A 72,089-nucleotide genomic window follows, 5' to 3' on the forward strand; every position below is an offset into this window, starting at 1 on the left:
CAGGCACCAACGTATCAGACACCAACGTATCAGGCACCAACGTATCAGGCACCAACGTATCAGACATCAACGTATCAGGCACCAACGTATCCAGCACCAACGTATCAGACACCAACGTATCCGGCATGAACGTATCAGGCACCAACGAATCACACACCAACGTATCAGACACCAACGTATCAGGCACCAACGTATCAGGCACCAACGTATCAGACATCAACGTATCAGACATCAACGTATCAGACATCAACGTATAAGACACCAACGTATCAGACATCAACGTATCAGGCACCAACGTATCAGACATCAACGTATCAGACACCAACGTATCAGACACCAACGTATCAGACATCAACGTATCAGACATCAACGTATCAGACACCAACGTATCAGACATCAACGTATCAGACACCAACGTATCAGGCACCAACGTATCAGGCACCAACGTATCAGGCACCAACGTATCAGACACCAACGTATCCGGCACCAACGTATCAGTCACCAACGTATCAGACACCAACGTATCCGGCACCAACGTATCAGACACCAACGTATCCGGCACCAACGTATCAGACACCAACTTATCAGACACCAACGTATCAGACACCAATGTATCAGACACCAACGTATCCGGCATCAACGTATCCGGCATCAACGTATCCGGCATCAACGTATCAGACATCAACGTATCAGACACCAACGTATCAGGCATCAAAGTATCAGACACCAACGTATGAGGCACCAACGTATCAGGCACCAACGTATCCGGCATCAACGTATCAGACACAAACGTATGAGGCACCAACGTATCAGGCACCAACGTATCCGGCACCAACGTATCCGGCACCAACGTATCAGGCACCAACGTATCGGGCACCAACGTATCAGACACCAACGTATCAGCCACCAACGTATCAGGCACCAACATATCAGGCACCAACGTATCAGGCACCAACGTATCAGGCACCAACGTATCAGGCACCAACGTATCAGGCACCAACGTATCAGACATCAACTTATCAGACACAAACGTATCAGACATCAACGCATAAGGCACCAACGTATCAGACACCAACGTATCGGACAACAACGTATCAGGCTTCAACGTATCAGGCACCAATGTATCAGGCACCAACGTATCAGACATCAACGTATCAGACATCAACGTATAAGACACCAACGTTTCAGACATCAACGTATCAGGCACCAACGTATCAGACATCAACGTATCAGACACCAACGTATCAGACATCAACGTATCAGACATCAACGTATCAGACACCAACGTATCAGACACCAACGTATCAGGCTTCAACATATCAGGCACCAACGTATCAGGCACCAACGTATCAGGCACCAACGTATCCGGCACCAACGTATCAGCACCAACGTATCAGGCACCAACGTATCAGGCACCAACGTATCAGGCACCAACGTATCAGACACAAACGTATCAGACACCAACGTCTCAGGCACCAACGTATCAGACACCAACGTATCAGACATCAACGTATCAGGCACCAACGTATCAGACATCAACGTATCAGACACCAACGTATCAGACATCAACGTATCAGACACCAACGGATCCGGCATCAACGTATCAGGCACCAACGTATCAGACACAAACGTATCAGACACCAACGTCTCAGGCACCAACGTATCAGACACCAACGTATCAGGCATCAACGTATCACACACCAACATATCAGGCACCAACGTAACAGACACCAACGTATCAGGCATCAACGTATCAGACACCAACGTATCAGACACCAACGTATCAGACACCAACGTATCAGACACCAACGTATCAGGCACCAACGTCTCCGACACCAAAGTATCCGGCATCAATGTATCAGACACCAACGTATCAGACACCAACGTATCAGATATCAACGTATCCGGCATCAACATATCAGGCATCAACGTATCAGGCATCAACGTATCAGACACCAACGTATCAGACACCAACGTATCAGGCACCAACGTATCAGGCACCAACGTATCAGGCACCAACTTATCAGGCATCAACGTATCAGACACCAACGTATCAGACACCAACGTATCAGACACCAACGTATCAGACACCAACGTATCAGACACCAACGTATCAGACACAAACGTATCAGGCATCAACGTATCAGACACCAACGTATCAGGCACCAACTTATCCGGCATCAACGTATCAGGCATCAACGTATCAGACACCAACGTATCAGGCACCAACGTATCCGGCATCAACGTATCAGGCATCAACGTATCAGACACCAACGTATCAGGCACCAACGTATCAGGCATCAACGTATCAGGCATCAACGTATCAGACACCAACGTATTAGGCACCAACGTATCCGGCATCAACGTATCAGGCATCAACGTATCAGACACCAACGTATCAGACACCAACGTATCAGGCACCAACGTATCCGGCATCAACGTATCAGGCATCAACGTATCAGACACCAACGTATCAGGCACCAACGTATCAGGCACCAACGTATCCGGCATCAACGTATCAGGCATCAACGTATCAGACACCAACGTACCACACACCAACGTATCAGGCATCAACGTATCAGACACCAACGTATCAGGCATCAACGTATCCGGCATCAACGTATCAGACACCAACGTATCCGGCATCAACGTTTCAGGCACCAACGTATCGGACACCAATGTATCAGACACAAACGTATCAGGCATCAACGTATCAGACACCAACGTATCAGACACCAACGTATCAGACACCAACGTATCAGGCATCAACGTATCAGACACCAAGGTATCAGTCACCAACGTATCAGACACCAACGTATCAGGCATCAACGTATCAGACACAAACGTATCAGGCATCAACGTATCCGGCATCAACGTATCAGACACCAACGTATCAGGCAACAACGTATCCGACACCAACGTATCAGACACCAACGTATCAGACACCAACGTATCAGACACCAACGTATCAGGCATCAACGTATCAGGCATCAACGTATCACACACCAACGTATCAGGCATCAACGTATCAGACACCAACGTATCAGACACCAACGTATCAGGCACCAACGTTTCAGGCATCAACGTATCAGACACCAACGTATCAGACATCAACGTATCCGGCATCAACGGATCAGACACCAACGTATCCGGCATCAACGTATCCGGCATCAACGTATCCGGCATCAACGTATCAGACACCAACGTATCAGACACCAACGTATCACACACCAACGTATCAGGCATCAACGTATCAGGCATCAACGTATCAGACTCCAACGTATCAGGCACCAACGTATCTGGCATCAACGTATCAGACACCAACGTATCAGACACCAACGTATCAGACACCAACGTATCAGGCATCAACGTATCAGAAACCAACGTATCAGACACCAACGTAGCAGGCATCAACGTATCTGACACCAACGTATCAGACACCAACGTATCAGGCACCAACGTATCCGGCATCAACGTATCAGACACCTCCGTATCAGGCACCAACTTATCCGGCACCAACGTATCAGGCATCAACGTATCAGACACCAACGTATCAGACACCAACGTATCAGGCATCAACGTATCAGGCATCAACGTATCAGACACCAACGTATCAGGCACCAATGTATCCGGCATCAACGTATCAGACACCAACGTATCAGTCATCAACGTATCCGGCATCAACGTTTCACAAACCAACGTATCACACACCAACGTATCAGACATCAACGTATCAGACACCAACGTATCAGGCACCAACGTATCAGGCACCAACGTATCAGGCATCAACATATCAGACACCAACGTATCAGACATCAACGTATCCGGCATCAACGTATCAGACACCAACGTATCCGGCATCAACGTATCCGGCATCAACGTATCAGACACCAACGTATCACACACCAACGTATCAGGCATCAACGTATCAGGCATCAACGTATCAGACACCAACGTATCAGTCACCAACGTATCAGGCATCAACGTATCAGGCATCAACATATCAGACACCAACGTATCAGACATCAACGTAACCGGCATCAACGTATCAGACACCAACGTATCCGGCATCAACGTATCCGGCATCAACGTATCAGACACCAACGTATCACACACCAACGTATCAGGCATCAACGTATCAGACACCAACGTAGCAGGCATCAACGTATCTGACACCAACGTATCAGACACCAACGTATCAGGCACCAACGTATCCGGCATCAACGTATCAGACACCTACGTATCAGGCACCAACTTATCCGGCACCAATGTATCAGACATCAACGTATCAGACACCAACGTATCCGGCATTAACGTATCAGACACCAACGTATCAGAAACCAACGTATCACACACCAACGTATCAGGCATCAACGTATCAGACACCAACGTATCTGGCATCAACGTATCCGGCATCAACGTATCAGACACCAACGTATCAGACACCAACGTATCCGGCACCAACGTATCAGACACCAACGTATCAGACACCAACGTATCAGGCACCAACGTATCAGACACCAACGTATCAGACACAAACGTATCAGACACCAACGTATCAGACACCAACGTATCAGACATCAACGTATCCGGCATCAACGTATCCGGCATCAACGTTTCAGGCACCAAAGTATCAGGCACCAACGTATCAGGCACCAACGTATCAGACACCAACGTATCAGGCATCAACGTATCAGACACCAACGTATCAGACACCAACGTATCAGACATCAACGTATCCGGCATCAACATATCAGACACCAACGTATCCGGCATCGAAGTATCAGACACCAACGTATCGGACACCAACGTATCCGGCATCAACGTATCAGACACCAACGTATCCGGCATCAACGTATCAGACACCAACGTATCCGGCATCAACGTATCAGACAACAACGTATCAGACACCAACGTATCAGACACCAACGTATCCGGCATCAACGTATCAGACACCAACGTATCAGACACCAACGTATCTGGCATTAACGTATCAGACACCAACGTATCAGACACCAACGTATCCGGCATCAACGTATCAGACACCAACGCATCAGACACCAACGTATCAGACACCAAGGTATCCGGCATCAACGTATCAGACACCAACGCATCAGACACCAACGCATCAGACACCAACGTCTCAGACACCAACGTATCCGGCATCAACGTATCAGACAACAAAGTATCAGACACCAACGTATCAGACACCAACGTATCAGACACCAACGTATCCGGCATCAACGTATCAGACACCAACGCATCAGTCACCAACGCATCAGACACCAACGTATCAGACACCAACGCATCAGACACCAACGTATGAGACACCAACGTATCCGGCATCAACGTATCAGACACCAACGTATCCGGCATCAACGTATCAGATACCAACGTATCCGGCATCAACGTATCAGGCATCAACGTATCAGGCTCCAACGTATCAGGCACCAACGTATCCGGCATCAACGTATCAGGCATGAACGTATCAGGCATCAACGTATCAGGCACCAACGTATCAGACACAAACGTATCAGGCACCAACGTATCAGGCACCAATGTATCCGGCATCAACGTATCAGACACCAACGTATCCGGCATCAACGTATCAGATACCAACGTATCCTGCATCAACGTATCCGGCATCAACGTATCAGACACCAACGTATCAGACACCAACGTATCACACACCAACGTATCAGGCATCAACGTATCAGGCATCAACGTATCAGGCATCAACGTATCAGACTCCAACGTATCAGGCACCAACGTATCCGGCATCAACGTATCAGACACCAACGTATCAGACACCAACGTATCAGGCATCAACGTATCAGAAACCAACGTATCAGACACCAACGTAGCAGGCATCAACGTATCTGACACCAACGTATCAGACACCAACGTATCAGACACCAACGTATCAGGCACCAACGTATCCGGCATCAACGTATCAGACACCTCCGTATCAGGCACCAACTTATCCGGCACCAACGTATCAGGCATCAACGTATCAGACACCAACGTATCAGGCATCAACGTATCAGGCATCAACGTATCAGGCATCAACGTATCAGACACCAACGTATCAGGCACCAATGTATCCGGCATCAACGTATCAGACACCAACGTATCAGTCATCAACGTATCCGGCATCAACGTTTCAGAAACCAACGTATCACACACCAACGTATCAGGCATCAACGTATCAGACACCAACGTATCAGGCACCAACGTATCAGGCATCAACATATCAGACACCAACGTATCAGACATCAACGTATCCGGCATCAACGTATCAGACACCAACGTATCCGGCATCAACGTATCCGGCATCAACGTATCAGACACCAACGTATCACACACCAACGTATCAGGCATCAACGTATCAGGCATCAACGTATCAGACACCAACGTATCAGTCACCAACGTATCAGGCATCAACGTATCAGGCATCAACATATCAGACACCAACGTATCAGACATCAACGTAACCGGCATCAACGTATCAGACACCAACGTATCCGGCATCAACGTATCCGGCATCAACGTATCAGACACCAACGTATCACACACCAACGTATCCGGCATCAACGTATCAGGCATGAACGTATCAGGCATCAACGTATCAGGCACCAACGTATCAGACACAAACGTATCAGGCACCAACGTATCAGGCACCAATGTATCCGGCATCAACGTATCAGACACCAACGTATCCGGCATCAACGTATCAGATACCAACGTATCCGGCATCAACGTATCCGGCATCAACGTATCAGACACCAACGTATCAGACACCAACGTATCACACACCAACGTATCAGGCATCAACGTATCAGGCATCAACGTATCAGGCATCAACGTATCAGACTCCAACGTATCAGGCACCAACGTATCCGGCATCAACGTATCAGACACCAACGTATCAGACACCAACGTATCAGGCATCAACGTATCAGAAACCAACGTATCAGACACCAACGTAGCAGGCATCAACGTATCTGACACCAACGTATCAGACACCAACGTATCAGACACCAACGTATCAGGCACCAACGTATCCGGCATCAACGTATCAGACACCTCCGTATCAGGCACCAACTTATCCGGCACCAACGTATCAGGCATCAACGTATCAGACACCAACGTATCAGGCATCAACGTATCAGGCATCAACGTATCAGGCATCAACGTATCAGACACCAACGTATCAGGCACCAATGTATCCGGCATCAACGTATCAGACACCAACGTATCAGTCATCAACGTATCCGGCATCAACGTTTCAGAAACCAACGTATCACACACCAACGTATCAGGCATCAACGTATCAGACACCAACGTATCAGGCACCAACGTATCAGGCATCAACATATCAGACACCAACGTATCAGACATCAACGTATCCGGCATCAACGTATCAGACACCAACGTATCCGGCATCAACGTATCCGGCATCAACGTATCAGACACCAACGTATCACACACCAACGTATCAGGCATCAACGTATCAGGCATCAACGTATCAGACACCAACGTATCAGTCACCAACGTATCAGGCATCAACGTATCAGGCATCAACATATCAGACACCAACGTATCAGACATCAACGTAACCGGCATCAACGTATCAGACACCAACGTATCCGGCATCAACGTATCCGGCATCAACGTATCAGACACCAACGTATCACACACCAACGTATCAGGCATCAACGTATCAGACACCAACGTAGCAGGCATCAACGTATCTGACACCAACGTATCAGACACCAACGTATCAGGCACCAACGTATCCGGCATCAACGTATCAGACACCTACGTATCAGGCACCAACTTATCCGGCACCAATGTATCAGACATCAACGTATCAGACACCAACGTATCCGGCATTAACGTATCAGACACCAACGTATCAGAAACCAACGTATCACACACCAACGTATCAGGCATCAACGTATCAGACACCAACGTATCTGGCATCAACGTATCCGGCATCAACGTATCAGACACCAACGTATCAGACACCAACGTATCCGGCACCAACGTATCAGACACCAACGTATCAGACACCAACGTATCAGGCACCAACGTATCAGACACCAACGTATCAGACACAAACGTATCAGACACCAACGTATCAGACACCAACGTATCAGACATCAACGTATCCGGCATCAACGTATCCGGCATCAACGTATCAGGCACCAAAGTATCAGGCACCAACGTATCAGGCACCAACGTATCAGACACCAACGTATCAGGCATCAACGTATCAGACACCAACGTATCAGACACCAACGTATCAGACATCAACGTATCCGGCATCAACGTATCAGACACCAACGTATCCGGCATCGAAGTATCAGACACCAACGTATCGGACACCAACGTATCCGGCATCAACGTATCAGACACCAACGTATCCGGCATCAACGTATCAGACACCAACGTATCCGGCATCAACGTATCAGACACCAACGTATCAGACACCAACGTATCTGGCATTAACGTATCAGACACCAACGTATCAGACACCAACGTATCCGGCATCAACGTATCAGACACCAACGCATCAGACACCAACGTATCAGACACCAAGGTATCCGGCATCAACGTATCAGACACCAACGCATCAGACACCAACGCATCAGACACCAACGTATCAGACACCAACGTATCCGGCATCAACGTATCAGACAACAAAGTATCAGACACCAACGTATCAGACACCAACGTATCAGACACCAACGTATCCGGCATCAACGTATCAGACACCAACGCATCAGTCACCAACGCATCAGACACCAACGTATCAGACACCAACGCATCAGACACCAACGTATGAGACACCAACGTATCCGGCATCAACGTATCAGACACCAACGTATCCGGCATCAACGTATCAGATACCAACGTATCCGGCATCAACGTATCAGGCATCAACGTATCAGGCTCCAACGTATCAGGCACCAACGTATCCGGCATCAACGTATCAGGCATGAACGTATCAGGCATCAACGTATCAGGCACCAACGTATCAGACACAAACGTATCAGGCACCAACGTATCAGGCACCAACGTATCCGGCATCAACGTATCAGGCACCAACGTATCAGACACCAACGTATCAGACACCAACGTATCAGACACCAACGTATCAGACACCAACGTATCAGGCATCAACGTATCAGACAGCAACTTATCAGGCACCAACGTATCAGTCACCAACGTATCAGGCACCACCGTATCAGGCACCAACGTATCAGGCACCAACGTATCAGACACCAACGTATCCGGCATCAACGTATCAGACATCAACGTATCAGGCACCAACGTATCCGGCATCAACGTATCAGACACCAACGTTTCAGACACCAACGTATCAGACACCAACGTATCCGGCATCAACGTAACAGACAACAACGTATCAGACACCAACGTATCAGACACCAACGTATCAGACACCAACGTATCCGGCATCAACGTATCAGACACCAACGGATCAGACACCAACGTATCTGGCATTAACGTATCAGACACCAACGTATCAGACACCAACGTATCCGGCATCAATGTATCAGCAACAACGTATCAGACAACAACGTATCAGACACCAAAGTATCAGACACCAACGTATCAGGCATCAACGTATCAGGCACCAACGTATCCAGCATCAACGTATCAAGCATCAACGTATCAGGCATCAACGTATCAGGCACCAACATATCAGACACCAACGTATCAGGCACCAACGTATCAGGCACCAACGTATCCGGCATCAACGTATCAGGCATCAACGTATCAGGCACCAACGTATCCGGCATCAACGTATTAGACACCAACGTATCAGACACCAACGTATCAGACACCAACGTATCTGGCATTAACGTATCAGACACCAACGTATCAGACACCAACGTATCCGGCATCAACGTATCAGACAACAACGTATCAGACAACAACGTATCAGACACCAAAGTATCAGACACCAACGTATCAGGCATCAATGTATCAGGCACCAACGTATCCAGCATCAACGTATCAAGCATCAACGTATCAGGCATCAACGTATCAGGCACCAACGTATCAGACACCAAAGTATCAGACACCAACGTATCAGACACCAACGTATTAGGCATCAACGTATCAGACACCAACGTATCCGGCATCAACGTATCAGGCATCAACGTATCAGGCACCAACGTATCAGGCACCAACGTATCCGGCATCAACGTATCAGGCATCAACGTATCAGGCATCAACGTATCAGGCACCAACGTATCTGGCACCAACGTATCAGACACAAACGTATCAGGCACCAACGTATCAGGCACCAACGTATCCGGCATCAACGTATCAGACACCAACGTATCAGACACCAACGTATCAGGCATCAACGTATCAGACAACAACGTATCAGACACAAACGTATCAGACACCAACGTATCAGGCACCAACGTATCCGGCACCAACGTATCAGACACCAACGTATCAGGCATCAACGTATCAGGCACCAACGTATCAGGCATCAACGTATCAGGCACCAACGTATCAGGCACCAACGTATCCGGCACCAACGTATCAGGCATCAACGTATCAGACACCAATGTATCAGACACCAACGTATCAGGCACCAACGTATCAGACATCAATGTATCAGGCACCAACGTATCAGGCATCAACATATCAGACACCAACGTATCAGGCACCAACGTATCAGACATCAACGTATCAGGCACCAACGTATTTGACATCAACGTATCAGACACCAACGTATTAGACATCAACGTATCAGGCACCAACGTATCCGGCATCAACGTATCAGACACCAACGTATCCGGCATCAACGTATCAGACCCCAACGTATCAGACACCAACGTATCAGACACCAACGTATCAGACACCAACGTATCATACACCAACGTATCTGGCATCAACGTATCAGACACCAACGTATCACACACCAACGTATCAGGCATCAACATATCAGACACCAACGTATCAGACACCAACGTATCAGACACCAACGTATCCGGCATCAACGTATCAGACACCAACGTATCAGGCACCAACGTATCAGGCATCAACGTATCAGACACCAACGTATCAGGCACCAACGAATCAGACACCAACGTATCAGACAACAACGTATCAGACAACAACGTATCAGACACCAAAGTATCAGACACCAACGTATCAGGCATCAACGTATCAGGCACCAACGTATCCAGCATCAACGTATCAAGCATCAACGTATCAAGCATCAACGTATCAGGCATCAACGTATCAGGCACCAACGTATCAGACACCAAAGTATCAGACACCAACGTATCAGACACCAACGTATTAGGCATCAACGTATCAGACACCAACGTATCCGGCATCAACGTATCAGGCATCAACGTATCAGGCACCAACGTATCAGGCACCAACGTATCCGGCATCAACGTATCAGGCATCAACGTATCAGGCATCAACGTATCAGGCACCAACGTATCAGACACAAACGTATCAGGCACCAACGTATCAGGCACCAACGTATCCGGCATCAACGTATCAGACACCAACGTATCAGACACCAACGTATCAGGCATCAACGTATCAGACAACAACGTATCAGACACAAACGTATCAGGCACCAACGTATCAGGCACCAACGTATCCGGCACCAACGTATCAGACACCAACGTATCAGGCATCAACGTATCAGGCACCAACGTATCAGGCATCAACGTATCAGGCACCAACGTATCAGACACCAACGTATCAGGCAGCAACGTATCAGGCATCAACGTATCAGGCACCAACGTATCCGGCACCAACGTATCAGGCATCAACGTATCAGACACCAATGTATCAGACACCAACGTATCAGGCACCAACGTATCAGACATCAACGTATCAGGCACCAACGTATCAGGCATCAACATATCAGACACCAACGTATCAGGCACCAACGTATCAGACATCAACGTATCAGGCACCAACGTATTTGACATCAACGTATCAGACACCAACGTATTGGACATCAACGTATCAGGCACCAACGTATCCGGCATCAACGTATCAGACACCAAAGTATCCGGCATCAACGTATCAGACCCCAACGTATCAGACACCAACGTATCAGACACCAACGTATCAGACACCAACGTATCAGACACCAACGTATCATACACCAACGTATCTGGCATCAACGTATCAGACACCAACGTATCACACACCAACGTATCAGGCATCAACATATCAGACACCAACGTATCAGACACCAACGTATCAGACACCAACGTATCCGGCATCAACGTATCAGACACCAACGTATCAGGCACCAACGTATCAGGCATCAACGTATCAGACACCAACGTATCAGGCACCAACGAATCAGACACCAACGTATCCGGCATCAACGTATCCGGCATCAAAGTATCAGACACCAACGTATCAGGCATCAACGTATCAGGCACCAACGTATCCGGCATCAACGTATCCGGCACCAACGTATCAGGCACCAACGTATAAGACACAAACGCATCAGGCTCCAACGTATCAGACACCAACGTATCAGACACAAACGTATCAGGCATCAACGTATCAGACACCAACTTATCAGACACCAACTTATCAGGCTCCAACGTATCAGTCACCAACGTATCAGGCACCAACGTATCAGGCACCAACGTATCAGGCACCAACGTATCAGGCACCAACGTATCAGGCACCAACGTATCAGACACCAACGTATCAGACACCAACGTATCAGACACCAACGTATCAGGCACCAACGTATCAGACACCAACGTATCAGACACCAACGTATCAGACATTAACGTATCCAGCATCAACGTATCAGACACCAACGTATCCGGCATCACCGTATCAGACAACAACGTATCAGACACCAACGTATCAGACACCAACGTATCAGATACCAACGTATCAGACACCAACGTATCCGGCATCAACGTATCAGACACCAACGTATCCGGCATCAACGTATCAGACAACAACGTATCAGACACCAACGTATCAGACACCAACGTATCAGACACCAATGTATCAGACACCAACGTTTCCGGCATCAACGTATCAGACACCAACGTATCAGGCATCAACGTATCAGACACCAACGTATCAGACACCAACGTATCAGACACCAACGTATCAGGCACCAACGTATCAGACATCAACGTATCAGTCACCAACGTATTTGACATCAATGTATCAGACACCAACGTATTAGACATCAACGTATCAGGCACCAACGTATTTGACATCAACGTATCCGACACCAACGTATTTGACATCAACGTATCAGGCACCAATGTATCCGGCATCAACGTATCAGACACCAACGTATCAGACACCAACGTATCAGACACCAACGGATCAGACATCAACGTATCAGGCACCAACGTATCAGACATCAACGTATCAGGCACCAACGTATTTGACATCAACGTATCAGGCACCAACGTATCCGGCATCAACGTATCAGACACCAACGTATCATGCACCAACGTATCAGACACCAACGTATCAGGCACCAACGTATTAGACATCAACGTATCAGACACCAACGTATCAGGCATCAACGTATACCGCATCAACGTATCAGGCACCAACGTATCCGGCACCAACGTATCAGACACCAACGTATCCGGCACCAACGTATCCGGCACCAACGTATCAGGCACCAACGTATCAGACACGAACGTATCAGGCACCAACGTATCAGGCACCAACGTATCAGACACCAACGTATCAGACACCAACCTATCAGACACCAACGTATCCGACATCAACGTATCAGACACCAACGTATCAGACACCAACGTATCAGACACCAACGTTTCAGACGCCAACGTATCCGGCATGATCGTATCCGGCATCAACGTTTCAGATACCAACGTATCACACACCAACGTTTCAGGCATCGACGTATCAGACACAAACGTATCAGACACCAACGTATCAGGCACCAACGTATCCGGCACCAACGTATCAGACACCAACGTATCAGGCATCAACGTATCAGGCACCAACGTATCAGGCATCAACGTATCAGGCACCAACGTATCAGACACCAACGTATCAGGCAGCAACGTATCAGGCATCAACGTATCAGGCACCAACGTATCCGGCACCAACGTATCAGGCATCAACGTATCAGACACCAACGTATCAGACACCAACGTATCAGACACCAACGTATCAGACATCAACGTATCAGGCACCAACGTATCAGGCATCAACGTATCAGACACCAACGTATGAGGCACCAACGTATCAGACATCAACGTATCAGGCACCAACGTATTTGACATCAACGTATCAGACACCAACGTATTAGACATCAACGTATCAGGCACCAACGTATCCGGCATCAACGTATCAGACACCAACGTATCCGGCATCAACGTATCAGACCCCAACGTATCAGACACCAACGTATCAGACACCAACGTATCCGGCATCAACGTATCAGACACCAACGTATCATACACCAACGTATCTGGCATCAACGTATCAGACACCAACGTATCACACACCAACGTATCAGGCATCAACATATCAGACACCAACGTGTCAGACACCAACGTATCAGACACCAACGTATCAGACACCAACGTATCCGGCATCAATGTATCAGACAACAACGTATCAGACACCAACGTATCAGACACCAACGTATCAGACACCAACGTTTCCGGCATCAACGTATCAGACACCAACGTATCAGGCATCAACGTATCAGACACCAACGTATCAGACACCAACGTATCAGGCACCAACGTATCAGACATCAACGTATCAGTCACCAACGTATTTGACATCAACGTATCAGACACCAACGTATTAGACATCAACGTATCAGGCACCAACGTATTTGACATCAACGTATCAGACACCAACGTATTTGACATCAACGTATCAGGCACCAATGTATCCGGCATCAACGTATCAGACACCAACGTATCAGACACCAACGTATCAGACACCAACGGATCAGACATCAACGTATCCGGCATCAACGAATCAGACATCAACGTATCAGGCACCAACGTATTTGACATCAACGTATCAGGCACCAACGTATCCGGCATCAACGTATCAGACACCAACGTATCATGCACCAACGTATCAGACACCAACGTATCAGGCACCAACGTATTAGACATCAACGTATCAGACACCAACGTATCAATCATCAACGTATACCGCATCAACGTATCAGGCACCAACGTATCCGGCACCAACGTATCAGACACCAACGTATCCGGCACCAACGTATCCGGCACCAACGTATCAGGCACCAACGTATCAGACACGAACGTGTCAGGCACCAACGTATCAGGCACCAACGTATCAGACACCAACGTATCAGACACCAACCTATCAGACACCAACGTATCAGACACCAACGTATCAGACACCAACGTATCAGACACCAACCTATCAGACACCAACGTATCAGACACCAACGTATCAGACGCCAACGTATCCGGCATGAGCGTATCCGGCATCAACGTTTCAGATACCAACGTATCACACACCAACGTTTCAGGCATCGACGTATCAGACACCAACGTATCAGACACCAACGTATCCGGCATCAACGTATCAGACACAAACGTATCAGACACCAACGTATCAGGCACCAACGTATCCGGCACCAACGTATCAGACACCAACGTATCAGGCATCAACGTATCAGGCACCAACGTATCAGGCATCAACGTATCAGGCACCAACGTATCAGGCAGCAACGTATCAGGCATCAACGTATCAGGCACCAACGTATCCGGCATCAACGTATCAGACACCAACGTATCAGACACCAACGTATCTGGCATCAACGTATCAGACACCAACGTATCACACACCAACGTATCAGGCATCAACATATCAGACACCAACGTATCAGACACCAACGTATCAGACACCAACGTATCCGGCATCAACGTATCAGACACCAACGTATCAGGCACCAACGTAGCAGGCATCAACGTATCAGACACCAACGTATCAGGCACCAACGTATCAGACACCAACGTATCCGGCATCAACGTATCCGGCATCAACGTATCAGACACCAACGTATCAGGCATCAACGTATCAGGCACCAACGTATCCGGCATCAACGTATCCGGCACCAACGTATCAGGCACCAACGTATAAGACACAAACGCATCAGGCTCCAACGTATCAGACACCAACGTATCAGACACAAACGTATCAGGCATCAACGTATCAGACACCAACTTATCAGACACCAACTTATCAGGCTCCAACGTATCAGTCACCAACGTATCAGGCACCAACGTATCAGGCACCAACGTATTAGACAGCAACGTATCAAGCACCAACGTATCAGACACCAACGTATCAGACACCAAAGTATCAGACACCAACGTATCAGACACCAACGTATCCAGCATCAACGTATCAGGCACCAACGTATCAGGCACCAACGTATCAGACACCAACGTATCAGACACCAACGAATCAGGCATCAACGAGTCAGGCATCAACGTATCCGGCATCAACGTATCAGACATCAACGTATCCGGCATCAACGTATCAGACACCAACGTATCCGGCATCAACTTATCCGGCATCAACGTATCAGACACCAACGTATCACACACCAATATATCAGGCATCAACGTATCAGGCATCAACGTATCAGGCATCAACGTATCAGACACCAACGTATCAGGCACCAACGTATCAGACACCAACGTATCAGACACCAACGTATCCGGCATCAACGTATCAGACACCAACGTATCCGGCATCAACGTTTCAGACAACAACGTATCAGACACCAACGTATCAGACACCAACGTATCAGACACCAACGTATCAGACACCAACGTTTCCGGCATCAACGTATCAGACACCAACGTATCAGGCATCAACGTATCAGACACCAACGTATCAGACACCAACGTATCAGGCACCAACGTGTCAGACATCAACGTATCAGGCACCAACGTATTCGACATCAACGTATCAGGCACCAACGTATTCGACATCAACGTATCAGGCACCAACGTATTTGACATCAACGTATCAGACGCCAACGTATTTGACATCAACGTATCAGGCACCAATGTATCCGGCATCAACGTATCAGACACCAACGTATCAGACACCAACGTATCAGACACCAACGGATCAGACATCAACGTATCAGGCACCAACGTATCAGACATCAACGTATCAGGCACCAACGTATTTGACATCAACGTATCAGGCACCAACGTATCCGGCATCAACGTATCAGACACCAACGTATCATGCACCAACGTATCAGACACCAACGTATCAGGCACCAACGTATCAGACACCAACGTATCAGACATCAACGTATCAGACACCAACATATCAGGCATCAACGTATACCGCATCAACGTATCAGGCACCAACGTATCCGGCACCAACGTATCAGACACCAACGTATCCGGCACCAACGTATCCGGCACCAACGTATCCGGCACCAACGTATCAGGCACCAACGTATCAGACACGAACGTATCAGGCACCAACGTATCAGACACCAACGTATCAGACACCAACGTATCAGGCACCAACGTATCAGACATCAACGTATCAGGCACCAACGTATTTGACATCAACGTATCAGACACCAACGTATCAGGCACCAACGTATCAGACATCAACGTATCAGGCACCAACGTATTAGACATCAACGTATCAGGCACCAACGTATTTGACATCAACGTATCAGACGCCAACGTATTTGACATCAACGTATCAGGCACCAATGTATCCGGCATCAACGTATCAGACACCAACGTATCAGACACCAACGTATCAGACACCAACGGATCAGACATCAACGTATCAGGCACCAACGTATCAGACATCAACGTATCAGGCACCAACGTATTTGACATCAACGTATCAGGCACCAACGTATCCGGCATCAACGTATCAGACACCAACGTATCATGCACCAACGTATCAGACACCAACGTATCAGACACCAACGTATCAGGCACCAACGTATCAGACACCAACGTATCAGGCACCAACGTATTAGACATCAACGTATCAGACACCAACGTATCAGGCATCAACGTATACCGCATCAACGTATCAGGCACCAACGTATCCGGCACCAACGTATCAGACACCAACGTATCCGGCACCAACGTATCCGGCACCAACGTATCCGGCACCAACGTATCAGGCACCAACGTATCAGACACGAACGTATCAGGCACCAACGTATGAGGCACCAACGTATCCGGCATCAACGTATCCGGCACCAAAGTATCAGACACCAACGTAACAGACACCAACGTATCAGACACCAACCTATCAGACACCAACGTATCCGACATCAACGTATCAGACACCAACGTATCAGACACCAACGTATCAGACACCAACCGATCAGACACCAACGTATCAGACACCAACGTATCAGACACCAACGTATCAGACACCAACGTATCCTGCATCAACGTATCCAGCATCAACGTATCAGGCACCAACGTATCAGACACCAACCTATCAGACACCAACCTATCAGACACCAACGGATCCGACATCAACGTATCAGACACCAACGTATCAGACACCAACGTATCCAGCATCAACGTATCAGGCACCAACGTATCAGGCACCAACGTATCAGACACCAACGTATCAGACACCAACGTATCAGACACCAACGTATCAGGCACCAACGAATCAGGCATCAACGAGTCAGGCATCAACGTATCCGGCATCAACGTATCAGACATCAACGTATCCGGCATCAACGTATCAGACACCAACGTATCCGGCATCAACTTATCCGGCATCAACGTATCAGACACCAACGTATCACACACCAATGTATCAGGCATCAACGTATCAGGCATCAACGTATCAGACACCAACGTATCAGGCACCAACGTATCCGGCATCAACGTATCAGAAACCAACGTATCAGACACCAACGTATCAGGCATCAACGTATCTGACACCAACGTATCAGACACCAACGTATCCGGCATCAACGTATCCGGCATCAACGTATCAGGCACCAACGTATCCGGCACCAACATATCAGGCATCAACGTATCAGACACCAACGTATCCGGCATCAACGTATCAGACACCAACGTATCAGAAACCAACGTATCACACACCAAAGTATCCGGCACCAACGTATCAGGCACGAACGTTTCAGGCACCAACGTATCAGACACCAACGTATCAGACACCAACGTATCAGACATCAACGTATCCGGCATCAACGTATCAGACACCAACGTATCCGGCATCAAGGTATCAGACACCAACGTATCACACACCAACGTATCAGGCATCAATATATCAGACACCAACGTATCAGGCATCAACGTATCACACACCAACGTATCAGACACCAACGTATCCGGCATCAACGTATCAGACACCAACGTATCAGGCACCAACGTATCAGGCACCAACGTATCCGGCATCAACGTATCAGACACCAACGTATCAGGCATCAACGTATCAGGCATCAACGTATCAGACACCAACGTATCAGGCACCAACGTATCAGACATCAACGTATCAGGCACCAACGTATTTGACATCAACGTATCAGACACCAACGTATTAGACATCAACGTATCAGGCACCAACGTATTTGACATCAACGTATCAGACACCAATGTATTTGACATCAACGTATCAGGCACCAACGTATCCGGCATCAACGTATCAGACACCAACGGATCAGACATCAACGTATCAGGCACCAACGTATCAGACATCAAAGTATCAGGCACCAACGTATTTGACATCAACGTATCAGGCACCAACGTATCCGGCATCAACGTATCAGACACCAACGTATCATGCACCAACGTATCAGACACCAATGTATCAGGCACCAACGTATCAGACACCAACGTATCAGGCACCAACGTATTAGACATCAACTTATCAGACACCAACGTATCAGGCATCAACGTGTACGGCATCAACGTATCAGGCACCAACGTATCCGACACCAACGTATCAGACACCAACGTATCCGGCACCAACGTATCCGGCACCAACGTATCAGGCACCAAGGTATCAGACACAAACGTATCAGGCACCAACGTATCAGGCACCAACGTATCCGGCATCAACGTATCAGACACCAACGTATCAGACACCAACGTATCAGACACCAACGTATCCGACATCAACGTATCAGACACCAACGTATCAGACACCAACCTATCAGACACCAACGTATCCGACATCAACGTATCAGACACCAACGTATCAGACACCAACCTATCAGACACCAACGTATCCGGCACCAACGTATCAGACACCAACGTATCAGACACCAACGTATCCGGCTTCAACGTATCCAGAATCAACGTATCCAGAATCAACGTATCAGGCATCAACGTATCAGACACCAACGTATCAGGCACCAACGTATCCGGCATCAACGTATCCGGCATCAACGTATCAGGCACCAACGTATCAGACACCAACGGATCCGGCATCAACGTATCCAGCATCAACGTATCCGGCATCAACGTATCAGGCACCAACGTATCAGGCACCAACGTATCAGACACCAACGTATCAGACACCAACGTATCAGACACTAACGTATCAGACACCAACGTATCAGACACCAACGTATCAGGCACCAACGAATCAGGCATCAACGAATCGGGCATCAACGTATCCGGCATCAACGTATCAGACATCAACGTATCTGGCATCAACGTATCAGACACCAACGTATCCGGCATCAACTTATCCGGCATCAACGTATCAGACACCAACGTATCACACACCAATGTATCAGGCATCAACGTATCAGGCACCAACGTATCAGACACCAACGTATCAGGCATCAACGTTTCCGGCATCAACGTATCAGGCACCAACGTATCCGGCACCAACGTATCAGGCATCAACGTATCAGACACCAACGTATCCGGCATCAACGTATCAGACACCAACGTATCAGAAACCAACGTATCACACACCAAAGTATCCGGCATCAACGTATCAGGCACCAACGTTTCAGGCACCAACGTATCAGACACCAACGTATCAGACACCAACGTATCAGACATCAACGTATCCGGCATCAACGTATCAGACACCAACGTATCCGGCATCAACGTACCAGACACCAACGTATCACACACCAACGTATCAGGCATCAACATATCAGACACCAACGTATCAGGCACCAACGTATCCGGCACCAACGTATCAGACACCAACGTATCCGGCACCAACGTAACCGGCACCAACGTATCAGGCACCAACGTATCACACACCAACGTATCAGACACGAACGTATCAGGCACCAACGTATCAGACACGAACGTATCAGGCACCAACGTATCAGGCACCAACGTATCCGGCATCAACGTATCCGGCACCAAAGTATCAGACACCAACGTATCAGACACCAACGTATCAGACACCAACCTATCAGACACCAACGTATCCGACATCAACGTATCAGACACCAACGTATCAGACACCAACGTATCAGACATCAACCTATCAGACATCAACGCATCAGACACCAACGTATCAGGCACCAACGTATCAGACACCAACGTATCAGGCACCAACGTATCCGGCATCAACGTATCAGACACCAACGTATCAGACACCAACGTATCAGACACCAACGTATCAGACACCAACGTATCCGACATCAACGTATCAGACACCAACGTATCAGACACCAACGTATCAGACACCAACGTATCAGACACCAACCTATCAGACACCAACGTATCCGACATCAACGTATCAGACACCAACGTATCAGACACCAACCTATCAGACACCAACGTATCCGGCACCAACGTATCAGACACCAACGTATCAGACACCAACGTATCAGACACCAACGTATCAGACACCAACCTATCAGACACCAACGTATCCGACATCAACGTATCAGACACCAACGTATCAGACACCAACCTATCAGACACCAACGTATCCGGCACCAACGTATCAGACACCAACGTATCAGACACCAACGTATCCGGCTTCAACGTATCCAGAATCAACGTATCCAGAATCAACGTATCAGGCATCAACGTATCAGACACCAACGTATCAGGCACCAACGTATCCGGCATCAACGTATCCGGCATCAACGTATCAGGCACCAACGTATCAGACACCAACGGATCCGGCATCAACGTATCCAGCATCAACGTATCCGGCATCAACGTATCAGGCACCAACGTATCAGGCACCAACGTATCAGACACCAACGTATCAGACACCAACGTATCAGACACTAACGTATCAGACACCAACGTATCAGACACCAACGTATCAGGCACCAACGAATCAGGCATCAACGAATCGGGCATCAACGTATCCGGCATCAACGTATCAGACACCAACGTATCCGGCATCAACTTATCCGGCATCAACGTATCAGACACCAACGTATCACACACCAATGTATCAGGCATCAACGTATCAGGCACCAACGTATCAGACACCAACGTATCAGGCATCAACGTTTCCGGCATCAACGTATCAGGCACCAACGTATCCGGCACCAACGTATCAGGCATCAACGTATCAGACACCAACGTATCCGGCATCAACGTATCAGACACCAACGTATCAGAAACCAACGTATCACACACCAAAGTATCCGGCATCAACGTATCAGGCACCAACGTTTCAGGCACCAACGTATCAGACACCAACGTATCAGACACCAACGTATCAGACATCAACGTATCCGGCATCAACGTATCAGACACCAACGTATCCGGCATCAACGTACCAGACACCAACGTATCACACACCAACGTATCAGGCATCAACATATCAGACACCAACGTATCAGGCACCAACGTATCCGGCACCAACGTATCAGACACCAACGTATCCGGCACCAACGTAACCGGCACCAACGTATCAGGCACCAACGTATCACACACCAACGTATCAGACACGAACGTATCAGGCACCAACGTATCAGACACGAACGTATCAGGCACCAACGTATCCGGCACCAACGTATCCGGCATCAACGTATCCGGCACCAAAGTATCAGACACCAACGTATCAGACACCAACGTATCAGACACCAACCTATCAGACACCAACGTATCCGACATCAACGTATCAGACACCAACGTATCAGACACCAACGTATCAGACACCAACGTATCAGGCATCAACGTATCAGACACCAACGTATCAGGCATCAACGGATCCGACATCAACGTATCAGACACCAATGTATCAGACACCAACGTATCAGACACAAACGTATCAGACACCAACGTATCAGACACCAACGTATCAGACACCAACGTATCAGACACAAACGTATCAGACACCAAAGTATCAGACACCAACGTATCGGGCACCAACGTATCAGACACAAACTTATCAGACACCAACGTATCAGACACCAACGTTTCAGACACAAACTTATCAGACACCAACGTATCAGGCATCAACGTATCAGACACCAACGTATCAGGCATCAACGTATCAGGCACCAACGTATCAGGCATCAACGTATCCGGCATCAACGTATCAGACACCAACGTATCAGGCATCAAAGTATCCGGCATCAACGTATCAGACACTAATGTATCAGGCACCAAGGTATCAGACACAAACGTATCAGGCATCAACGTATAAGGCATCAACGTATCAGACACAAACGTATCAGGCATCAACGTATCAGACACCAACGTATCAGACACCAACGTATCAGGCATCAACGTATCAGACACCAACGTATCAGGCATCAACGTATCAGACACCAACGTATCAGGCATCAACGTATCAGACACCAACGTATCAGGCATCAACGTATCCGGCATCAACGTATCAGACACCAACGTGTCAGGCATCAACGTATCAGACACCAACGTATCAGGCATCAATGTATCAGACACCAACGTATCAGACACCAACGGATCAGACACCAACGGATCAGACACCAACGGATCAGACACCAACGTATCAGACACAAACGTATCTGACACCAAAGTATCAGACACCAACGTATCAGGCACCAACGTATCAGACACAAATGTATCAGACACCAACGGATCAGACACCAACGTATCAGACACAAACGTATCTGACACAAACGTATCAGTCACAAACGTATCCGACAGCAAAGTATCAGACACCAACGTATCACACATCAACGTATCAGACACCAACGTATCAGGCACCAACGTATCAGGCACCAACGTATCCGGCATCAACGTATCAGACGCCAACGTATCAGACACTAACGTATCAGACACCAACGTATCCGCCATCAACGTATCAGGCTTCAACGTATCAGGCTTCAACGTATCAGACACCAACGTATCCGGCATCAACGTATCAGACACCAACGTATCAGGCATCAATGTATCAGGCATCAACGTATCAGACACCAACGTATCAGACACCAACGTATCAGACAGCAACGTATAAGGCACCAACGTATCAGACACCAACGTATCAGACACCAACGTATCAGACACCAACGTATCCGGCATCACCGTATCAGACAACAACGTATCAGACACCAACGTATCAGACACCAACGTATCCGGCACAGACACCAACGTATCAGACACCAACGTATCAGGCATCAACGTATCCGGCATCAACGTATCCAGCATCAACGTATCAGGCACCAACGTATCAGGCACCAACGTATCAGGCACCAACGTATCAGACACCAACGTATCAGACAACAACGTATCAGACAGCAACGTATCAGGCATCAACGTATCAGGCATCAACGTATCAGACACCAACGTATCAGGCATCAACGTATCCGGCATCACCGTATCAGACAACAACGTATCAGACACCAACGTATCAGGCACCAACGTATCAGGCATCAACGTATCAGGCATCAACGTATCAGGCATCAACGTATCAGACATCAACGGATCAGACACCAACGTATCAGGCATCAACGTATCAGGCATCAACGTATCAGACACCAACGTATCAGACATCAACGTATCAGACACCAACATATCAGGCAGCAACGTTTCAGACATTAACGTATCAGACACCAACGTATCAGGCATCAACGTATCAGACACCAACGTATCAGACACCAACGTATCAGACACCAACGTATCAGGCATCAACGTATCAGACACCAACGTATCAGGCTTCAACGTATCCGGCATCAACGTATCAGACACCAACGTATCAGGCACCAACGTATCAGGCATCAACGTATCAGACAGCAACGTATCAGGCATCAACGTATCCGGCATCAACGTATCAGACACCAACGTATCAGGCACCAACGTATCAGGCACCAACGTATCAGACACCAACGTATCAGACACCAACGTATCAGACACCAACGTATCAGACACCAACGTATCAGACACGAACATATCCGGCACAGACACCAACGTATCAGGCACCAACGTATCAGACATCAACGTATCAGGCACCAACGTATCAGACATCAACGTATCAGGCACCAACGTATCAGGCACCAACGTATCAGACATCAACGTATCAGACATCAACGTATCAGGCACGAACGTATCAGACACCAACGTATCCGGCACCAACGTATCCGGCACCAACGTATCAGACACCAACGTATCAGACACCAACGTATCAGACATCAACGTATCCGCCATCAACGTATCAGACACCAACGTATCAGACACCAACGTATCCGGCACCAACGTATCAGACACCAACTTATCAGACACCAATGTATCCGGCACCAACGTATCCGCCATCAACGTATCAGACACCAACGTATCAGACACCAACGTATCAGACACCAACGTATCAGGCATCAACGTATCAGACACCAACTTATCAGACACCAACTTATCAGACACCAACGTATCCGGTACCAACGTATCCGCCATCAACGTATCAGACACCAACGTATCAGACACCAACGTATCAGGCATCAACGTATCAGGCATCAACGTATCAGGCATCAACGTATCCGCCACCAACGTATCAGACACCATCGTATCAGACACCAACGTATCAGGCAGCAACGTATCAGACACCAACGTATCAGACACCAACGTATCAGACACCAACGTATCAGACACCAACGTATCAGACACCAACGTATCAGACACCAACGTATCAGACACCAACGTATCAGACACCAAAGTATCAGACACCAACGTATCGGGCACCAACGTATCAGACACAAACTTATCAGACACCAACGTATCAGACACCAACGTATCAGGCATCAACGTATCAGACACCAACTTATCAGACACCAACTTATCAGACACCAACGTATCCGGTACCAACGTATCCGCCATGAACGTATCAGACACCAACGTATCAGACACCAACGTATCAGGCATCAACATATCAGGCATAAACGTATAAGGCACCAACGTATCAGGCACCAACGTATCAGACACCAACGTATCCGGCATCAATGTATCAGACACCAACGTATCACACATCAACGTATCAGACACCAACGTATCAGGCACCAACGTATCCGGCATCAACGTATCAGACACCAACGTATCAGCCACCAACGTATCAGACACCAACGTATCCGGCATCAACATATCAGGCTTCAACGTATCAGACACCAACGTATCCGGCATCAACGTATCAGACACCAACGTATCAGGCATCAATGTATCAGGCATCAACGTATCAGACACCAACGTATCAGACACCAACGTATCAGGCACCAACGTATCAGACACCAACGTATCCGGCATCAATGTATCAGACACCAACGTATCACACATCAACGTATCAGACACCAACGTATCAGGCACCAACGTATCAGGCACCAACGTTTTCGGCATCAACGTATCAAACACCAACGTATCAGACACCAACGTATCAGACACCAACGTATCAGACACCAACGTATCAGACACCAACGTATCAGGCACCAACGTATCAGGCACCAACGTATCAGACACCAACGTATCAGGCATCAACGTATCAGACATCAACGTATCAGGCATCAACGTATCAGGCATCAAAGTATCAGGCATCAACGTATCCAGCATCAACGTATCAGGCACCAACGTATCAGGCACCAACGTATCAGGCACCAACGTATCAGGCATCAACGTATCAGACAGCAACGTATCAGACACCAACGTATCAGGCACCAACGAATCAGGCACCAACGTATCCGGCATCAACGTATCAGACACCAACGTATCAGGCATCAGCGTATCAGGCATCAACGTATCAGGCATCAAAGTATCAGACACCAACGTATCAGACACCAACGTATCAGACACCAACGTATCAGACACCAACGTATCAGGCATCAACGTATCAGGCATCAACGTATCAGACACCAACGTATCAGACATCAACGTATCAGACACCAACGTATCAGGCATCAACGGATCAGACACCAACGTATCAGACACCAACGTATCAGACACCAACGTATCAGACACCAACGTATCCGGCATCAACGTATCAGGCACCAACGTATCCGGCATCAACGTATCCGGCATCAACGTATCCGGCACCAACGTATCAGACACCAACGTATCAGGCAGGAAACGGATCAGACACCAACGTATCAGACACCAACGTATCAGACACCAACGTATCAGGCATCAACGTATCAGGCATCAACGTATCAGACACCAACGTATCAGACACCAACGTATCAGACACCAACGTATCAGACACCAACGTATCAGGCTTCAACGGATCAGACACCAACATATCAGACACCAACGTATCAGGCATCAACGTATCAGACACCAACGTATCAGACACCAACGTATCAGGCATCAACGTATCAGACACCAACGTATCAGGCATCAACGTATCCGGCATCACCGTATCAGACAACAACGTATCAGACACCAACGTATCAGACACCAACGTATCAGACACCAACGTATCCGGCACAGACACCAACGTATCAGACACCAACGTATCAGGCATCAACGTATCCGGCATCAACGTATCCAGCATCAACGTATCAGGCACCAACGTATCAGGCATCAACGTATCAGGCATCAACGTATCAGGCACCAACGTATCCGGCATCAACGTATCAGACACCAATGTATCCGGCACAGACACCAACGTATCAGACACCAACGTATCCGGCATCAACGTATCCGGCATCAACGTATCAGACACCAACGTATCAGACACCAACGTATCAGACACCAACGTATCAGACACCAACGTATCAGGCATCAAAGTATGAGGCACCAACGTATCAGGCACCAACGTATCAGGCACCAACGTATCAGGCATCAACGTATCAGGCATCAACGTATCAGGCACCAACGTATCAGACATCAACCTATCAGACATCAACGCATCAGACACCAACGTATCAGGCACCAACGTATCAGACACCAACGTATCAGGCACCAACGTATCCGGCATCAACGTATCAGACACCAACGTATCAGACACCAACGTATCAGACACCAACGTATCAGACACCAACGTATCAGGGATCAACGTATCGCACACCAACGTATCAGGCATCAATGTATCAGACACCAACGTATCAGACACCAACGTATCAGGCATCAACGTATCAGACACCAACGTATCAGACACCAACGTATCAGGCATCAACGTATCAGACACCAACGTATCAGGCATCAACGGATCCGACATCAACGTATCAGACACCAATGTATCAGACACCAACGTATCAGACACAAACGTATCAGACACCAACGTATCAGACACCAACGTATCAGACACCAACGTATCAGACACAAACGTATCAGACACCAAAGTATCAGACACCAACGTATCGGGCACCAACGTATCAGACACAAACTTATCAGACACCAACGTATCAGACACCAACGTATCAGACACAAACTTATCAGACACCAACGTATCAGGCATCAACGTATCAGACACCAACGTATCAGGCATCAACGTATCCGGCATCACCGTATCAGACAACAACGTATCAGACACCAACGTATCAGACACCAACGTATCAGACACCAACGTATCAGACACCAACGTATCCGGCACAGACACCAACGTATCAGACACCAACGTATCAGGCATCAACGTATCCGGCATCAACGTATCAGGCACCAACGTATCAGGCACCAACGTATCAGGCACCAACGTATCAGGCATCAACGTATCAGACAGCAACGTATCAGACACCAACGTATCAGGCACCAACGTATCAGGCACCAACGTATCCGGCATCAACGTATCAGACACCAACGTATCAGGCATCAACGTATCAGGCATCAATGTATCAGGCATCAAAGTATCAGACACCAACGTATCAGACACCAACGTATCAGACACCAACGTATCAGACACCAACGTATCAGACATCAACGTATCAGACACCAACGTATCAGGCATCAACGTATCAGGCATCAACGTATCAGACACCAACGTATCAGACACCAACGTATCAGACACCAACGTATCCGGCATCAACGTATCAGGCACCAACGTATCCGGCATCAACGTATCCGGCATCAACGTATCCGGCACCAAGGTATCAGACACCAACGTGTCAGGCAGGAAACGGATCAGACACCAACGTATCAGACACCAACGTATCAGACACCAACGTATCAGCCATCAACGTATCAGGCATCAACGTATCTGACACCAACGTATCAGAAACCAACGTATCAGACACCAACGTATCAGACACCAACGTATCAGGCTTCAACGGATCAGACACCAACATATCAGACACCAACGTATCAGGCATCAACGTATCAGACACCAACGTATCAGACACCAACGTATCAGGCATCAACGTATCAGACACCAACGTATCAGGCATCAACGTATCCGGCATCACCGTATCAGACAACAACGTATCAGACACCAACGTATCAGACACCAACGTATCCGGCACAGACACCAACGTATCAGACACCAACGTATCAGGCATCAACGTATCCGGCATCAACGTATCCAGCATCAACGTATCCAGCATCAATGTATCAGGCACCAACGTATCAGGCACCAACGTATCAGGCATCAACGTATCAGGCATCAACGTATCAGGCACCAACGTATCCGGCATCAACGTATCAGACACCAATGTATCCGGCACAGACACCAACGTATCAGACACCAACGTATCCGGCATCAACGTATCCGGCATCAACGTATCCGGCATCAACGTATCCGGCATCAACGTATCAGACACCAACGTATCAGACACCAACGTATCAGACACCAACGTATCAGGCATCAACGTATCAGGCACCAACGTATCAGACATCAACCTATCAGACATCAACCTATCAGACATCAACGCATCAGACACCAACGTATCAGGCACCAACGTATCAGACACCAACGTATCAGGCACCAACGTATCCGGCATCAACGTATCAGACACCAACGTATCAGACATCAACCTATCAGACATCAACGCATCAGACACCAACGTATCAGGCACCAACGTATCAGACACCAACGTATCAGGCACCAACGTATCCGGCATCAACGTATCAGACACCAACGTATCAGACACCAACGTATCAGACACCAACGTATCGCACACCAACGTATCAGACACAAACGTATCAGACACCAAAGTATCAGACACCAAAGTATCAGACACCAAAGTATCAGACACCAACGTATCGGGCACCAACGTATCAGACACAAACTTATCAGACACCAACGTATCAGACACCAACGTATCAGACACAAACTTATCAGACACCAACGTATCAGGCATCAACGTATCAGACACCAACGTATCAGGCATCAACGTATCAGGCACCAACGTATCAGGCATCAACGTATCCGGCATCAACGTATCAGACACCAACGTATCAGGCATCAACGTATCAGACACCAACGTATCAGGCATCAAAGTATCCAGCATCAACGTATCAGGCATCAACGTATCAGACACCAACGTATCAGGCATCAACGTATCCGGCATCAACGTATCAGACACCAACGTGTCAGGCATCAACGTATCAGACACCAACGTATCAGGCATCAATGTATCAGACACCAACGTATCAGACACCAACGGATCAGACACCAACGGATCAGACACCAACGTATCAGACACAAACGTATCAGTCACAAACGTATCAGTCACAAACGTATCCGACAGCAACGTATCAGACACCAACGTATCAGGCACCAACGTATCAGACACAAATGTATCAGACACCAACGGATCAGACACCAACGTATCAGACACAAACGTATCAGACACAAACGTATCAGTCACAAACGTATCCGACAGCAACGTATCAGACACCAACGTATCAGACACCAACCTATCAGACACCAACGTATCAGGCGTCAACGTATCAGGCGTCAACGTATCAGGCGTCAACGTATCAGACGCCAACGTTTCAGACGCCAACGTATCAGGCGCCAACGTATCAGGCGCCAACGTATCAGGCATCAACGTATCAGACGCCAACCTATCAGACACCAACCTATCAGACACCAACGTATCAGGCACCAACGTATGAGGCACCAACGTATCAGACACCAACGTATCAGGCATCAACGTATCAGACACCAACGTATCACACACCAACGTACCAGACACCAACGTATCAGACACCAACGTATCAGGCACCAACGTATCAGGCATCAACGTATCAGGCATCAACGTATCAGACATCAAAGTATCAGACACCAACGTATCAGGCATCAAAGTATGAGACATCAACGTATCAGACACCAACTTATTAGGCATCAACCTATCAGACACCAACATATCAGGCAGCAACGTATCAGACATTAACGTATCAGACACCAATGTATCAGGCATCAACGTATCAGACACCAACGTATCAGGCATCAACGTATCCGGCATCAACGTATCAGACACCAACGTATCAGGCACCAACGTATCAGGCATCAACGTATCAGACAGCAACGTATCAGGCATCAACGTATCCGGCATCAACGTATCAGACACCAACGTATCAGGCACCAACGTATCAGGCACCAACGTATCAGACACCAACGTATCAGACACCAACGTATCAGACACCAACGTATCAGACACAAACGTATCAGACACAAACGTATCAGACATGAACATATCCGGCACAGACACCAACGGATCAGGCACCAACGTATCAGACATCAACGTATCAGGCACCAACGTATCAGACATCAACGTATCAGGCACCAACGTATCAGACACCAACGTATCAGACACCAACGTATCCGGCACCAACGTATCAGACACCAACGTATCAGACACCAACTTATCAGACACCAACGTATCCGGCACCAACGTATCCGCCATCAACGTATCAGACACCAACGTATCAGACACCAACGTATCAGGCATCAACGTGTCAGACACCAACTTATCAGACACCAACTTATCAGACACCAACGTATCCGGCACCAACGTATCCGCCATCAACGTATCAGACACCAACGTATCAGACACCAACGTATTAGACACCAACGTATCAGACACCAACGTATCAGGCATCAACGTATCAGACACCAACGTATCAGACACCATCGTATCAGACACCAACGTATCAGACACCAACGTATCAGGCATCAACGTATCAGGCATCAACGTATCCGGCATCAACGTATCAGGCAGCAACGTATCAGACAGCAACGTATCAGACACCAACGTATCAGACACCAACGTATCAGGCATCAACATATCAGACACCAACGTAACAGGCATCAACGTATCAGTCATCAACGTATCAGACACCAACGTATCAGACACCAACGTATCAGGCATCAACGTATCAGACACCAACGTATCAGACACCAACGTATCAGACACCAACGTATCAGACACAAACGTATCAGACACAAACGTATCAGACACCAACGTATCCGGAACAGACACCAACGTATCAGGCTTCAACGTATCCGGCATCAACGTATCAGACACCAACGTATCAAGCATCAACGTATCAGACACCAACGTATCAGACACCAACGTATCAGACACCAACGTATCCGACACCAACGTATCCGACACCAACGTATCAGACACCAACGCATCAGACACCAACGTATCAGACACCATCGTATCAGACACCAACGTATCAGACACCAACGTATCCGGCATCAACCTATCAGACAACAACGTATCCGGCATCAACGTATCAGACACCAACGTATCACGCACCAACGTATCCGGCATCAACGTATCAGACACCAACGTATCCGGCATCAACGTATCAGGCTTCAACGTATCAGACACCAACGTATCCGGCATCAACGTATCAGACACCAACGTATCAGGCATCAACGTATCAGGCATCAACGTATCAGACACCAACGTATCAGGCACCAACGTATCAGGCATCAACGTATCAGGCATCAACGTATCAGGCATCAACGTATCAGGCATCAAAGTATCAGACATCAACGTATCAGACACCAATGTATCAGGCATCAACCTATCAGACACCAACATATCAGGCAGCAACGTATCAGACATTAACGTATCAGACACAAACGTATCAGACACCAACGTATCAGGCATCAACGTATCAGACACCGACGTATCAGACACCAATGTATCAGGCATCAACGTATCAGACACCAACGTATCAGGCATCAACGTATCCGGCATCAACGTATCAGACACCAACGTATCAGGCACCAACGTATCAGGCATCAACGTATCAGACAGCAACGTATCAGGCATCAACGTATCCGGCATCAACGTATCAGACACCAACGTATCAGGCACCAACGTATCAGTCACCAACGTATCAGGCACCAACGTATCAGACACCAACGTATCAGACACAAACGTATCAGACACAAACGTATCAGACACGAACATATCCGGCACAGACACCAACGTATCAGGCACCAACGTATCAGACATGAACGTATCAGGCACCAACGTATCAGACATCAACGTATCAGACATCAACGTATCAGGCACCAACGTATCAGGCACCAACGTATCAGACACCAACGTATCAGACATCAACGTATCAGGCACCAACGTATCAGACACCAACGTATCAGACACCGACGTATCAGGCACCAACGTATCCGGCACCAACGTATCAGACACCAACGTATCAGACACCAACGTATCAGACATCAACGTATCCGGCACCAACGTATCAGACACCAACGTATCCGGCACCAACGTATCCGGCACCAACGTATCAGACACCAACGTATCAGACACCAACTTATCAGACACCAACGTATCCGGCACCAACGTATCCGGCACCAACGTATCCAGCACCAACGTATCCGCCATCAACGTATCAGACACCAACGTATCAGACACCAACGTATCAGGCATCAACGTATCAGACACCAACTTATCAGACACCAACTTATCAGACACCAACGTATCCGGCACCAACGTATCCGCCATCAACGTATCAGACACCAACGTATCAGACACCAACGTATCAGACACCAACGTATCAGACACCAACGTATCAGGCATCAACGTATCAGACACCAACGTATCAGACACCAACGTATCAGACACCATCGTATCAGACACCATCGTATCAGGCATCAACGCATCAGGCATCAACGTATCCGGCATCAACGTGTCAGGCAGCAACGTATCAGACACCAACGTATCAGACACCAACGTATCAGACACCAACGTATCAGACACCAACGTATCAGACACCAACGTATCAGGCATCAACGTATCAGGCATCAACGTATCAGGCATCAACGAATCAGACACCAACGTATCAGACACCAACGTATCAGGCATCAACGTATCAGACACCAACGTATCAGACACCAACGTATCAGACACCAACGTATCCGGAACAGACACCAATGTATCAGGCATCAACGTATCCGGCATCAACGTATCAGACACCAACGTATCAAGCATCAACGTATCAGACACCAACGTATCAGACACCAACGTATCAGACACCAACGAATCAGACACCAACGTATCCGGCATCAATCGATCAGACAAAAACGTATCCGGCATCAACGTATCAGACACCAACGTATCACGCACCAACGTATCAGGCTTCAACGTATCAGACACCAATGTATCCGGCATCAACGTATCAGACACCAACGTATCAGGCATCAATGTATCAGGCATCAACGTATCAGACACCAACGTATCAGACACCAACGTATCAGACAGCAACGTATCAGACAGCAACGTATCAGACAGCAACGTATCAGGCATCAACGTATAAGGCACCAACGTATCAGGCACGAACGTATCAGACACCAACGTATCCGACATCAACGTATCAGACACCAACGTATCACACATCAACGTATCAGTCACCAACGTATCAGACACCAACGTATCAGGCACCAACTAATCCGGCATCAACGTATCAGACACCAACGTATCAGACACCAACGTATCAGGCACCAATGTATCAGACACGAACGTATCAGGCACCAACGTATCCGGCATCAACGTATCAGACACCAACGTATCAGACACCAACGTATCAGGCATCAACGTATCCGGCATCAACGTATCAGACACCAACGTATCAGGCATCAACGTATCAGACACCAACGTATCAGGCACCAACGTATCAGGCACCAACGTATCAGGCATCAACGTATCAGACACCAACCTATCAGACACCAACGTATCAGACACCAACGTATCAGGCGTCAACGTATCAGACACCAACGTATCAGGCACCAACGTATCAGGCACCAACGTATCAGGCATCAACGTATCAGGCATCAACCTATCAGACGCCAACCTATCAGGCAGCAACGTATCAGACACCAACGTATCAGACACAAACGTATCAGGCATCAACCTATCAGACGCCAACGTATCAGACACCAACGTATCAGGCATCAACCTATCAGGCACCAACTTATCAGACACCAACGTATCAGACACCAACGTATCAGACACCAACGTATCAGACACCAACGTATCAGACACCAACGTATCAGACATCAACGTATCAGACACCAACGTATCAGGCATCAACGTATCAGGCATCAAAGTATCAGACACCAACGTATCAGACACCAACGTATCAGACACCAACGTATCAGACACCAACGTATCAGGCATCAACGTATCAGACACCAACGTATCAGACACCAACGTATCAGGCATCAACGTATCAGACACCAACGTATCAGTCATCAACGTATCCGGCATCAACGTATCAGACACCAACGTATCCGGCATCAACGTATCAGGCATCAACGTATCAGGCATCAACGTATCCGGCATCAACGTATCAGACACCAACGTATCCGGCATCAACGTATCAGACACCAACGTATCAGGCACCAACGTATCAGGCATCAACGTATCCGGCATCAACGTATCCGGCATCAACGTGTCAGACACCAACGTGTCAGGCATCAACGTATCAGACACCAACGTATCAGGCATCAATGTATCAGACACCAATGTATCAGACACAAACGTATCAGACACCAACGGATCAGACACCAACGGATCAGACACCAACGTATCAGACACAAACGTATCAGACATCAACGTATCAGACACCAACGTATCAGGCATCAACGTATCAGACACCAACGTATCAGACACCAACGTATCAGACACCATCGTATCAGACACCATCGTATCAGACACCAACGTATCAGGCATCAACGCATCAGGCATCAACGTATCCGGCATCAACGTGTCAGGCAGCAACGTATCAGACACCAACGTATCAGACACCAACGTATCAGACATCAACGTATCAGACACCAACGTATCAGACACCAACGTATCAGGCATCAACGTATCAGGCATCAACGTATCAGGCATCAACGTATCAGACACCAACGTATCAGGCATCAACGTATCAGACACCAACGTATCAGACACCAACGTATCAGACACCAACGTATCCGGAACAGACACCAATGTATCAGGCATCAACGTATCCGGCATCAACGTATCAGACACCAACGTATCAAGCATCAACGTATCAGACACCAACGTATCAGACACCAACGTATCAGACACCAACGAATCAGACACCAACGTATCCGGCATCAATCGATCAGACAAAAACGTATCCGGCATCAACGTATCAGACACCAACGTATCACGCACCAACGTATCAGGCTTCAACGTATCAGACACCAATGTATCCGGCATCAACGTATCAGACACCAACGTATCAGGCATCAATGTATCAGGCATCAACGTATCAGACACCAACGTATCAGACACCAACGTATCAGACAGCAACGTATCAGACAGCAACGTATCAGACAGCAACGTATCAGGCATCAACGTATAAGGCACCAACGTATCAGGCACGAACGTATCAGACACCAACGTATCCGACATCAACGTATCAGACACCAACGTATCACACATCAACGTATCAGTCACCAACGTATCAGACACCAACGTATCAGGCACCAACTAATCCGGCATCAACGTATCAGACACCAACGTATCAGACACCAACGTATCAGGCACCAATGTATCAGACACGAACGTATCAGGCACCAACGTATCCGGCATCAACGTATCAGACACCAACGTATCAGACACCAACGTATCAGGCATCAACGTATCCGGCATCAACGTATCCGGCATCAACGTATCAGACACCAACGTATCAGGCATCAACGTATCAGACACCAACGTATCAGGCATCAACGTATCAGGCACCAACGTATCAGGCATCAACGTATCAGACACCAACCTATCAGACACCAACGTATCAGACACCAACGTATCAGGCGTCAACGTATCAGACACCAACGTATCAGGCACCAACGTATCAGGCACCAACGTATCAGGCATCAACGTATCAGGCATCAACCTATCAGACGCCAACCTATCAGGCAGCAACGTATCAGACACCAACGTATCAGACACAAACGTATCAGGCATCAACCTATCAGACGCCAACGTATCAGACACCAACGTATCAGGCATCAACCTATCAGGCACCAACTTATCAGACACCAACGTATCAGACACCAACGTATCAGACACCAACGTATCAGACACCAACGTATCAGACACCAACGTATCAGACATCAACGTATCAGACACCAACGTATCAGGCATCAACGTATCAGGCATCAAAGTATCAGACACCAACGTATCAGACACCAACGTATCAGACACCAACGTATCAGACACCAACGTATCAGGCATCAACGTATCAGACACCAACGTATCAGACACCAACGTATCAGGCATCAACGTATCAGACACCAACGTATCAGTCATCAACGTATCCGGCATCAACGTATCAGACACCAACGTATCCGGCATCAACGTATCAGGCATCAACGTATCAGGCATCAACGTATCCGGCATCAACGTATCAGACACCAACGTATCCGGCATCAACGTATCAGACACCAACGTATCAGGCACCAACGTATCAGGCATCAACGTATCCGGCATCAACGTATCCGGCATCAACGTGTCAGACACCAACGTGTCAGGCATCAACGTATCAGACACCAACGTATCAGGCATCAATGTATCAGACACCAATGTATCAGACACAAACGTATCAGACACCAACGGATCAGACACCAACGGATCAGACACCAACGTATCAGACACAAACGTATCAGACACAAACGTATCCGACACCAAAGTATCAGACACCAACGTATCAGGCACCAACGTATCAGACACAAACGGATCAGACACCAACGGATCAGACACCAACGTATCAGACACAAACGTATCAGACATCAACGTATCAGGCATCAACGTATCAGACACCAACGTATCAGACACCAACGTATCAGACACCAACGTATCAGACACCAACGTATCAGGCACCAACGTATCAGACACCAACGTATCAGGCATCAACGTATCAGACACCAACGTATCAGACACCAACGTATCAGACACCAACGTATCAGACACCAACGTATCAGACACCAACGTATCAGACACCAACGTATCAGGCATCAACGTATCAGGCATCAACGTATCAGGCACCAACGTATCAGACACCAACGTATCAGACACCAACGTATCAGACATCAAAGTATCAGACATCAACGTATCAGACACCAACGTATCAGGCATCAACGTATCAGACACCAACATATCAGGCAGCAACGTATCAGACATTAACGTATCAGACACCAACGTATCAGGCATCAACGTATCAGACACCAACGTATCAGACACCAACGTATCAGGCATCAACGTATCAGACACCAACGTATCAGGCATCAACGTATCCGGCATCAACGTATCAGACACCAACGTATCAGGCACCAACGTATCAGGCATCAACGTATCAGACAGCAACGTATCAGACAGCAACGTATCAGGCATCAACGTATCCGGCATCAACGTATCAGACACCAACGTATCAGGCACCAACGTATCAGTCACCAACGTATCAGGCACCAACGTATCAGACACCAACGTATCAGACACCAACGTATCAGACACAAACATATCCGGCACAGACACCAACGTATCAGGCACCAAAGTATCACACATCAACGTATCAGGCATCAACGTATCAGGCATCAAAGTATCAGACACCAATGTATCAGACACCAACGTATCAGACACCAACGTATCAGGCATCAACGTATCAGGCATCAACGTATCAGACACCAACGTATCAGACACCAACGTATCAGACACCAACGTATCAGGCATCAACGTATCAGACACCAACGTATCAGTCATCAACGTATCCGGCATCAACGTATCAGACACCAACGTATCCGGCATCAACGTATCAGGCATCAACGTATCAGGCATCAACGTATCCGGCATCAACGTATCAGACACCAACGTATCCGGCATCAACGTATCAGACACCAACGTATCAGGCACCAACGTATCAGGCATCAACGTATCCGGCATCAACGTATCCCGCATCAACGTGTCAGACACCAACGTGTCAGGCATCAACGTATCAGACACCAACGTATCAGGCATCAATGTATCAGACACCAATGTATCAGACACAAACGTATCAGACACCAACGGATCAGACACCAACGGATCAGACACCAACGTATCAGACACAAACGTATCAGACGCAAACGTATCAGACACAAACGTATCCGACACCAAAGTATCAGGCACCAACGTATCAGGCACCAACGTATCAGACACAAACGGATCAGACACCAACGGATCAGACACCAACGTATCAGACACAAACGTATCAGACATCAACGTATCAGGCATCAACGTATCAGACACCAACGTATCAGACACCAACGTATCAGACACCAACGTATCAGGCACCAACGTATCAGGCACCAACGTATCAGACACCAACGTATCAGACACCAACGTATCAGACACCAACGTATCAGACACCAACGTATCAGACACCAACGTATCAGACACCAACGTATCAGACACAAACGTATCAGGCATCAACGTATCAGGCACCAACGTATCAGACACCAACGTATCAGACACCAACGTATCAGGCATCAACGTATCAGGCATCAACGTATCAGACATCAACGTATCAGACACCAACGTATCAGGCATCAAAGTATCAGACATCAACGTATCAGACACCAACGTATCAGGCATCAACGTATCAGACACCAACATATCAGGCAGCAACGTATCAGACATTAACGTATCAGACACCAACGTATCAGGCATCAACGTATCAGACACCAACGTATCAGACACCAACGTATCAGGCATCAACGTATCAGACACCAACGTATCAGGCATCAACGTATCCGGCATCAACGTATCAGACACCAACGTATCAGGCACCAACGTATCAGGCATCAACGTATCAGACAGCAACGTATCAGGCATCAACGTATCCGGCATCAACGTATCAGACACCAACGTATCAGGCACCAACGTATCAGGCACCAACGTATCAGACACCAACGTATCAGACACAAACGTATCAGACACAAACATATCCGGCACAGACACCAACGTATCAGGCACCAACGTATCACACATCAACGTATCAGGCACCAACGTATCAGACATCAACGTATCAGGCACCAACGTATCAGGCACCAACGTATCAGACATCAACGTATCAGACATCAACGTATCAGGCACCAACGTATCAGGCACCAACATATCCGGCACCAACGTATCAGACACCAACGTATCAGACACCAACGTATCAGACATCAACGTATCCGGCATCAACGTATCAGACACCAACGTATCAGACACCAACGTATCCGGCACCAACGTATCAGACACCAACGTATCAGACACCAACTTATCAGACACCAACGTATCCGGCACCAACGTATCCGCCATCAACGTATCAGACACCAACGTATCAGACACCAACGTATCAGACACCAACGTATCAGACACCAACGTATCAGGCATCAACGTATCCGACACCAACGTATCAGACACCAACGTATCAGACACCAACGTATCAGACACAAACGTATCCGACACCAACGTATCCGACACCAACGTATCAGACACCAATGTATCAGACACCAACGTATCAGACTCCAACGTATCAGACTCCAACGTATCAGACACCAACGTATCAGACACCAACGTATCAGGCATCAACGTAACCGGCATCAACGTATCAGACACCAACGTATCAGACACCAACGTATCAGACACCAACGTATCAGGCACCAACGCATCAGACACCAACGTATCAGACACCAACGTATCAGGCATCAACGTATCAGACACCAACGTATCAGACACCAACGTATCAGACACCAACGTATCAGACACCAACGTATCAGACACAAACGTATCAGACACCAACGTATCCGGACCAGACACCAACGTATCAGGCATCAACGTATCCGGCATCAACGCATCAGACACCAACGTATCAAGCATCAACGTATCAGACACCAACGTATCAGACACCAACGTATCAGACACCAACGTATCAGACACCAACGTATCCGGCAGCAACGTATCAGACACCAACGTATCAGACACCAACGTATCAGACACCAACGTATCAGACACAAACGTATCAGACACCAAAGTATCCGGCATCAACGTATCAGGCAGCAACGTATCAGACACCAACGTATCAGACACCAACGTATCAGACACCAACGTATCAGACACCAACGTATCAGACACCAAAGTATCAGGCATCAACGTATCTGGCATCAACGTATCAGGCATCAACGTATCAGGCAGCAACGTATCAGGCATCAACGTATCAGGCATCAACGTATCCGGCATCAACGTATCAGGCAGCAACGTATCAGGCAGCAACGTATCAGACACCAACGTATCCGACACCAACGTATCCGGCACCAACGTATCAGACACCAAGGTATCTGGCATCAACGTATCCGGCATCAACGTATCAGGCACCAACGTATCAGGCACCAACGTATCCGACACCAACGTATCAGGCATCACCGTATCCGGCATCAACGTATCAGACACCAACGTATCCGACACCAACTTATCAGACACCAACTTATCAGACACCAACGTATCCGGCACCAACGTATCCGCCATCAACGTATCAGACACCAACGTATCAGACACCAACGTATCAGACACCAACGTATCAGGCATCAACGTATCCGACACCAACGTATCAGACACCAACGTATCAGACACCAACGTATCAGACACCAACGTATCAGACACCAACGTATCAGACACCATCGTATCAGACACCAACGTATCAGACACCAACGTATCAGACACCAACGTATCAGGCATCAACGTATCCGGCATCAACGTATCAGGCAGCAACGTATCAGACACCAACGTATCAGACACCAACGTATCAGACACCAACGTATCAGACACCAACGTATCAGACACAAACGTATCAGACACCAAAGTATCCGGCATCAACGTATCAGACACCAACGTATCAGACACCAACGTATCAGACACCAACTTATCAGACACCAACGTATCAGACACCAAAGTATCAGGCATCAACGTATCCGGCATCAACGTATCTGGCATCAACGTATCAGACACCAAAGTATCAGGCATCAACGTATCCGGCATCAACGTATCTGGCATCAACGTATCCGGCATCAACGTATCCGGCATCAACGTATCAGGCAGCAACGTATCAGGCAGCAACGTATCAGGCAGCAACGTATCAGACACCAACGTATCCGACACCAACGTATCAGACACCAACGTATCCGGCACCAACGTATCAGACACCAACGTATCAGACACCAACGTATCAGACACCAACGTATCAGGCACCAAGGTATCAGGCATCAACGTATCCGGCATCAACGTATCAGACACCAACGTATCAGGCACCAACGTATCAGACACCAAGGTATCTGGCATCAACGTATCCGGCATCAACGTATCAGGCACCAACGTATCAGGCACCAACGTATCCGACACCAACGTATCAGGCATCAACGTATCCAGCATCAACGTATCAGACACCAACGTATCAGGCACCAACGTATCAGACATCAACGTATCAGGCACCAACGTATCAGACACCAACGTATCAGGCACCAACGTATCCGGCATCAACGTATCAGACACCAACGTATCAGGCATCAACGTATCCGGCATCAACGTATCAGACACCAACGTATCAGGCATCAACGTATCAGACACCAACGTATCAGGCACCAACGTATCAGACACCAACGTATCAGGCATCAACCTATCAGACGCCAACGTATCAGACACCAACGTATCAGACACCAACGTATCAGACACCAACGTATCAGGCACCAACCTATCAGGCATCAACCTATCAGGCACCAACTTATCAGACACCAACGTATCAGGCATCAACGTATCAGACACCAACGTATCAGACACCAACGTATCAGACACCAACGTATCAGACACCAACGTATCAGACATCAACGTATCAGGCATCAACGTATCAGGCATCAACGTATCAGGCATCAACGTATCAGGCATCAACGTATTAGACATCAACGTATCAGACACCAACGTATCAGACATCAACGTATCAGGCATCAACGTATCAGGCATCAAAGTATCAGACACCAACGTATCAGACACCAACGTATCAGACACCAACGTATCAGGCATCAACGTATCAGGCATCAACGTATCAGACACCAACGTATCAGACACCAACGTATCAGACACCAACGTATCAGACACCAACGTATCAGGCACCAACGTATCCGGCATAAACGTATCAGACACCAACGTATCAGGCACCAACGTATCAGGCATCAACGTATCCGGCATCAACGTATCAGACACCAACGTATCAGGCACCAACGTATCAGGCATCAACGTATCCGGCATCAACGTATCAGGCACCAACGTATCAGGCACCAACGTATCCGGCATAAACGTATCAGACACCAACGTATCAGGCACCAACGTATCAGGCATCAACGTATCCGGCATCAACGTATCAGACACCAACGTATCAGGCACCAACGTATCAGGCACCAACGTATCCGGCATCAACGTATCAGGCATCAACGTATCCGGCATCAACGTATCAGACATCAACGTATCAGACACCAACGTATCAGGCACCAACGTATCAGGCATCAACGTATCCGGCATCAACGTATCAGGCACCAACGTATCAGGCACCAACGTATCCGGCATAAACGTATCAGACACCAACGTATCAGGCACCAACGTATCAGGCATCAACGTATCCGGCATCAACGTATCAGACACCAACGTATCAGGCACCAACGTATCAGGCACCAACGTATCCGGCATCAACGTATCAGGCATCAACGTATCCGGCATCAACGTATCAGACACCAACGTATCAGACACCAACGTATCAGGCACCAACGTATCAGGCATCAACGTATCAGGCATCAACGTATCAGACACCAACGTATCAGGCATCAACGTATCAGGCATCAAAGTATCAGGCATCAAAGTATCAGACATCAACGTATCAGACACCAACGTATCAGGCATCAACGTATCAGACACCAACATATCAGGCAGCAACGTATCAGACATCAACGTATCAGACACCAACGTATCAGGCATCAACGTATCAGACACCAACGTATCAGACACCAACGTATCAGACACAAACGTATCAGACACGAACATATCCGGCACAGACACCAACGTATCAGGCACCAACGTATCAGACATCAACGTATCAGGCACCAACCTATCAGACATCAACGTATCAGGCACCAACGTATCAGGCACCAACGTATCAGACATCAACGTATCAGACATCAACGTATCAGGCACCAACGTATCAGGCACCAACGTATCCGGCACGAACGTATCAGACACCAACGTATCAGACACCAACGTATCAGACACCAACGTATCAGACATCAACGTATCCGGCATCAACGTATCAGACACCAACGTATCAGACACCAACGTATCCGGCACCAACGTATCAGACACCAACGTATCAGACACCAACGTATCAGACACCAACGTATCAGACACCAACGTATCAGACACCAACGTATCCGCCACCAACGTATCAGACACCAACGTATCAGACACCAACGTATCAGACACCAACGTATCAGACACCAACGTATCAGACACCAACTTATCAGACACCAACGTATCAGACACCAACGTATCAGACACCAACGTATCCGGCACCAACGTATCCGCCATCAACGTATCAGACACCAACGTATCAGACACCAACGTATCAGACACCAACGTATCAGACACCAACGTATCAGGCATCAACGTATCCGACACCAACGTATCAGACACCAACGTATCAGACACCAACGTATCAGACACCAACGTATCAGACACCAACGTATCAGACACCAACGTATCAGACACCAACGTATCAGACACCAACGTATCAGACACCAACGTATCAGACACCAACGTATCAGGCATCAACGTATCAGGCATCAACGTATCCGGCATCAACGTATCAGACACCAACGTATCAGACACCAACGTATCAGACACCAACGTATCCGGCATCAACGTATCCGGCATCAACGTATCCGGCATCAACGTATCCGGCAGCAACGTATCAGGCAGCAACGTATCCGGCATCAACGTATCTGGCATCAACGTATCAGGCAGCAACGTATCAGGCAGCAACGTATCAGACACCAACGTATCCGACACCAACGTATCAGACACCAACGTATCCGGCACCAACGTATCAGACACCAACGTATCAGACACCAAGGTATCAGGCATCAACGTATCCGGCATCAACGTATCAGACACCAACGTATCAGACACCAACGTATCAGACACCAACGTATCCGGCACCAACGTATCAGACACCAACGTATCAGACACCAAGGTATCAGGCATCAACGTATCCGGCATCAACGTATCAGACACCAACGTATCAGACACCAACGTATCAGGCACCAACGTATCAGGCACCAACGTATCAGACACCAAGGTATCTGGCATCAACGTATCCGGCATCAACGTATCAGGCACCAACGTATCAGGCACCAACGTATCCGACACCAACGTATCAGGCATCAACGTATCCGGCATCAACGTATCAGACACCAACGTATCAGGCACCAACGTATCCGACACCAACGTATCAGGCATCAACGTATCAGACACCAACGTATCAGGCATCAACGTATCAGACACCAACGTATCAGACACCAACGTATCAGACACCAACGTATCAGGCATCAACGTATCCGGCATCAACGTATCAGACACCAACGTATCAGACACCAAAGTATCAGACACCAACGTATCCGGCATCAACGTATCAGACACCAACGTATCAGACACCAACGTATCAGGCATCAACGTATCCGGCATCAACGTATCAGGCAGCAACGTATCAGGCAGCAACGTATCAGGCAGCAACGTATCAGGCAGCAACGTATCAGACACCAACGTATCAGACACCAACGTATCAGACACCAACGTATCAGACACCAACGTATCAGGCATCAACGTATCCGGCATCAACGTATCAGGCAGCAACGTATCAGGCAGCAACGTATCAGGCAGCAACGTATCAGACACCAACGTATCCGACACCAACGTATCAGACACCAATGCTTCACACATGAATCGTCCATATCATGCCACCAGCTCTTTGGCTGAAATGTGCCACTTGTAAAATGTCTGGGGAAGCTCTCTCTCTCTCTCTCTCTACCCCTCCATGTTGTACACTGTGGGGTACCGCTCTCTGTCTCTCTGTCCCCCTCAGTTTCTATCTCACTCGCTCTGTCTCTCTGTCTCTCTCTGTCCCCCTCTGTTTCTATCTCACTCTCTCCGTCTCCCTCTCTCTGTTTCTCTCCCTCTCTATCCCTCCATGTTGTACACTGTGGAGTATCTCTCTCTCTCTTTCCCTCTCTGTCTGTCTTTTTCTGTCTCTCTCACTGCCTCCCTCTTTCTCTCTCTGTCAATCTCTCCCTCTCACTCTGTCTCCCTCTCTCTCCCTCTCTCACTCTGTCTCCCTCTGGAATCATAGAATCATAGAAAAGTTACAGCACAGAAGGAGGCCATTCGGCCCATCACATCCGTGCTGGCTCTGTGCTGGAGTACTCCGGCTGGTCCCACTCCCCGCCCTATCCCCATCGGCCTGCAAATTTTTTCCTTTCGAGTACTTATCCAGTTCCCTTTTGAAGGCCATGATTGAATCTGCCTCCACCACCCCCTCGGGCAGTGCATTCCAGATCCTAACCACTCGCTGTGTAAAAAAGTTTTTCCTCATGTCACCTTTGGTTCTTTTGTCAATCACCTTCAATCTATGTCTTCTGATTCTTGACCTTTTCACCAATTTTTTTTCTTCGTTCATGGGATGTGGGCGTCGCTGGCGAGGCCGGCATTTACTGCTCATCTCTAATTGCCCTTGAGAAGGTGGTGGTGAGCCGCCTTCTTGAACCGCTGCAGTCCGTGTGGTGACGGTTCTCCCACAGTGCCGTTAGGAAGGGAGTTCCAGGATTTTGACCCAGCAATGATGAAGGAACGGCGATATATTTCCAAGTCGGGATGGTGTGTGACTTGGAGGGGAACGTGCAGGTGGTGTTGTTCCCATGTGCCTGCTGCTCTTGTCCTTCTAGGTGGTAGAGGTCGCGGGTTTGGGAGGTGCTGTCGAAGAAGCCTTGGCGAGTTGCTGCAGTGCATCCTGTGGATGGGACACACTGCAGCCACTGTGCGCCGGTGGTGAAGGGAGTGAATGTTTAGGGTGGTGGATGGGGTGCCAATCAAGCAGGCTGCTTTGTCCTGGATGGTATCAAGTTTCTTGAGTGTTTTTGGAGCTGCACTCATCCAGGCAAGTGGAGAGTATTCCATCACACTCCTGACTTGTGCCTTGTAGATGGTGGAAAGGCTTTGGGGAGTCAGGAGGTGAGTCACTCGCCGCAGAATACCCAGCCTCTGACCTGCTCTTGTAGCCACAGTATTTATGTGGCTGGTCAATGGTGACCCCCCAGGATGTTGATGGTGGGGGATTCGGCAATGGTAATGCCGTTGAATGTCAAGGGGAGGTGGTTAGACTCTCTCTTGTAGGAGATGGTCATTGCCTGGCACTTGTCTGGCGCGAATGTTACTTGTCACTCATGAGCCCAAGCCTGGATGTTGTCCAGATCTTGCTGCATGCAGGCTCGGACTGCTTCATTATCTGAGGGGTTGCGAATGGAACTGAACACTGTGCAATCATCAGCAAACATCCCCATTTCTGACCTTATGATGGAGGGAAGGTCATTGATGAAGCAGCTGAAGATGGTTGGGCCTAGGACACTGCCTTGAGGAACTCCTGCAGCAATGTCCTGGGGCTGAGATGCTTGGCCTCCAACAACCACTACCATCTTCCTTTGTGCTAGTTATGACTCCAGCCACTGGAGAGTTTTCCCCCTGATTCCCATTGACTTCAATTTTACTAGGGCTCCTAGGTCCCACACTCGGTCAAATGCTGCCTTGATGTCAAGGGCAGTCACTCTCACCTCACCTCTGGAATTCAGCTCTTTTGTCCATGTTTGGACCAAGGCTGTAATGAGGTCTGGAGCCGAGTGGTCCTGGCGGAACCCAAACTGAGCATCGGTGAGCAGGTTATTGGTGAGTAAGTGCCGCTTGATAGCACTGTCGACGACACCTTCCATCACTTTGCTGATGATTGAGAGTAGACTGATGGGGCGGTAATTGGCCGGATTGGATTTGTCCTGCTTTTTGTGGACAGGACATACCTGGGCAATTTTCCACATTGTCGGGTAGATGCCAGTGTTGTAGCTGTACTGGAACAGTTTGGCTAGAGGCGCAGCTAGTTCTGGAGCACAAGTCTTCAGCACTACAGCCGGGATGTTGTCGGGGCCCATAGCCTTTGCTGTATCCAGTGCACTCAGCCGTTTCTTGATATCACGTGGAGTGAATTGAATTGGCTGAAGACTGGCTTCTGTGATGGTGGGGATATCGGTTTCAATGGGAACAGTTTCTCTCTATCTACTCTGTCTGGACCCTTCATGATTTTGAATACCTCGATCAAATCTCCTCGCAACCGTCTCTGTTCCAAGGAGAACAACCCCAGCTTCTCCAGTCTATCCATGGAACTGAAGTCCCTCATCCCTGGAATCATTCTAGTAAATCTCTTCTTCACTCTCTCTCAGGCCTTCACATCTTTCCTAAAGTGCGGTGCCCAGAACTGGACACAATACTCCAGTTGTGGCCGAACCAGTGTTTTGTAAAGGTTCATCATGACTTCCATACTTTGTACTCTCTGCCTCTATTTATAAAGCCCAGGATCCTGTATGTTTTTTTAACCGCTTTCTCAACCTGCCCTGCCACCTTCAATGATTTGTGCACATTTACCCCCAGATCCCTCTGTTCCTGTACCCCTTTTAAAATTGTGCCCTCTCGTTTATATTGCCTCTCCTCGTTCATCCTACTGAAATGTATCACTTCACATTTTTCTGCGTTAAATTTCATCTGCCACGTGTCTGCCCATTCCACTAGCCTGTCTATATCCTCTTGAAGTCTATCACTATCCTCCTCACTGTTTACTACACTTCCAAGTTTTGTGTCATCTGCAAATTTTGAAATTGTGCCCTGTACACCCAAGTCCAAGTCATTAATATATATCAAGAAAAGCAGTGGTCCCAGCACCGACCGCTGTCTCTGTCTCGCTCTCTCTGTCTCTCTCTCACTTTCTCTCTGTCTGTCTCTGTCTGTCTGTCTCTCTTTGTCTCTCTCTCTTTGTCTCTTTCTCTCTGACTCAATCTCTCCGTCTTAGTCTCTCTCTCTACATCACTGTCTCTATCTCCCGCTCTCTCACTCTGTCTCTCAATCTCTGTTGCTCTGCCTCTCTCTCTCTATCTGACTCTCTCTGTCTCTCTCTTTCCCTTCATCTGTCTTATTGTCTCTTTGTCTCTCTCCCTCTGTCACAGCACTCTCTGTCTTTCTCTTGGTCTCTTTCTCTCTCTGACTCTCTCGCTATATCTCCCTCTTTCACGCACTGTCTCTCACTCTGTCACTTTGTTTCCCACTCTCTATCTCCCTCCCTCCATCCCTCTCTCAGTATCTCTCTGTCTCTGTCTCTCTCTCTCTCCTTCTCTCACTGTCTCTGTCCCTCTCTGTATCTCTCTCTATCTCTCCCTCTAAATCTCCCTCTCGCTCTGTCTCTGTTTCTCTGTCTCTCACTCTGTCTCTCTCTCTGTCCCTCCCTCTCACTCTGTGTCTCTCTCTGTCTCGCTCTCTCTGTCTCTGTCTGTCTCTTTCTGTCTCTCTCTTTGCCTGTGTCTCTCACTCTTTGTCTCTTTCTCTCTGTCTCTATCTCCCTCTGTTTCACTGTCTCTGACTCAATCTTTATCTCTGTGTCTCACACTCTGTCGCTCTCTGTCCCTCTCTGTCTGTCTGTCTGTCTGTCTCTCTCTTTCTTTTTATCTTCCTTTCTCTCGCTCTGTCTTTCACTGTCTGTCACTCAGTCTCTCGCTCTCTCTATCATCCCCTCTTTAACTCTTTCTCTTTCTGGCTTTGTTTCCTTCTCTGTCCCTCTCCCTCTCTGTCCCCCTCTCTCTGTCTATCATTCTCTCTCTCTCTGTCCCTCTGTCTGTCTGTCTCTGTCTCTCTCTCTCCCTCGCCATCTGTCTCACTCTCTGTCTCTTATTCTGTCTCTCTCTGTCTCTCAATCTGTTTCTCTTTCTGCCACTCGCTGTCTCTCTCCATCCCTCTCTGTCTCAGTCTCTTTGTCCCTCTCTCTCGCTCTGTATCTCTCTCTGTCTCTTTCTTGCTCTCTCTGTCTCTGTCTGTCTCTTTCTGTCTCTTTCTGTCTCTCTCTTTGCCTCTCTCTCTCTATTTCCCTCTGTGTGTCTCTCTCTATTTCCCTGTCTCTCTCTCTCTATTTCCCTGTCTCTCTCTCTCTCTATTTCCCTGTCTCTCTCTCTCTCTATTTCCCTGTCTCTCTCTCTCTCTATTTCCCTGTCTCTCTCTCTCACTCTATTTCCCCCTCTCTATCTCTCTCTCTCTCTCTATTTCCCTGTCTCTCTCTCTCTATTTCCCTGTCTCTCTCTCTCTCTCTCTCTATTTCCCTGTCTCTCTCTCTCTCTCTCTATTTCCCTGTCTCTCTCTCTCTCTCTCTCTATTTCCCTGTCTCTCTCTCTCTCTCTCTATTTCCCTGTCTCTCTCTCTCTCTCTCTCTATTTCCCTGTCTCTCTCTCTCTCTCTATTTCCCTGTCTCTCTCTCTCTCTCTCTCTCTATTTCCCTGTCTCTCTCTCTATTTCCCTGTCTCTCTCTCTCTATTTCCCTGTCTCTCTCTCTCTATTTCCCTGTCTCTCTCTCTCTCTATTTCCCTGTCTCTCTCTCTCTATTTCCCTGTCTCTCTCTCTCTATTTCCCTGTCTCTCTCTCTATTTCCCTGTCTCTCTCTCTCTATTTCCCTGTCTCTCTCTCTCTCTCTATTTCCCTGTCTCTCTCTCTCTCTCTATTTCCCTGTCTCTCTCTCTCTATTTCCCTGTCTCTCTCTCTCTATTTCCCTGTCTCTCTCTCTATTTCCCTGTGTCTCTCTCTCTCTCTCTCTATTTCCCTGTGTGTGTCTCTCTCTCTCTATTTCCCTGTGTGTGTCTCTCTCTCTATTTCCCTGTCTCTCTCTCTCTCTATTTCCCTGTCTCTCTCTCTCTCTATTTCCCTGTCTCTCTCTCTCTCTATTTCCCTGTCTCTCTCTCTCTCTATTTCCCTGTCTCTCTCTCTCTCTATTTCCCTGTCTCTCTCTCTCTCTATTTCCCTGTCTCTCTCTCTCTCTATTTCCCTGTCTCTCTCTCTCTCTATTTCCCTGTCTCTCTCTCTCTCTATTTCCCTGTCTCTCTCTCTCTCTATTTCCCTGTCTCTCTCTCTCTCTATTTCCCTGTCTCTCTCTCTCTCTCTCTCTATTTCCCCCTCTCTATCTCTCTCTCTCTCTCTATTTCCCTGTCTCTCTCTCTCTATTTCCCTGTCTCTCTCTCTCTCTCTCTATTTCCCTGTCTCTCTCTCTCTCTCTCTATTTCCCTGTCTCTCTCCCTCTCTCTCTCTCTATTTCCCTGTCTCTCTCCCTCTCTCTCCCTCTCTATTTCCCTGTCTCTCTCTCTCTCTCTCTATTTCCCTCTCTCTCTCTCTCTCTCTCTCTATTTCCCTGTCTCTCTCCCTCTCTCTCTCTCTCTATTTCCCTGCCTCTCTCTCTATTTCCCTGTCTCTCTCTCTATTTCCCTGTCTCTCTCTCTCTCTATTTCCCTGTCTCTCTCTCTCTCTATTTCCCTGTCTCTCTCTCTCTCTCTCTATTTCCCTGTCTCTCTCTCTCTCTCTCTATTTCCCTGTCTCTCTCTCTCTCTCTCTATTTCCCTGTCTCTCTCTCTCTCTCTCTATTTCCCTGTCTCTCTCTCTCTCTCTCTCTCTATTTCCCTGTCTCTCTCTCTCTCTCTATTTCCCTGTCTCTCTCTCTCTCTCTCTATTTCCCTGTCTCTCTCTCTCTCTCTCTCTCTATTTCCCTGTCTCTCTCTCTCTCTCTATTTCCCTGTCTCTCTCTCTCCCTCTCTATTTCCCTGTCTCTCTCTCTCTCTCTCCCTCTCTATTTCCCTGTCTCTCTCTCTCTCTCTCTCTATTTCCCTGTCTCTCTCTCTCTCTCTCTATTTCCCTGTCTCTCTCCCTCTCTCTCTCTCTCTATTTCCCTGCCTCTCTCTCTATTTCCCTGTCTCTCTCTCTATTTCCCTGTCTCTCTCTCTATTTCCCTGTCTCTCTCTCTCTCTATTTCCCTGTCTCTCTCTCTCTCTCTCTATTTCCCTGTCTCTCTCTCTCTCTCTCTATTTCCCTGTCTCTCTCTCTCTCTCTCTATTTCCCTGTCTCTCTCTCTCTCTCTCTATTTCCCTGTCTCTCTCTCTCTCTCTCTCTCTATTTCCCTGTCTCTCTCTCTCTCTCTCTCTCTATTTCCCTGTCTCTCTCTCTCTCTCTCTATTTCCCTGTCTCTCTCTCTCTCTCTCTCTATTTCCCTGTCTCTCTCTCTCTCTCTCTCTCTCTCTATTTCCCTGTCTCTCTCTCTCTCTATTTCCCTGTCTCTCTCTCTCCCTCTCTATTTCCCTGTCTCTCTCCCTCTCTCTCCCTCTCTATTTCCCTGTCTCTCTCTCTCTCTCTCTCTATTTCCCTGTCTCTCTCTCTCTCTCTCTCTATTTCCCTGTCTCTCTCTCTCTCTCTCTCTCTATTTCCCTGTCTCTCTCCCTCTCTCTCTCTCTCTATTTCCCTGCCTCTCTCTCTCTATTTCCCTGTCTCTCTCTCTCTCTATTTCCCTGTCTCTCTCTCTCTCTATTTCCCTGTCTCTCTCTCTCTCTATTTCCCTGTCTCTCTCTCTCTCTATTTCCCTGTCTCTCTCTCTCTCTATTTCCCTGTCTCTCTCTCTCTCTATTTCCCTGTCTCTCTCTCTCTCTATTTCCCTGTCTCTCTCTCTCTCTATTTCCCTGTCTCTCTCTCTCTCTATTTCCCTGTCTCTCTCTCTCTCTATTTCCCTGTCTCTCTCTCTCTCTATTTCCCTGTCTCTCTCTCTCTCTATTTCCCTGTCTCTCTCTCTCTCTATTTCCCTGTCTCTCTCTCTCTCTATTTCCCTGTCTCTCTCTCTCTCTATTTCCCTGTCTCTCTCTCTCTCTATTTCCCTGTCTCTCTCTCTCTCTATTTCCCTGTCTCTCTCTCTCTATTTCCCTGTCTCTCTCTCTCTCTATTTCCCTGTCTCTCTCTCTCTCTATTTCCCTGTCTCTCTCTCTCTCTATTTCCCTGTCTCTCTCTCTCTCTCTATTTCCCTGTCTCTCTCTCTCTCTATTTCCCTGTCTCTCTCTCTCTATTTCCCTGTCTCTCTCTCTCTATTTCCCTGTCTCTCTCTCTCTATTTCCCTGTCTCTCTCTCTATTTCCCTGTCTCTCTCTCTCTCCCTGTCTCCCTGTCTCTCTCTCTCTCTCTCTCCCTCTCTCCCTCTCTCCCTCTCTCTATGCCAGATTCATCAGCCGCACTCGGAAGACAGTCCAGAATGTCACCCGAGCACAACGCAACGCCATCAAAGCTCTCAAGACCAACCGAAACATCGTCATCAAACCAGCGGACAAAGGAGGAGCCATTGTCATACAGAACAGAACGGACTATTGCAAAGAAGCATACCGACAACTGGACAACCAGGAACACTACAGACGGTTACCTGCAGACCCGACCAAAGAACACACCCATCAGCTCAACAAACTGATCAAGACCTTCGATCCAGACCTTCAAAACATCCTACGCACTCTCATCCCACGTACTCCACGCGTGGGAGACTTCTACTGCCTCCCAAAGATACACAAAGCCAACACACCCGGACGTCCTATCGTATCAGGCAACGGAACCCTGTGTGAGAACCTCTCTGGATACATCGAGGGCATCCTGAAACCCATCGTGCAGGGAACCCCCAGCTTCTGTCGCGACACTACAGACTTCCTACAAAAACTCAGTACCCACGGACCAGTTGAACCAGGAACACTTCTCACCACGATGGATGTCTCGGCACTATACACCAGTATCCCCCACGATGACGGCATCGCTGCGACAGCATCAATACTCAACACCAACAACAGCCAATCTCCAGACGCCATCCGACAACTCATCCGCTTCATCCTGGATCACAATGTCTTCACCTTCGATAACCAGTTCTTTACCCAAACACACGGAACAGCCATGGGGACCAAATTCACACCCCAATACGCCAACATTTTCATGCACAAGTTCGAGCAGGACTTCTTCACTGCACAGGACCTCCAACCAACACTATACACCAGATACATCGACGACATTTTCTTTCTATGGACCCACGGTGAGGAATCACTAAAGAGACTACACGATAACATCAACAAGTTCCATCCCACCATCAAGCTCACCATGGACTACTCCTCAGAATCAGTTTCTTTCTTGGACACACGAATCTCCATCAAAGACGGGCACCTCAGCACCTCACTCTACCGCAAGCCCACGGACAACCTCACGATGCTCCACTTTTCCAGCTTCCACCCCAACCACGTCAAAGAGGCCATCCCCTATGGACAGGCCCTGCGAATACACAGGGTCTGCTCAGACGAGGAGGAACGCGATGGACACCTACAGACGCTGAAAGACGCCCTAGTAAGAACGGGATATGATGCTCGACTCATTGATCGACAGTTCCGACGGGCCACAGCGAAAAATCGCGTAGACCTCCTCAGAAGACTAACACGGGACGCAACCAATAGAGTACCCTTCGTCGTCCAGTACTTCCCCGGAGCGGAGAAACTACGCCATGTTCTCCGCAGCCTTCAACATGTCATCAATGATGACGAACACCTCGCTATGGCCATCCCCACACCTCCACTACTCGCCTTTAAACAGCCACCCAACCTCAAACAAACCATCGTTCGCAGCAAATTACCCAGCATTCAGGAGAACAGCGTCCACGACACCACACAACCCTGCCACGGTAACCTCTGCAAGACATGCCAGATCATCGACATAGATACCACCATCACACGAGAGGACACCACCCACCAGGTGCACGGTTCATACTCCTGTGACTCGGCCAACGTTGTATCCCTCATACGTTGCAGGAAAGGATGCCCCAGAGCATGGTACATTGGCGAGACCATGCAGACGCTGCGACAACGGATGAACGGACACCGCGCAACAATCGCCAAACAGGAGGGTTCCCTCCCAGTCGGGGAACACTTCAGCAGTCAAGGACATTCAGCCACCGACCTTCGGGTAAGCATACTCCAAGGCAGCCTTCGAGACACACGACAACGCAAAATCGTCGAGCAGAAATTGATAGCCAAGTTCCGCACCCATGAGGACGGCCTCAACCGGGATCTTGGGTTCATGTCACACTACACGTAACCCCACCAGCGAACAAATGTTATCTGTTTTTAATATAACGGGTCATTGACTGTCTTCCTTCTCTCTCTCTCTTTTTTTTTGGGGGTTTGTATATTCGGTGGCCTTTTAGATGACACCTTTCTGTCTGCTCACTGTGATTGCCTTGGCAACGGGCAGTAATCACCAGGCATTGTTTTGTGATCTTAAAATGCGAAGGATTCGAAAATGTCATTTCCACACCGCCTGAGGAAGGGGAAAGCCCCCGAAAGCTTGTGGGATTAAAAATAAAATTGTTGGACTATAACTTGGTGTTGTAAAATTGTTTACAATTGTCAACCCCAGTCCATCACCGACATCTCCACATCATATACAGGGAAAGAGAGAGAGAGAGAGACAGGGAAAGAGAGAGAGAGAGAGACAGGGAAATAGAGAGAGAGAGAGACAGGGAAATAGAGAGAAAGAGACAGGGAAATAGAACATAAGAACATAGGAGCAGGAGTAGGCCAATCGGCCCCTCGAGCCTGCTCCGCCATTCAATAAGATCATGGCTGATCTGATCCTAACCTCAAATATTCCTCACTCTACTATTACCAACCCTGGTTCAATGAGGAGTGTAGAAGAGCATGCCAGGAGCAGCACCAGGCGTACCTAAAAATGAGGTGCCAACCTGGTGAAGCTACAACACAGGACTACATGCATGCTAAACAGCGGAAGCAACATGCTATAGACAGAGCTAAGCGATTCCACAACCAACGGATCAGATCAAAGCTCTGCAGTCCTGCCACATCCAGTCGTGAACGGTGGTGGACAATTAAACAACTAACGGGAGGAGGAGGCTCTGTAAACATCCCCATCCTCAATGATGGCGGAGTCCAGCACGTGAGTGCAAAAGACAAGGCTGAAGCGTTTGCAACCATCTTCAGCCAGAAGTGCCGAGTGGATGATCCATCTCGGCCTCCTCTCGATATCCCCATCATCACAGAAGTCAGTCTTCAGCCAATTCGATTCACTCCACGTGATATCAAGAAACGGCTGAGTGCACTGGATACAGCAAAGGCTATGGGCCCCGACAACATCCCGGCTGTAGTGCTGAAGACTTGTGCTCCAGAACTAGCTGCGTCTCTAGCCAAACTGTTCCAGTACAGCTAAAACACTGGCATCTACCCGACAATGTGGAAAATTGCCCAGGTATGTCCTGTCCACAAAAGCAGGACAAATCCAATCCAGCCAATTACCGCCCCATCAGTCTACTCTCAATCATCAGCAAGTGATGGAAGGTGTCGTCGACAGTGCTATCAAGTGGCACTTACTCACCAATAACCTGCTCACCGATGCTCAGTTTGGGTTCCGCCAGGACCACTCGGCTCCAGACCTCATTACAGCCTTGGTCCAAACATGGACAAAAGAACTGAATTCCAGAGGTGAGGTGAGAGTGACTGCCCTTGACATCAAGGCAGCATTTGACCGAGTGTGGCACCAAAGAGCTCTAGTAAAATTGAAGTCAATGAGAATCAGGGGGAAAACTCTCCAGTGGCTGGAGTCATACCTAGCACAAAGGAAGATTGTAGTGATTGTTGGAGGCCAATCATCTCAGCCCCAGGGCATTGCTGCAGGAGTTCCTCAGGGCAGTGTCCTAGGCCCAACCATCTTCAGCTGCTTCATCAATGAACTTCACTCCATCATAAGGTCAGAAATGGGGATGTTCGCTGATGATTGCACAGTGTTCAGTTCCATTCACTACCCCTCAAATAATGCAGCAGTCCGAGCCCGCATGCAGCAAGACCTGGACAACATCCAGGCTTCGGTTGATAAGTGGCAAGTAACATTCGTGCCAGACAAGTGCCAGGAAATCACCATCTCCAACAAGAGAGAGTCTAACCACCTCCCCTTGACATTCAATGGCATTACCATCGCCAAATCCCCCACCATCAACATCCTGGGGGTCATCATTGACCAGAAACTTAACTGGACCAGCCATATAAATACTGTGGCTACAAGAGCAGGTCAGAGGCTGGGTATTCTGCGGCGAGTGACTCACCTCCTGACTCCCCAAAGCCTTTCCACCATCTACAAGGCACAAGTCAGGAGTGTGATGGAATACTCTCCACTTGCCTGGATGAGTGCAGCTCCAATAACACTCAAGAAGCTCGACACCATCCAGGACAAAGCAGCCCGCTTGATTGGCACCCCATCCACCACCCTAAACATTCACTCCCATCACCACCGGCGCACTGTGGCTGCAGTGTGCACCATCCACAGGATGCACTGCAGCAACTCGCCAAGGCTTCTTCGACAGCACCTCCCAAACCCGCGACCTCTACCACCGAGAAGGACAAGAGCAGCAGGTACATGGGAACAACACCACCTGCACGTTCCCCTCCAAGTCACACACCATCCCGACTTGGAAATATATCGGCCGTTCCTTCATTGTCGCTGGGTCAAAATCCTGGAACTCCCTTCCTAACAGCACTGTGGGAGAACCTTCACCACACGGACTGCAGCGGTTCAAGAAGGCGGCTCACCACCACCTTCTCAAGGGCAATTAGGGATGGGCAATAAATGCCGGCCTCGCCAGCGACGCCCACATCCCATGAACGAATAAAAAAAAGGAGAAATTTTTCACCCAGAGGGTGGTGGGAGTCTGGAACTCACTCATTTAAACCCTCAACTCATTTAAAAAGTATCTGGATGAGCACCTGAAGTGCCGGGACCTACAGGGCTACGGAGCAAGTGCGGGAAAGTGGGATTAGGCTGGGTGGCGCATTTTCAGCCGGCACTGACAGGTGGGCCGAATGGCCTCCTTCTGTGCCATAAATTTCTCTGATTCTGTGAGCTAAGGGCACAGATAGACCCGTGGCAGTACGATATCATCGCTATTACTGAAACATGGCTTAAAGAGGGGAAGAAATGGCAGCTCAACCTTCCTGGTTACAGGGTTTTCAGACGAGATAGAGAGGGGGATAAAAAAGGGAAGGGGGTGGCAATTTTGGTTAAAGAAACAATTACAGCTGTGAGGAGGATGATATGTTAGAAGGATCGTCAAATGAGGCCGTATGGGTTGAGCTAAGGAACAAAAAAGGGGCAGTCACACTGGGAGTGTACTATAGACCCCCAAACAGTCAGAGGGAGATAGAGGAGCAAATATGGAGACAAATTTCTGATAAGTGCAAAAACAATCGGGCAGTAATAGTCGGGGATTTCAATTACCCTAATATTAACTGGGATACAAACAGTGTGAATGGGATAGAGGGAGCAGAATTCTTCAATTGCATTCAGGAGAACTTTTTTAGCCAGTACGTAGCAAGAGGGGGAGGTTCTGGATTTAGTTTTAGGGAATGAGTCTGGGCAGGTGGAAGGAGTATCAGTGGGAGAGCATTTTGGTGGTAGTGATCATAATACAGTTAGTTTTACCATAGTTTTGGAAAATGACAAAGATAGAACAGGAGTAAAAGTTCTCAATTGGGGAAAGGCCAATTTTACTAAACTGAGAAGTGATTTAATAAAAATGGACTGGAAACAGCTACTTGAAGGTAAATCAGTGTCAGAGCAGTGGGAGGCATTCAAGGGGGAGATTCAAGGGGTGCAGAGTAAACATGTTCCCACAAAGGAAAAGGGAGTGACTGCCAAATCTAGAGCCCCCTGGATGACCAGGAGCAGACAGGGTAAGGCAAAATAGGGAAGCTTATGTCAGACACCGAGAACTCAATACTACAGAAAGCTCAGAGTATAGAAAGTGCAGGGGTGAAATTAAAAAGGAAATTAGGAAAGCAAAGAGAGGGCATGAAAAAATACTGGCAATAAAATCAAGGAAAAACCCAAAGATGCTTTATAAATACAGAAAAGGACGTTTGTATCTGTTTTTGGGGGTCTCCTAGACTTGAATACTAGGACGTGGGGACATAGTCTAACATTTAGAGCCAGGACGTGCAGGAGTGAAGTTAGAATATGCTTCTACACACACAGGGTGGGAGACGTTTGGAACGCTCGACTGCAGATGGCAGTTGATGCTAGCTCACTTGTGAATGTTAAACCTGAAATTGATAGATTTCTGTGAACCAAGGGTATTAAGGGATATGGGGCTAAGACGGGTATATGGAGTTAGGTCACAGGTCCACCATGATCTCATTGAATGGTGGAACAGGCTCGAGGGGCTAAATGCCACGGCCACTTGCTGCCTCCTGATATGCGCCACCTTCTCCTGCAAGAAAGCGGGACGTGAGTCTGGGTGATGTGCCTGTCATGGTTGAATAGCTGCCAGTGTGTGTGGCCTGTGAGTTGTGGGTGGGCGGCTTTAAACAGTGGTAATGTGTAAGGGTGAGAGGAATGATCTGATTGGAAGAGTTGAGTATTGATGGAAAGAGTTTGTTGGTATGTGGGTGATGGGGGTGCAGTGTGTGTTGTAGTTGGTGGGAGACACCACTTGACAGTTGACCTCACTCACCTTGACCACTCATGTCAAAGCATTGAACTTCTTCCTGCACTGTATCCATGTTCATGATGCTGTGCGCCTGGCATTGACTTCGTCCCCCGCTGCCTCCCACTGTCTTTCGAGTATATGTCTGAAGGGCCTGCGGATATAGGATGTCCCTCCTTCTGCCCACCTCTTGCACCAAGGTCTCTAGTGCATCAGCAGAGAATCTTGGTGCATGCACTCTCGCAGGCCTGGGACCAACTCAGATCAGCAGATTGGTGAGGTCTGGTGTACAGATTGGAGGATGTGGGATTTAGTAGTGCGCAAACTTTATTCAATGTTTTAACATAATTCATCAGTGTGTAAACATAGGGACGGGACCTGCATCTGTGTTTTACGTGTGTGATGTCTGATCTCCGTTCAGACTCTGTGCAGACAGTAGACTGTTATTTTCAGCCAATAACAGGTACCAGCTACCTTTAAGAAATTTCTAAGAAACATCCTCCCTTTAAGAGATTGAGCTCCCCCTGCTGGTGAAATGTGTGAACTGCATTGATTCCACCTGCGAGGCCCAGAATGGAACGCTGATTGCAGGTGAGTCCGCGGGCCGGCCGAAACTTGTGTCCTGCCTGCGGGGGTCATTGGGCGCGGGGTAATAGCACATCACACTACTCACGCCCAAAAACGGCCCGATCCAATTTTACTAAACTCGAGTGAATACAGGCTGAGTCAACACAATCTATCCTCAAATGACAGTCCTGCCATCCCAGGGATCAGTCAACTGTCAATCAGAAGGAAAAACAGAAAGGCAGAGTATTATTTAAATGGTGATAGATTGGGGAATGTTGATGTACAAAGGGACCTGGGTGTCCTTGTACACCAGTCACTGAAAGCAAACATGCAGGTGCAGCAAGCAGTTAGGAAGGTGAATGGTATGTTGGCCTTCATTGCAAGAGGATTTGAGTACAGGAGCAGGGATGTCTTACTGCAGTTATACAGGGCCTTGGTGAGACCACACCTGGAGTATTGTGTGCAGTTTTGGTCTCCTTACCTAAGAAAGGATATACTTGCCAGGGAGGGAGTGCAGCGAAGGTTCACCAGACTGATTCCTGAGATAGCAGGACTGTCGTATCAGGAGAGATTGGGTCGACTCGGCCTGTATTCACTCGAGTTTAGAGGAATGAGAGGGGATCTCATTGAAACATATAAAATTCTGACAGGGCTAGACAGACTGGATGCAGGGAGGATGTTTCCCCTGGCTGGGGGGTCCAGAACGAGGGGTCACAGTCTCAGGATACGGGGTAGGACATTTCGGACTGAGATGAGGAGAAATTTCTTCACTCAGAGGGTGGTGAACCTGTGGAATTCTCTCCCACAGAAGGCTGTGGAGGCCAAGTCACTGAATATATTTAAGAAGGAGCTAGACAGATTTCTGGACACAAAAGGCATCAAGGGGTATGGGGAGAGAGCGGGAATATGGTATTGAGATAGAGGATCAGCCATGATCATATCGAATGGTGGAGCAGGATCGAAGGGCCGAATGGTCCATTCCCACTCCTATTTTCTATGTTTCTATGTTTCTCCCCAATAAATGGGAGGATACTGAGAGGTGTAGAGGAAGTGAGGACCTTGGAGTGCTTGTCCACAGATCCCTGAAGGTAGCAGGACAGGTTGATAAGGTGGTTACGAAGGTATATGGAATACTTTCCTTTATTAGCCGAGGCACAGAATATAAATTGTAAACAATTTTACAACACCAAGTTATAGTCCAGCAATTTTATTTTAAATTCACAAGTTTTCGGAGGCTTCCTCCTTCGTCAGGTGAACGATGTGAAAACGATATTTTCACATCATTCACCTGACGAAGGAGGAAGCCTCCGAAAACTTGTGAATTTAAAATAAAATTGCTGGACTATAACTTGGTGTTGTAAAATTGTTTACAATTGTCAACCCCAGTCCATCACCGGCATCTCCACATCATAGAATATAAGAGCAGGGAGGTTATGCTGGAACTGTATTAAACACTGGTTAGACCACAGCTTGAGTACTGTGTACAGTTCTGGTCACCACATTACAGGAAAGATGTGATTACACTAGAGAGGGTACAGAGGAGATTTACGAGGATGTTGCCAGGACTGGAGAATTTTAGCTATGAGGAAAGATTGGATAGGCTGGGGTTGTTCTCTTTGGAACAGAGGAGGCTGAGGGGAGATTTAATTGAGGTGTATAAAATTATGAGGGGCCCAGAGAGAGTGGATAGGGAGGACCTATTTCCCTTAGCAGAGGGGTCAGTGACCAGGGGGCATAGATTTAAAGTGATTGGTGGAAGGATTAGAGGGGAGCTGAGGAAAAATATTTTTTCACCCAGAGGGTGGTGGGGGTCTGGAACTCACTGCCTGAGAGGGTGGGAGAGGCAGAAACCCTCAACTCATTTAAAAAGTACCTGGATGTGCCCCTGAAGTGCCGGGACCTACAGGGCTACGGAGCAAGTGCTGGAAAGTGGGATTAGGCTGGGTGGCGCATTATCGGACGGTGCGGACACGTTGGGCCGAATGGCCTCCTTCTGTGCTGGAAATTTTCTATGATTCTATATCTCTCTCCCTCTCTCTGTCACTCTCCCTCTCTCTGTCACTCTCCCTCTCTGTGTCTCTGTGTCTCTGTTAGTCTGTCTTTCTCACTCTTTGTCTCTATCTCACTCTGTTTCTCTCTCTTTGGCTGTCTCTCTCCCTCTCTGTATCTCATTCTCGCTCAGACTCACTCTCTGTCTCTCTCCCTTTGTATCTCTCCCTCTGTTTCTATCTCACTCTGTCCCTCTCGCTGTCTCTCTCTCGCGCACGCTGTCTCTTTCTCATTCTGGCTCAGTCTCTCTCTCTGTCTGTATCTCTGCATCTCTCTCTGTCTTTCTGTCTCTCTATCTCTCTCTCTATCTCTCCGCACTGTGTCTCTCTCTCTATCACTCTCTCCCTTTCTCTCTGTCTGTCTCAGTCTCCCTCTCTGCCTCTTCCTCTGTCTGTCTCTGTCTCTATCTTTTTCTCCCTCCCTCTCTGTCTCTAACTCTATCTGTCTCTTTCACTCTCGCTCGCTCCCTCCCTCACTCTCTCTCTGTATCTCCTTTTCTGTCTGTCTCTCCCTGTCTCTCTGTATCCCTTTCCCTCTCTGACTCTCTCCCTGTCTTTCTCTCCGTCTCTGTCTCTCTCTCTCTCTCTCTCTCTCTGACTCTCTCGGTTGCTCTCTCTGTCTTTCTCTCTGTGTCTCTCCGTCTCTCTCTGTTTGCCTCTCTCTCTGTCGCTCTCCATCTCTTTCTCCCTGTTGTACACTGTGGTATATCTCTCTCTCTCTCTCTCTCTCTCCATGTCTCTGTCTCTCTCAGTCTCGCTCTCCGTGTCTCTCTGCCTGTCTCTGTCTCTCTCTGTCTCTATTTCTCTTTGTCCTTCTGTCTCTGTCTCAATCCCTTTCTCTCAATGCCTCTCTCTCTGTCTCTGATCTCTCTCTCCCTCCCTCTGCAGGTGTCTCTCTCACTTTCTCTCTCTCTGTCTCTCTCTCTCTGTTATTCTCTGTCCCTCTCTTACTCTATTTCTGTCTCTGTGTCTCTCTCCATCTGCCTCTTTCTCTCTCTGTCTCTGTCTCTCTGTCTGTCTTTCTCTCTCAATCTCTCCGTCACTTTCTCTGTCCCTCTCTCTCTTTGTCTCTCTCTCTGTCGTCTAAATCCCCTCTCTCTCTTTCTCTCTCACACGCTCTCTGTCTCTCTCTCACACTCTCTCTCTCTCTCTGTCTATACCCCCTTCTCTCTCTCTCTCCCTCTCGATCTCTTGCTCTGCTGTAAACTGTGGTGTATCTCTTTCTCACCCTGTCTCTCTCAGTCTCTCTCTCTCTCTCTGTGTCTCACTCTCTCCCTCTCTCTATCTTTCTCTCCCTCTGCAGGTCTTTCTCTCTATCTGTCTTGCTCTCTCTGTCTCTATCTGTCCCTATCTCTCTCTGTCTGTCTCTGTCTCTCTCCCTATCTCTCTGTCTGTCTGTCTCTTGTTCTGTCTTTATCTCTCTTTCAGGTCTTTCTCTCTGTCTGTCTTGCTCTCTCTTTCTCTGTCTCTCTGTCTCAGTCTCTCTCTTTCTGTGTCTCTCTCTGTCTCTGTTTCCCTCTTTCTCTCTCTGCCTTTATCTCTCTGTCTGTCTCTATCTCTCTCTGTCTCTGTCTCAACCTCTCTCTCTGTGTCTCTGTCTCTCTCTGCCTTATCTGTCTCAATCTCTCTATCTCTCTCTGTGTCTCTCTCTGTCTCTATCTCTCATTCTACCACTGTCTGTCTCTGTCTGTTTTTGTCCGTCTCTCTGTCTCTGTCTCTCTGTCTCTCTGTCTCTGTCTCTCTGTCTCTGTCTCTCTGTCTCTGTCTCTCTGTCTCTCTGTCTCTCTGTCTCTGTCTCTCTGTCTCTCTGTCTCTGTCTCTCTGTCTCTGTCTCTCTGTCTCTGTCTCTGTCTCTCTGTCTCTGTCTCTCTGTCTCTGTCTCTCTGTCTCTGTCTCTCTGTCTCTGTCTCTCTGTCTCTGTCTCTGTCTCTGTCTCTGTCTCTCTGTCTCTGTCTCTCTGTCTCTGTCTCTCTGTCTCTGTCTCTCTGTCTCTGTCTCTCTGTCTCTGTCTCTCTGTCTCTGTCTCTCTGTCTCTGTCTCTCTGTCTCTGTCTCTCTGTCTCTGTCTCTCTGTCTCTGTCTCTCTGTCTCTGTCTCTCTGTCTCTGTCTCTCTGTCTCTGTCTCTCTGTCTCTGTCTCTCTGTCTCTGTCTCTCTGTCTCTCTGTCTCTGTCTCTCTGTCTCTCTGTCTCTGTCTCTCTGTCTCTGTCTCTCTGTCTCTGTCTCTCTGTCTCTGTCTCTGTCTCTCTGTCTCTGTCTCTCTGTCTCTCATTCTCTGTGTCTCATTCTCTGTCTCTGTCTCTCTCTCCTCTCTCCCCTTGCTCTCAATCTCTATTCCTCTCCCCATCTCTCTGTCTCTCTGTCCCTCTCTCTCTCTCTGTCCCTCTCTCTCTCTCTGTCCCTCTCTCTCTCTCTCTGTCCCTCTCTCTCTCTCTCTGTCCCTCTCTCTCTCTCTCTGTCCCTCTCTCTCTCTCTCTGTCCCTCTCTCTCTCTCTCTGTCCCTCTCTCTCTCTCTCTGTCCCTCTCTCTCTCTCTCTGTCCCTCTCTCTCTCTCTCTGTCCCTCTCTCTCTCTCTCTGTCCCTCTCTCTCTCTCTCTCTGTCTCTGTTTCCCTCTTTCTCTCTCTGCCTTTATCTCTCTGTCTGTCTCTATCTCTCTCTGTCTCTGTCTCAACCTCTCTCTCTGTGTCTCTGTCTCTCTCTGCCTTATCTGTCTCTTTCTCCTTGTCCCTCTCTCTGTCTCAGTCTCAATCTCTCTATCTCTCTCTGTGTCTCTCTCTGTCTCTCTCTGTCTCTATCTCTCATTCTACCACTGTCTGTCTCTGTCTCTGTCTCTGTCTCTCATTCTCTGTCTCTCATTCTCTGTCTCTCATTCTCTGTCTCTCATTCTCTCTCTCCTCTCTCCCCTTGCTCTCAATCTCTATCCCTCTCTCTATCCCTCTCCCCATCTCTCTGTCTCTCTGTCCCTCTCTCTCTCTCTGTCCCTCTCTCTCTCTCTCTGTCCCTCTCTCTCTCTCTCTGTCCCTCTCTCTCTCTCTGTCCCTCTCTCTCTCTCTCTGTCCCTCTCTCTCTCTCTCTGTCCCTCTCTCTCTCTCTCTCTGTCTCTGTTTCCCTCTTTCTCTCTCTGCCTTTATCTCTCTGTCTGTCTCTATCTCTCTCTCAACCTCTCTCTCTGTGTCTCTGTCTCTCTCTGCCTTATCTGTCTCTTTCTCCTTGTCCCTCTCTCTGTCTCAGTCTCAATCTCTCTATCTCTCTCTGTGTCTCTCTCTGTCTCTATCTCTCATTCTACCACTGTCTGTCTCTGTCTGTTTTTGTCCCTCTCTCTGTCTCTATCTCTCATTCTCTGTCTCTCATTCTCTGTCTCTCATTCTCTGTCTCTCATTCTCTGTCTCTGTCTCTCTCTCCTCTCTCCCCTTGCTCTCAATCTCTATCCCTCTCTCTATCCCTCTCCCCATCTCTCTCTCTCTCTGTCCCTCTCTCTCTCTCTGTCCCTCTCTCTCTCTCTCTGTCCCTCTCTCTCTCTCTGTCCCTCTCTCTCTCTCTCTGTCCCTCTCTCTCTCTCTCTCTCTGTCCCTCTCTCTCTCTCTCTCTGTCCCTCTCTCTCTCTCTCTCTGTCCCTCTCTCTCTCTCTCTGTCCCTCTCTCTCTCTCTCTGTCCCTCTCTCTCTCTCTCTCTGTCCCTCTCTCTCTCTCTCTGTCCCTCTCTCTCTCTCTCTGTCCCTCTCTCTCTCTCTCTGTCCCTCTCTCTCTCTGTTGTACAGTGAATAAGGCAGATAGACCCGTGGCAGTATGATATCATCGCTATTACTGAAACATGGCTTAAAGAGGGGCAGGAATGGCAGCTCAACGTTCCTGGTTACAGGGTTTTCAGACGAGATAGAAAGGGGATTAAAAAAGGAGGGGGGTTGGCAATTTTGGTTAAAGAAACAATTACAGCTGTGAGGAGGGATTATATGTTAGAAGGATCATCAAATGAGGCCGTATGGGTTGAGCTAAAGAACAAAAAAGGGGCAGTCACACTGGGAGTGTACTATAGACCCCCAAACAGTCAGAGGGAGATAGAGGAGCAAATATGGAGACAAATTTCTGAGAAATGCAAAAACAATCGGGCAGTAATAGTCGGGGATTTCAATTACCCTAATATTAACTGGGATACAAACAGTGTGAATGGGATAGAGGGAGCAGAATTCTTCAATTGCATTCAGGAGAACTTTTTTAGCCAGGACGTAGCAAGAGGGGGAGGTTCTGGATTTAGTTTTAGGAAATGAGGCTGGGCAGGTGGAAGGAGTATCAGTGGGAGAGTATTTTGGCGGTAGTGATCATAATACAGTTAGTTTTACCATAGTTTCAGAAAATGACAAAGATAGAACAGGAGTAAAAGTTCTCAATTGGGGAAAGGCCAATTTTACTAAACTGAGAAGTGATTTAATAAAAGTGGACTGGAAACAGCTACTTGAAGGTAAATCAGTGTCAGAGCAGTGGGAGGCATTCAAGGGGGAGATTCAAGGGGTGCAGAGTAAACATGTTCCCACAAAGGAAAAGGGAGGGACTGCCAAATCTAGAGCCCCCTGGATGACCAGGAGCAGACAGGGTAAGGCAAAATAGGGAAGCTTATGTCAGACACCGAGAACTCAATACAACAGAAAGCTCAGAGTATAGAAAGTGCAGGGGTGAAATTAAAAAGGAAATTAGAAAAGCAAAGAGAGGGCATAAAAAAATACTGGCAATAAAATCAAGGAAAAATCCAAAGATGTTTTATAAATACATTAAGAGCAAGAGGATAACTAATGAAAGAGTAGGGCCTATTAGAGACCAAAAAGGTAAACTATGTGTGGAGGTGGAAGATGTGGGTATGGTTCTTAATGAATACTTTACATCGGTCTTCACAAAAGAGGGGGACGATGCAGCGATTGTAGTTGAGGAGGAGGAGTGTGAAATATTGGATGGGATAAACACAGTGAGAGAGGAAGTATTAAGGGGTTTAGCATCACCAGGCCTGGATGAAATGTATCCCAGGCTGTTAAAAGAAGCAAGGGAGGAAATAGCAGAGGCTCTGACCATCATTTTCCAATCCTCACTGGGTACAGGAGTAATGCTGGAGGATTGGAGGACTGCTAACATTCTACCATTATTTAAAAAGGGAGCGAGGGATCGACCGAGTAATTACAGGCCAGTCAGTCTAACCTCGGTGATGGGCAAATTATTGGAATCAATTCTGAGGGACAGGATAAACCGTCATTTAGAAAGGCACGGAGTAATCAAGGACAGTCAGCACGGATTTGTTAAGGGAAGGTCGTGTCTGACTAACTTGATTGAATTTTTTGAGGAAGTGACGAGGAGGGTCGATGAGGATGGTGCATTTGATGCAGTCGACATGGATTTTAACAAGGCTTTTGTCAAGTCCCACATGGCAGACTGGTCAAAAAAGTACAAGCCCATGGCTCAGTGACAGGAAACTCAGGGTAATGGTCGACGGGTGTTTTTGTGACCGGAAGGCTGTTTCCAGTGGGGTTCCGCAGGGCTCAGTACGAGGTCCCTTGCTTTTTGTGATCTATATTAATGATTTGGACTTAAATGTAGGGAACATGATTAAGAAGTTTGCAGATGATACAAAAATTGGCCATGTGGTTGATAGTGAGGAGGAAAGCTGTAGACTGCAGGAAGATATCAATGGACTGGTCAGGTGGGCAGAAAAGTGGGAAATGGAATTTAATCTGGAGAAGTGTGAGGTAATGCATTTGGGAAGGGCAAACAAGGCAAGGGAATACACAATAAATGGGAGGATACTGAGAGGTGTAGAGGAACAAAGGGAGCGCTCTCTGTCCCTCTCTCTCTGTCACTCCCTCTCTTTCTATCTCTCTGTCTCTTTTTCTCTGTGTCTCTATCTCTCTCTTTCTCTCTCTCCCTGTTTCTCTCTCTCCCTGTCTCTCTCTCCCTGTCTCTCTCTCTCTCTTTCTCTCTCTCTCTCTCTCTCCCTGTCTCTCTCTCCCTGTCTCTCTGTCTCTCTCTCTCTCTGTCTCTCTCTCTCTCTGTCTCTCTCTCTCTCTGTCTCTCTCTCTCTCTGTCTCTCTCTCTCTCTGTCTCTCTCTCTCTCTGTCTCTCTCTCTCTCTGTCTCTCTCTCTCTCTGTCTCTCTCTCTCTCTGTCTCTCTCTCTCTCTGTCTCTCTCTCTCTCTGTCTCTCTCTCTCTCTGTCTCTCTCTCTCTCTGTCTCTCTCTCTCTCTGTCTCTCTCTCTCTCTGTCTCTCTCTCTCTCTGTCTCTCTCTCTCTCTCTCTCTGTCTCTCTCTCTCTCTCTCTCTCTGTCTCTCTCTCTCTCTCTCTCTGTCGCTCTCTCTCTCTCTCTCTGTCGCTCTCTCTCTCTCTCTCTGTCGCTCTCTCTCTCTCTCTATCTGTCGCTCTCTCTCTCTCTCTATCTGTCGCTCTCTCTCTATCTGTCGCTGTCGCTCTCTCTCTATCTGTCGCTCTCTCTCTATCTGTCGCTCTCTCTCTATCTCTCTCTATCTGTCGCTCTCTCTCTCTCTCTCTCTATCTGTCGCTCTCTCTCTCTCTCTCTCTATCTGTCGCTCTCTCTCTCTCTCTCTCTATCTGTCGCTCTCTCTCTCTCTCTATCTGTCGCTCTCTTCTCTCTCTCTCTCTATCTGTCGCTCTCTCTCTCTCTCTATCTGTCGCTCTCTCTCTCTCTCTATCTGTCGCTCTCTCTCTCTCTCTCTGTCGCTCTCTCTCTCTCTCTCTGTCGCTCTCTCTCTCTCTCTATCTGTCGCTCTCTCTCTCTATCTGTCGCTCTCTCTCTCTATCTGTCGCTCTCTCTCTATCTGTCGCTCTCTCTCTATCTGTCGCTCTCTCTCTATCTGTCGCTCTCTATCTGTCGCTCTCTCTCTATCTGTCGCTCTCTCTCTCTCTCTCTCTATCTGTCGCTCTCTCTCTCTATCTGTCGCTCTCTCTCTCTCTATCTGTCGCTCTCTCTCTCTCTCTATCTGTCGCTCTCTCTCTCTCTCTCTATCTGTCGCTCTCTCTCTCTATCTGTCGCTCTCTCTCTCTCTCTATCTGTCGCTCTCTCTCTCTCTCTCGCTCTCTCTCTCTCTCTCGCTCTCTCTCTCTCTATCTGTCGCTCTCTCTCTCTCTCTCTATCTGTCGCTCTCTCTCTCTCTCTCTATCTGTCGCTCTCTCTCTCTCGCTCTCTCTCTATCTGTCGCTCTCTCTCTATCTGTCGCTCTCTCTCTATCTGTCGCTCTCTCTCTATCTGTCGCTCTCTCTCTATCTGTCGCTCTCTCTCTATCTGTCGCTCTCTCTCTATCTGTCGCTCTCTCTCTATCTGTCGCTCTCTCTCTATCTGTCGCTCTCTCTCTATCTGTCGCTCTCTCTCTATCTGTCGCTCTCTCTCTATCTGTCGCTCTCTCTCTATCTGTCGCTCTCTCTCTCTCTCTCTATCTGTCGCTCTCTCTCTCTCTCTATCTGTCGCTCTCTCTCTCTCTCTATCTGTCGCTCTCTCTCTCTCTCTCTATCTGTCGCTCTCTCTCTCTCTCTCTCTATCTGTCGCTCTCTCTCTCTCTCTATCTGTCGCTCTCTCTCTCTCTCTATCTGTCGCTCTCTCTCTCTCTCTATCTGTCGCTCTCTCTCTCTCTCTATCTGTCGCTCTCTCTCTCTCTCTATCTGTCGCTCTCTCTCTCTCTCTATCTGTCGCTCTCTCTCTCTCTCTATCTGTCGCTCTCTCTCTCTCTCTCTATCTGTCGCTCTCTCTCTCTCTCTCTATCTGTCGCTCTCTCTCTCTATCTGTCGCTCTCTCTCTCTCTCTATCTGTCGCTCTCTCTCTCTCTCTCTATCTGTCGCTCTCTCTCTCTCTCGATCTGTCGCTCTCTCTCTCTCGCTCTCTCTCTATCTGTCGCTCTCTCTCTCTCTCTCTCTCTCTCTGTCTCTCTCCCAAGCTGGGGTTGTTCTCCTTGGAACAGAGACGGTTGCGAGGAGATTTGATCGAGGTATTCAAAATCATGAAGGGTCCAGACAGAGTAGATAGAGAGAAACTATTCCCATTGGTGGAAGGGTCAATGACCAGAGGACATAGATTTAAGGTGATTGGCAAAAGAACCAAAGGTGACATGAGGAAAAACTTTTTTACACAGCGAGTGGTTAGGATCTGGAATGCACTGCCCGAGGGGGTGGTGGAGGCAGATTCAATCATGGCCTTCAAAAGGGAACTGGATAAGTACTTATAGAATCATAGAATCATAGAAGTTACAACATGGAAACAGGCCCTTCGGCCCAACATGTCCATGTCGCCCAGTTTATACCACTAAGCTAGTCCCAATTGCCTGCACTTGGCCCATATCCCTCGATACCCATCTTCCCCATGTAACTGTCCAAATGCTTTTTAAAAGACAAAATTGTACCCGCCTCTACTACTGCCTCTGGCAGTACTGCCTCTGGCAGCTCGTTCCAGACACTCACCACCCTTTGAGTGAAAAAATTGCCCCTCTGGATCCTTTTGTATCTCTCCCCTCTCACTTTAAATCTGTGCCCCCTCGTTATAGACTCCCCTACCTTTGGGAAAAGATTTTGACGATCGACCTTATCTATGCCCCTCATTATTTTATAGACTTCTATAAGATCACCCCTTAACCTCCTACTCTCCAGGGAATAAAGTCCCAGTCTGTCTAACCTCTCCCTGTAAGTCAAACCATCAAGTCCCGGTAGCATCCTAGTAAATCTTTTCTGCACTCTTTCTAGTTTAATAATATCCTTTCTATGATAGGGTGACCAGAACTGTACACAGTACTCCAAGTGTGGCCTCACCAATGCCCTGTACAACTTCAACAAGACATCCCAACTCCTGCATTCAATGTTCTGACCAATGAAACCAAGCATGCTGAATGCCTTCTTCACCAACCTTTCCACCTGTGACTCCACTTTC

This window comes from Heptranchias perlo, chromosome 9 (assembly GCF_035084215.1).
Source record: "Heptranchias perlo isolate sHepPer1 chromosome 9, sHepPer1.hap1, whole genome shotgun sequence".
In the NCBI taxonomy this organism is placed as follows: Eukaryota; Metazoa; Chordata; class Chondrichthyes; order Hexanchiformes; family Hexanchidae; genus Heptranchias; species Heptranchias perlo.